Here is a 72,089-nt window from a genome sequence, read left to right as displayed (position 1 = left end):
ACCAAAAATTTTGAAAATTTTATGATAAGAATACATGTGAGTCTAGTTTCAGTAAAAATTAACGGATCTTAATTTCGAGTTCTGTAGCTTAATATATAAATAATTTAGTGACTATGACGCAAATGGACAGTTTTGAATGTACATATAAGTAAATAGTGAAATTATTGATAATGTTACTTGTTGTATGTTATATAAATTAAGGATGTGGAATGGAGAGGAGGAGGAGGAAAATATGTATGAATATTCATCTAGCATGGCTAATTTGCATGTTTTAGGCTCAGGGACTAAATTGAATAAAAGTAAAATTTTATGGGCAATTTTGTAAAAATGTCAGAAATGACTAAATTGCATGAAATAGATTATTTTATTATTTAAATTACAAAAATTTAACAAAATTATCAATTTAGTTCAAGATCGGGGGAAAACATGTTTTAGGGATTAAATTGAAAAGTGTCGAAATTATGGAAAATTTTGATATTTTATAGAATTCATGGACTGTTATCATTATATATGAGAATAATAGTTGGAAATAAGGATTAAATTGCAAGAATTTTACTTTCCGTCCCTAAGGATGAAATCGTCATTAATTAAAGTTTAGGGGCAAAATGGTAATTTTGCCTAGAGCATTAATTAAATGTATTAGAATATGAAATGAATGAAAATGATGATCAAATTTATTTATAAAGATCCGGACGACACAAATACGAGACTTGATCATGGAAAAGAAAATATATCGAATAATGAAATAATAAACACGAGCAATCAATGAGGTAAGTTCGTGTAACTTGAATTATATTCGAAATGCTTGAGATTGTATGTTATTGATGTGAATATGATTTGAATGTTCATTGTATGAAAATTTATAAAACATTGATATATTTGATAAAATGGGAAGAAATCCGGTTGAATGAAAGGAAAATTCGATGGATTTACGAAAAGGAATTGACGGTAAAAGGATCTAGCCGGACGGGTGATCCTATCTGATATAGCCCTCCAAAGAATATGTGTAAAATGGATTTAGCCGGACGGGTAATCCGAATTAGGGTCTGAATTTAGCTTTGACTGTAATTCGGATCCAAGCTCATTAGAGTAATTGTCGTTGCGGGGATTTAGCCTCGACCGGTAATCCCGACAATACTCTATGAGTTTATATTGCGAGGATTTAGCTCGACCGTAATCCCGCAGCAAGGATGAGGTTCAGGGAGTGTGCTCTCGATATGAAATGTGTAAGAACATGGTTGAAAGATACCATGGCAACTCGATATGAAATGTGTAAGACCATGGTTGAAAGATACCATGGCAACTCGATATGAAATGTGTAAGACCATGGTTGAAAGATACCATGGCAACGTGATATGAAATGAACAAGACCATGGTTGAAAGATACCATGGCAACATGACGAAAATGAGTAAGACCATAGTTGAAAGACACTATGGCATCATGTCAAAGATAAATAAGACCGTGGATGGGAGACGCCTAGCATCTGTTGAACAATTGATATTCGGGTAATATGTATCGATGACGAATGGTTATATGAAATAATTATGAAGATAGATAAACGAAATAAGTACAAGTACATGAAATATAATTTATGTTAAGTTTGATATAAGCTATTACCTAATAAATATACATAAAATATATGGAAATGATGGAGCATGAAATATTGATATAATGAAATGAATGATATATGCTTATGAAGAAAGCGGTAAGAGCATGATATGTTTCATGACATGTACATATATGATTATTTTGATATGTTGATACAAGGAAATTATGTAATTGAGACTATTATTAAACTCAAGTACGATATGTCGAGAAAATAGATATATCAGTGTTGAATTTATATGAGATATGTGCAAGTATACTAACAATGTTGCTGTTTGATGCTTATACAACTGTCAAACTGTTGATTGAATGGTAATATATTTATTTATATGATGCATTGAATCGGTAAGTATTTAAATTTTTTTTAGTGATCTGTAAATGGTAGTAATGCTCCGAAACCCTGTTCTGGCAGCGGATACGGGTTAGGGGTGTTACACATCAAAAGTGGCCCAAAAGGCCCACACGGTCTGCATGATACAGCCTACCCATACGACCTGTATAAACACACACGGTCCACCACATGGCCTAGCACATGGTTGTGTGGTTGCTGGGCAATTTCAAAAACAACCCATGTTTAGTGAATTTCTCAAATTTCGAGCGACAACTAAGATTTAAACACAAGATTAAAGGTAAGTTGACCCTTACCGTTGAACTAACAGGCTCATTCGGGCATAATTTGCATAGAAATAAGATTTAAGTCAAAAGACCAGGGATACGAATTGAGCTAAAAATTAACAAAATTTCAAAAGATAGGATTTGAACTTAAGACCTCCCACACACATACAGAACACCTATCCACTGAACCAAATAAAATTATTTGTTATAATTTCCACAACCTTAATCCAAAATAGAGCATGACCTTTCTTGGTTTCACTAACCTAGTTTCTTCTCACCTGATTTTTGCGATGTGACAACTCTTCTCTCTTTAAAAGAATTTCACCATCGAAATTTTTGTTGTCACATATTCCACTTAACCATAAAATCTGAAATTCCTTATTCTGAACTGACCATCAAGCTATCGCTGCGCAACTCTAATTTATACGCAATCCAGACAATGTTTCTAATGGAATTACTATTCATTAACATGCTTTATCTCACGGAGCTGTCTATCGAAAGTATCGCTAGCGGTTCCACAACCACAAAGTCAGAAATTCTAATGATAGATAAACACTTAAATGCAACCAAATACTTAATCAAAGCAAAATACAATTGACATGGATCACAGTTGTACTTTCATTGCTATCAGATATGTTTCGACCCTCTCAACGCCTAGTTGCACAAATCAATCTCCGATTACCTTTCTAAGTCAAAACTTGCAATTGACTAATAAAATATCGTGAAACATCCCTGACACGATGCTCATCAGATCCAGATCTAAAACACACTCCCATTTTCCTACAACACACATCTAGATGACGCTTATCTCAAAAAGCATGATTTGAAACCTAACATATGCTCACAACTGCCTCAATTTGCTGATGCCTAATTATTCTGACTCGTTTCCTAAATTACAAATTCTAGTCAACAAGATTAGAGCTCTTTTTATTTTGTACTTATTTATTTCATTTCTTCGCTCCCTAATTGATTAATCTCTTTCGCTAACTCGGTCTCATTCGATCGAAGTTGCTCAATCACAAACCCTCGATTCACAGATACAGATTGGTCTTTAGTGGCCCTTTAAAGATTTCTAAACAAATTTTGGGACACAGCATCATCTCCAGCTTTTCGATTACCACCCTTAGAAATGGGTGTCTCCTCATAATAGCTAATTTCCAAATTAGACATACTACCCCGAGAAAAGGAGTCGGTGTGAGTCACTTAACAATGTCCATCACGTCCTTGCATATTGTGCCCAGAGGTACCACGTAATCTTATTTTACTAATATTCAATTCAAAAATCTAAAGTTTAACTTAGAATCCTAAGTCATATGTTTAGCAGAAGTGCTTAATTATCTTAAAGTAGAAAATATTTTATTCGATAATCTCCAATGTTCTTCAAGCTATCTAAAGCAGCTAAAGTGCAAATAACCAAAGTATAAGTAACTTGCTTGGATTGGCGTCGGAGTCTCAAATTTACATTTTTAGAAATTTAGTAAATTTTGTGCAAACTCACCCATATTAGATTTCCAAAAATTTCTTAAAAATTAGAAATTTCAAAACATATTATGGATAAAAATTTTAACCCCAAAAACCACAGCCCAAGTTTTGCAACTTGAATCTAATACCACTAAATGTAACACCCCAAACCCGACCTAGAAGTTATAACCGGATGTTGAGGAATTACATTAATTTGATTAAAAGCCTTTGTTTTGATCAAACTAAAAACATGTTTCAAAAATATAAAATTTTGTCTAAACTACCAAAGATGGTTAGAAAAATAGAAGTTCAAAAATACATATTTAAAACTCAAAATTCACATTCAAAATCTCGTGCTTTGAAAGTACTTACCCATATTTGTTTTACTGAAATTTATGCTTTTCTGGGCCTACATAATACCCCGGACCCAAATTTTGAGTCATTTAATCGACCCTAATTGGGCTTTAAAATTGGCCTACATGCTACACAGCCCAAAACCTAGCCCGTGTGATCCACACTGTCTACCCACATGGTCTGCATGATTTCACACGCCCATGTGCCCACACGGCCTGTATGATTTCACACGACTTACCCACATGACCTACCCACACGATCCACCACACGGCTAGTCACTGGATAGTTTCAAAAACAACCCATGTTTAGTGAATTTTTCAAATTTCGAGTGACAACTCAGGTTACAATCACAAACTTGCGTATTTTCCTGATGCAGATACCACGACACTCTTCTGAAGCCCTAAACAAAATTAAAAAATAAACCAATTAACACCCAACATCAAACCAAAACTTGGATTCAATATCCATAACTTGATACAGTAGTTCCCCCAAAAATTGATATTCAACTTAATCGATTGGCAACCAAAAATCGAATTATGACCCTTAACAACAAATTGATCACTTACCTTAAGAAAACAGCAGATTAAAAATCGAGCCTAAATCATCGAAGAGCCATCGCTCACCCTACGTTCTTCTCTTATCGAGAACCAAAACGATCAATACTTAATTTAACAACTAACTTGGAAAGGATATTCCTCCTGACTAACTAAGGAAAATATTTATACTAAACAAATAATACTCATAACCACTTACCAATGGAAACACAACAATTGACCGTGTAGGAAAAATACAAACCGAAATTGAGACTAAAAGAAGAAAAGAACAACATCAATAGACATGAACGAATAAAGGAACCACAAAGAAAGAGAAAGATATTTTAAAAGGAAAGAAGGTCAGAGGATTTTCTTTAGAAATAATAATGAGCAAAACCAAAAAGAATGAAATTAAAGAAACAAAAGAAATCAAATGAACAATAAACAAAACAACAAAAAAATAAAATGAGCAATCAATTAATGGATTGCAAAATTGAAAGAGTGGAGAGAGAAATTGTGGGGAAGTGGACAACAATTTTAGAGATATTTTAGGGAAATTGATACTTAACCAATTCCTATCAAATTTCCAACATTTAAAATTAAATTCCAATTTTGACCACATGATTGACACAAAACAAGAGAACAAAAATATTCTCGTTTCGCACAGGCAAGGATTCAAACACAAGAACAAAGGTAAGCTGACCTTTACTGTTGAACCAATGGGCTCATTCTGACATAACTTGCACAGAAATAAGATTTAAGTCAAAAGACCAGGGATACGAATTGAACTAAAAATTAACAAAATTTCAAAAGATAAAATTTGAACTTAGGACCTCCCACACACATACAGAGCACCTATCCACTGAACCAAATAAAATTATTTGTTATAATTTCCACAACCTTAAATCCAAAATAGAGCGTGATCTCTCTTGGTTTTACTAACCCAATTTCTTCTAACCTGATTTTCGGGATGTGACAGCCCTTATACAACAATTAACTATCCAATTAACAAAGTTAAGATACCAAACTTTATTTAATATTTATACTAACTTTGTAAATATTAAATAATAATATTTACATACTCGAACATCAAAAATGAGGTTCTAAAACCGTCATTTTTGACACCACTAAAAAACGGGTTGTTACACTATTCCAATATAAGATAGGAAAAAATTGTTTTTTTAACGATTGTAATCCAAGTTTTTTGGTATATTAATAGTTGGAACGAAGTGCAAAGCGAAGGCTTTTTCAAATTCTATGGACAATTTTATCTAGTACTAAAATTAAAGGTGTAATTAAATTAATTTGAGCTCAAGTTTTAAAAAATTGAGCTTAAAGTTTAATTAAAAATTTAAGGTTTGAAACTTTTCTTAATTTTAATTGAGCTATTAGTTTGAAACTCGAACACAATTTTAAGTTGAAAAAATATTCAATTCCTATATGATTTGCACTTAATTATTTGTACTTTAAGTTGAATTAATTATTTTTAATACAAATAAAAATTGTTATAAAAAATTATTATTATAGAAAGGGATTTTCATTAGAATAAGAAGTTTGATATATATTGTTGGATTTTGTGCTACAAGTGTAATATATTCATTTTGTACACTTATATTTTTCGAATAAATTGGTTTAATAATATTCATTAATTACATTAATACCCTTTGTATATTGTCGTTAATATTTTTGCACGTAAAGCAAAATGGAAGCAAATATTGGCTCACTAGTTATCTAACGTTTAACTAATACTATGTAGTATTATATGGTCAGATTGTAATATGGAAAGACTACTTGTAGTATTAGATGAACCTAAACCTGTCCTTAGTTTAACTGGAAATGAAGAAACCAATTGAAAGACTAATATGTCGTCTATCAAATCAAATTGGGGAGATGCTTTGTCTTGAGGCTCAAAGCAGATGACTCCCAAAAGATAGAGACATAGATGTGACTGACTAAACTGACAATACATCGGACAAGATCCAAGTAGAATAGATTCTAGATAAGTTTATGGATTTATTCACTTGTGATGTTCATAGTGTGAAATACCTTAATCTTGAGTGGATGATGAACTAAGTATGTGTAACTCGTATATTTTTATGTAAGTAAAAGACTGAGTTCAAATAGATAAGGAATCGAAAAGTTGGTGCGTTGGGTATACAACTTCTGCAGTATGTAGTATTATTCACAATAGTGGAATTCATGGCCTAACTAATGGGTAAATAATATTCTCTCATCAACATTACATGGTAGATGAAAAGTAAACGTGGTCATAGGTCATTTGTCTTTGTGATAAATGACTTGATAAACGTGGCCATAGGTCATTTGTCTTTGTGATAAATGACTTGATTACTATTTGATAGTAATTGACTTTTCATGAAGAAAGATGTAGTTACCATGAGATAAAATGGAATCATATTAGGAGAATGAATTTATCCCAAAGAAATTAAGGATATCCTATGAGGATAACACACTTATGACAAGGTCATTGGACAAACACTTACTGAACAGTTTTTATAACCGTATATAATTAGGGAGAGCTCAGTTACGACTGTAACGCCCTAAAATACTTGTATATGTATCTTATTAATTTGACATAAATCTATATCTGCTTCAGTGGTTATGTGTTCTGGGTATGTGTGTGAGGTCCCAAGTTCAAGCCACAACTTGGGTAAATTTTGGTATTTTAATGAATAAAGCCTGAACTTGGTCGATTAGGCTTATATTTTTTTGATTGTAAGAATGTGTCAGAATGGGCCTGCTGTTCTGGTAGTTAAGTGGAGTGTTAAGTTGCTTGAGGTCCTGTGTTCGAAACCTTGTGTGGGAAAAAGGGGGATAATTTTTGTTACTTGTTCGGTGAGAGTTGGTTTTGACCAAGGTTTTGAGTAGTAGTGGTGTGGTGGGGGAGTATTGGAGCGATTGTATGAGGAAAATAAGGGATTTGAGATATCCCAATTGTTGGGGTAGAAATTTTCAGCCCCTCCCTTTCCACTCTTTGATTTTCTGACGCCTTTCCTTTTCTTTTCCTTTCTGGTAGCTGCTATGTTTCCCCTTTTCATTATCCCTTTTTACTTCCATTTTGGTACTGAAATTTTAGCCATTCCCTGCTTACCTTTTTCCTTAATCCATCTTTTTCGTTATCGTAAATTACGCGTTCGATAAATGTGTAAGCGGTGTTTTGGTTTTGGGACTGTAGAATCATTGTTTAATGAGTTTAGTTTGTGTTAGGAGGAGGTGGTGAGGCTGGAAGTCATGTTTCTTCAACCTGAATTGGGATTGAGTTCAGTTGTTATCGGTAAGTCGTTTATGCGTTTTTAGGATTCTTCGTTTCAATTCGGTTTTAACGCGTATCAAGTGTTTAATTTGGTATTTATCGGTCATTAATAGGTTCTGGAGTGTTCGGGGTTGTCTTAGCTTTGAATCGATACTAGGTGTGTACCCAAAAACACAGAAAACGAGAATCAACGAAAGTCAAAAAACGAAACTGTCGATGCCACATGGGCTTGTGGTCGCCCTTATGGTAGGCCGTGTAGTAGTACCAGACCATGTGGTTGATAAACTAGGCCGTGCGCGAGTGACACAAATGCATGACACGACTGTGTGATAGGTGGAGTGGCCGTGTGCGAGACACGGGCTCAATCAATAGGGCCGTGTGGGTCATACGGGCAATGGGCCCATACGGGCGTATGAGACTCTAGGCCAGGCCGTATGATCCACATGGATAAGGCCAACTTGGGCCATACGGGCCACACGGACGTGTGGGCCTACACGAGCAGGCCACATAGACGTGTGAGCCCATTTTTCTAAAATATTCTGTAAGGTTGCTCGGATCGCCCAAGTCGATTAGGACCTATTGTAGGATCGGTAAGAGTTACTTTGACCCCTGATTACGCGATCTGACTATGTGATATATATGTGTTTGAGCATGTCACTCTTATTATGTATACCGATTTTGAATGTACAATCTGTTAAATTGCATATTAGCATGTCATACTTGTATGTTGCATTGCATCGGGGTTGGGTTGGTATTATTTGGAGGAAGTATTCTGAAAGGCTCTTAAGCCTGATATCTGGCAACTCCACTGCAATTATCTGATTATGTAGTGCACTTCGATACAGCATGGTGTGTAGGGATGGGTGGGTTGATTTTATTCCCACATGGTGCGTAGGGTTGGACAGAGTTGGTGTGTAAAGGCTGGTGGGTAGGACTCTGTTATTCTGTTCTATTCTGCATGGTATATCTGAGATGGGCTAAGGCCCTATTTTGTATCTGATTCTGTATCTGAATAGGGTAAGGTCCAAACCGATTCTATAAAGGGCTCAGGCCTGAACTATATGTAAATATATGACTGATTTCAGATATCATGTTGTGTGTATATTTTTCTGTGGGTATTACACACTGAGTTTGCAAAAACTCACTCTTTTCTGTTTACTCTGTTCAGGTAATCCCCAATATTAGACAGATCGGTGCAGTGGAGGACTCGACAGTGACCACTGATTCTGCCTCACGATAAATTTACGGTTTTATGATTATCATGATTTTAATTTTATTTGGGGAATTTTTGATGTAATTATGGCCATTACGGTTTTTTGTTTAAATTTGGGTTTTGCGTCATTTTATGGATTTACTGCTAGTAGTAGGAAGATTCGGGTTTTCAAAATAAAAAAACGTTTTATCAAAATATTCACGACCACTCAATAGTGTTGAAAGCTTCAGTGTAGGTTAACGTTTTGATAATGATAAACAAAATAGGTGACCCAGTTTGAAAACCAGTGTTAAGATAATTAAGTGTTTTAAAACGGGATATGAGGTGATAGCAACGATACGATTTCAAATACACTATTATATGGCATCGCTAGATTCGACCATAACGTTCAGGCTGGGTTTGGCGTGTTACAATGATACTATAGTGGAATGACATAATTACTACATAAGTTTAAAAATTATTTGAGCCCTAATTATGTATGTCGAATCGGTCCCTTCGCTATTTTATTGAAGCCATAAATGAATTTAATGTAGAACCAAGTAAACATAAATGAATGGAAATTACAAAGTTAGAGAAATGGGTCGCATTCACAAATGAATGCGTTTTTTCACTAAGTAAAAAAGTGACTTGAGAATTAATTTAAGGTTTTAAATTATTTTTAATTGATTATAACTAAATAATGGAAGTTTGAAAATGAAATTAAATTAATTAGCTATTGTGAACTTGTTGAATATAAAATTAAATATACTTTCTTATAGAATCTTCTACGGTAAAGTTGTCATGACTTTAACAAAATTAGAATTGGATTGAGAAAATTATTTAATTGGAAAATTAATTTATTTAATTAGATTAATTAAATAATATTAATTTTGGGAAAATAAGACAAATATTAGATTGAATTAAATTATAAAGTGTTGGGTCAAAAGTTTAAGAAGCACGTATAATTGGATCCAATACATGAGATGCCCAATCCCCCTCATATTATATGTGTGGGGCGGCAACCCTAGTGATATTATCTAGGGTGTACCCCCTCCTAATTAGACTAGGAGAGTGTTTTCTATTAAATAAATATTGTTTTTGTTATTTTCATTCTACCAGAGTTCTCTTATCTATCCCTATAAATAGATGACATTGATAAAGTTATTTACAGACAAATTTCATATATTGTTGTTCTGCTAGAAAGTAGTAGGAATTTATTCTCTAAGAATAAATTTTATTTTCTGGGAATTACAATTTTTACTGGTTTTTGTTGAGAGAATTACTTTCCCACTAAATGTATTAATTCAATGTCTTGTTTTGCGTTTGGTTAGGGTTGCTTCAGCCCACACTTGACGCAAGTCAGGGTGTAAGGATAGCGGAGAAGGTTGTTAGGTTGAAAGTCAAGAATGATTTAAATCCTCATCACTCAAAGCTGATATGTTTTTAAGGAAGGTTTTATTGTTATAAATATAACAAACTGACTCAATTTCAAAATTTTAAAACTTCTAGTGTGATTGGAAATCGTTTTCTAAACTAGATTTTTTCCTAACATACATTAGGAATCTAATGTTCATTAGGGTAGAATTGTATTTCATTTATACTTCTTATGTTTATAAATATAGACTTTGAAGAAAACTTGTAAATATCAATATTAATTAATAAATTTTTTTGCTCAACTTTTGAACATATTTAATAACCAATAATTCACTAGTCAATCAAATGTTTAAGCATTCAAGGATCATGCATAATATAATTCAATAACTGAATCTTTTTTATCCTTCTCAAAATTAAAACATGTAGATATTCATTGTAATGGATCTCATTTTAAGATTTTGAATGAGAGAGATTATTTTGATATGACTCATTCTTGCTATTAATATCTACATGTTTTTATTTTGAAAAGGATAAAGAAAATTTCAATTATTGAATTGTATTATGCATGATCCTTGAACGCTTAAACATTGGTTGACTATTGAATTAGTGGTTATTAAATATGTTTAAAAAGTTGAGCAGAAAATTTTATCGTGTAATATCTACTTGAATTGTGGAACAATTTAATAGAAATATATGACCATTAGAATATGATAATTCTATCTAAAACTCATTATGATTGGATGCACTTGAAGTTGTAAGATTTTAAAATTGCGAGTAACTATAACTTTGTAGTATTCAGGATAAGTTCTCAAGTAAAATTATGTGAGAATAATATTACTATTGAAAACTTGCTATGCTTCAAATGTGTTCATATAGTAGCAATGCCATGAAAAAGATTTTAAGATATATTTGTACCACCCCAAATTTTAGGACTAAAATTTTTGAGATCCAGTGGTTGGGTCGCAGGGAAGGCCGTACATATGTGCTTAGTGGTGCAATTTAGTGTCAGAATGGGCCTGCTGGTTTGGGGGATTAGAGGAGTATTAGTTAACTTTGAGGCTTGAGGTTCGAGTTTTTGGGTGCGCGAGTTATTTTATTTTTTATTTTTGATTTGTTTTAGTTAAATATTTATTTATTTATTTTTATGCCTATTGTTATTTTGATGATTTTTTTATTTTTTTGGGGGATTGGTATTTTATTTTCTCTTCTCTTTTCAACGTTTTGGGTACTCTTTTCTTCTTCTTCTTTTTCTACCTTTCTGCTATTTTCTAAATATACTCAAATTCAGTTTGGCTTGTGGACTTCCGGAATTTCGCTCATCTTTCATCTTTTTCGTCATCGAAACAGTTGTGGGACTCAACTCTGACTAATCTACCGTTCTGATGTTTTGTAAATGTTGTTTCGGCTTTCCGTGAAAGTGCTTGGATTCTCTAGTTTTAGAGTTTTTATGGCTGAAAGGGAGTGCGATACTCCGTTTTTTGATGTGTTTATAATAGTACTAAAGTAAATGGACGATTTGGTGGTCGAGGCGGTGTTTTCAGGCCTGCTCAAGGGTGGTTTTGTGACTTCCGGCACACAGCTGTGTGGATTTGGAGATTAGGGTTTCAGGCTAGTTATGGATGCCACACGGCCTGACCACACGGGCGTGTGGCCGATTTGGGGATTTTTTTCAGAAACCACACGGGCGTATCCCCTAGGGCACACGGGCGTGTGAGTTTGGGAATTAGGGATTTGAGATTTGGGGTCACACGGCTTGGCCGTATGGCCATGTGACTGATCTGGGAATTTTAGGGTACTCACACGGGCGTGTGTTTCGGGACACACGGCCGTGTAGCCAATTTGGGGCCTAAGGATTCCACACTGGTGTGTGTTGAGGGACACACGATCGTGTCTCATTGCCACATGGGCGTAAGACACCTTCACAAGGTCGTGTCTACTCTACACTTAAATTTAGTGAGATTGGACAGTGTCTTACATGGCCTAACCACACGACCGTGTGCTACTCCTACACGGTCGTATGGATCCCTACACGGCCTGAATTGCTCCACACAGTCGGAGAATACGGGCGTGTGACCCTATCTCGCCAAGTTTCATTTTAGGTTGATTTAAGTATATTCGTGTTTTCTGTATGTTCCAACTTTTCTACAAAGATTTCTGAGGGTGATTATGACTCTATTCTCACCTCGATTTATGTACTACTTGTGATTGAAGTGTGACATGTTAGGTATCAAATCTGTGTGCACAAGTGTGCATGTTTCTGTAATTGATTGACTAATTGCAAGTGAATGTTTCTGAATGTCTGTTTAAGATTGTGTTGTGGAGTGATACATCGGCATTCATACCATCGCATACACTCATCTGCATAAACCTTTTTGGGTGGGATGTTGAAGAGAAGGGAGATTTACGATTTGGCAGTTGATCTGCATTCTGAATTCCTTAATAACACCCAGAGGGTAATAGGCGGTCCCAATACCTGAGGGTCGTGGACATTTCCGTTAACAGTATAGCGGTTTACCGCATTACACTGTACCGTATGTACGTTAGCTACGCTACGTACTAGTATCTGATCTAGCAGTTTATATTGCACATCTGTACTGTGGTTCATCGTATAATATAGTATAATATACGCTAGCTTTGCTGCGTAACGTATCTAATCTGGAAATTATACTGCACGTCTGTACCGCGGTCTCCGCATGGCACTGTACAGCTTTCTAATAGTCTCAATTCCTTAAGGGTCGTGGACAATGTATAGGGGATATAAGGTTGGATGGGCTTTTCAAGGTCCTAATTGGAGTGATTGGTTAGATGAGCTTACAACACTATTGAGGATTGATGGGGAACGAAGATGGTGTGTTGGTTGGACGGGTGGGTTATTTTATAACTCATTCACACTCATATGCATCTGTTTGATTCTGTGACTGCTATATCAGTTTGACTGAAACATTTCTGTCTGATTGTCTGGGAAATCTGAATGTAATATTTAACTGGAAGGCACTCGTGCCTAAAGGAACTTTGTGTAATGGGCTAAGGCCCAATCGATTCGAATTCTGGAAAAATGGCTTAAGCCCAGTTTGTGACTTTTGAGAATTTTAGGTATTGTGTTTAACAGAGCCGTATGACTGTAAAGTTACATATGGTCTGTTTTGTTATAGTTGTTCTGTAAGTATGTTCCGCTGCTGAAGTATTCTCAGGTTTACTGTATCTATTTTTGTTTTGGTAGCTAGTTAGTTTGATCTCATGCTAAGCTCATATAGCTTACCCCCCTTTTTTGTTTCCCCTTTCAGGTATATTTCAAAATTTTGGATGCTGGACTCGATATACAGAGGACTCATGCAGTTTGAGACTAATAAATTATTAGTTATGATTTCTGATTTCTATTTGTTATCTAGTTTTGAAAGTAAGGTTTTTACTGACACTGTGGTGGAATGTTGTTTTATGTTTTAATCAATTTATTATTCGGATTTTGAACATGTGATATTTTTGTTTTTGAAAATCGAGTAAAGGATGTTTATATAAATATTTTCTCACGATCACTTCGGTGGTCAATGTAGCATTCTGATTTCAATCTAGACTTTTAGGTTGGGTTTAGGGTGTTGCATTTAGTGGTATCAAAGCTACAGCTTGCAAAAGCTCGGCCTCTGCTCTTACGTTTTCGTGTGCGTACATGTGGGATTTAAAAAGGAATTTTCTGAAAAACTTTACGATAGTAAGCTGAAATGATTGTGTTTTGGAAACATTTTATGAAAATGAACTGTCTGAGACTCCGGTGCTAGTCCAGGTAAAATTTGAAACTATACAAATAGAGATATAGATTCTATTATTACAACTGTTTCTGTGTTCTGACATTGTAGGTTTTAAGTTAGCCCTACTCTAGATATGACTTCCGAAGGTGAGCGTGATCGCGATGAGTCATCTATTCCTCCGGAACGTGTGACTGTTCGGGAGATAGAGGACAGTGTGACTCCACCGACTTTGGGTGGCGATAACCTAGAGCTTTGTACTGAGGCACTAACCCGATTAGTAAGGGAAGTGCTAGAAGGAGTGATTCTAGTGAAGCGTTTTAGACTAGATGCATGGATTGTGAGAAGAAGAGAGATCACAGTTCTCTCGGGCTAGAGTCTCGTTCTATGAAGTACGTTAAAATACGTCTGAACTTTCCGTCTTGTGAGCACTGCAAGAGGCGTCATCCGGGCAACTGCTGGAGGAAGGTAGGAGCATGTCTTAGGTGTGGATCTAAGGATCATTAGGTTCGAGATTGTCCTCGGCGATTCTGAGTCATGTATTGGTTCGAATATAGAAATTGTGTGGGTAGTATGTGTATCTACTTCAGTGGTTGAATGTTTTGGGTATGTGTGAGATCCTTCAAGTTCAAGTTTGATATGGTAGTGTTTTGGGATTAGAGTGCCCAGCGGGAGCGTAGTGGTGTAATTCGTGTTATACCACTATTTTGTTAGATGGAAATTTTGAGGACGAAATTTCTTTAAGAAGGGGAGAGTTGTAACGCCCTAAATTTTGGGCCTGGAAATTTTGAGATCTAGTGGTTGGGTCACAGGGAGGGTCGCACATATGTGCTTAGTGGTGCAATTTAGTGTCAGAATGGGCCTGCTGGTCTAGGGCATAAGTGGAGTGTTAGTTAACTTTGAGGTTTGAGGTTCGATTCTTTGGGTGCTCGAGTTATTTTATTTTTTATTTTTTATTTGTTTTAGTTAAATATTTATTTATTTATTTTATGCCTATTGTTATTTGGAGGATTTTTTTTATTTTTTTGGGGGATTGGTATTTTGTTTTCTCTTCTCTTTTCAACGTTTGGGGTTCTCTTTGCTTCTTCTTCTTCGTTTTCTACCTTTCTGCTATTTTCTAAATATACTCAAATTTGATTTAGCTTGTGGACTTCGGGAATTTCGCTCCTCTGTCATCTTCTTCGTCATCGAAACAGGTGTGGGACTCAACTCTGACTAATCTACCGTTCTGATGTTTTGCAAATGTTGTTTCAGCTTTCCAGTGCTTGGATTCTCTAGTTTTAGAGTTTTGAAGGCTGAAAGGGAGTGCGATACTCCATTTTCTGATGTGTTTTTGATAGTACTAAATTAAAGGGACAATTTGGTGGCCGAGGTGGTGTTTTCGGGGCTGTTCAATGGTGGTTTCGTGACTGTCCCGATGGCCACACAAGTATATGCCGAAGCACACGGCCGTGTGGATTTGGGGATTAGGGTTTCAGGCTAGTTATGGGTGCAACACGGCCTAGCCACATGGGCGTGTGGCCGATTTGGGGATTTTTGTCGGAAACCACATGGGCATGTCCCCTAGGGCACACGGGCGTGTGAGTTTGGGAATTAGGAATTTGAGATTTAGGGTCACACGGCCTGGTCGTACGGCTGTGTGACTGATTTAGGAATTTTAGGGTACTCACACTGGCATGTGTTTCGGGACACACGGTCGTGTAGCCAATTTGGGGTCTAGGGATTCCATACGGGCATGTGTTGAGGGACACACGGCCTTCTCTGATTTCCACACGAGCGTGTAACACCTTTACACGGTCGTGTCTACTCTACACTTAAATTTAGCGAGATTGGACAGTGTCTTACAGGGTCTAATCACACGGCCGTGTGCTACTCCTTACACGGGCTTATGGATCCCCACATGGCCCGAATTGCTCCACACGGCCGGAGCACACGGGCATGTGGCCCTATTTCGCCAAGTTTGATTTTAGGTTGATTTAAGTGTATTCGTGTTCTCTGTATGTTCCAACTTTTCGACTAAGATTTCTGAGGGTTATTATGACTCTATTCTCACCTTGATTTATGTACTGCTTGTGATTGAAGTGTGACATGTTAGGTATCGAATCTGTGTGCACAAGTGTGCATGTTTCTGTAATTGATTGACTGATTGCAAGTGAATGTTTCTGAATGTCTGTTTAAGATTGTGTTGTGGAGTGATACATCGGCATTCATACCATCGCATACACTCATCTGCATAAACCTTTTTGGGTGGGATGTTGAAGAGAAGGGGGATGTACGATTTGGCAGTTGATCTGCATTCTAAATACCTTAAGTACACCCAGAGGGTCATAGGCAATCCCAATACCCTGAGGGTCGTGGACATTTCTGTTAACGGTATAGCGGTTTACCGTATTGCACTGTACCGCATGTACGTTAGCTACGCTACGTACTAGTATCTGATTTGGCAATTTATATTGCACATCTGTACAGTGGTTCACCGTATAATACAGTACAATATACGCTAGCTTTGCTGTGTAACGTATCTGATCTGGCAGTTATACTTCATGTCTGTACCGCGGTCTCCGTATGGCACTGTACAGTTTTCTGATAGTCCCAATTCCCTGAGGGTTGTGGACAATGTATAGGGGATATAAGGTTGGATGGGCTTTTCGAGGTCCTAATTGGAGTGATTGGTTGGATGAGCTTATAGCTCTATTGAGGATTGATGAGGAACCAAGATGGTGTGTTGGTTAGACGGGTGGGTTATTTCATAACTCATTCGCACTCATATGCATCTGTTTGATTCTGTGACTGCTATATCAGTTTGACTGAAACATATCTGTCTGATTTTCTGGGAAATCTGACTGCAATATTTGACTGGAAGGCACTCGTGCCTAAATGAACTTTGTGTGATGGGCTAAGGCCCAATCGATTCGGATTCTGAAAAAGGGATTAGGCCCAGTTTGTGACTTCTTAGAATTTTAGGTATTGTGTTTAATAGAGCTATATGGCTGTAAAGTTACATATGGTCTGTTTCGTTATAGTCGCTCTATAAGTATATTCCGCTGCTGAACTATTCTCAGGTTTATTGTATCTATTTTTGTTTTGGTAGCTAGTTAGTTTGATCTCACACTAAGCTCGTATAGCTTACCCCCTCTTCTGTTTTCCCTTTCAGGAACATTTCGGAATTTTGGATGCTGGACTCGGTATGCAGAGGACTCAGGTAGTTTGAGACTAATAAATTATTAGTTATGGTTTCTGATTTCTATTTGTTATCCAGTTTTGAAAGTAAGGTTTTTCCTGACACTATTGTGGAATGTTATTTTATGTTTTAATCATTTTATTTTTCGGATTTTGAACATGTAATATTTATGTTTTTGAAAATCGAGTAAAGGATGTTTATATAAATATTTTCTCACGATCACTTCGGTGGTCAATGTAGCATTCCGAATTCGGTCTACACTTCTAGGCCGAGTTTGGGGTGTTACAATATTAATAAAGAGTTATTAAATGAGAAATTAAAAATCCTGTCCTATTGGATCCATTCCATTCCTTAAAGTGAACGCACCAACATATACTAAAGTTGGAAGGCATAATCTTGAAAATGGATGTGGTAAGTGGCTCTATAATAGTTAAAAGAGGTAGTCATAATAATCTTTTTCACCACCAAAAGTGAGAAAATAAAGATATTGTAAAGATGGATAATAATATTGATATTGAAATTTAAATTAATAATTTCATCCTAGGTTTCAGCTTTTAAATGTTGTGCATTTAGGGTATGCTCATACACTTTGCTTAATTTTGCACATATATCTATGCAAAGGAAATACTTGTTTGTGCATATTTTGAAAATTGAAAAATTCTATTTGCAACAAATGCATGTAGCTTTGGCTTTGATATTATTGTATTGAAGCTAATGTTCTATATTTAGTTGCTTCAAAGATGACATTCAAGAATTTGTCAATTTGACATTTATAACTATCTTTAGACTTATTAATTTGATGTTTTGTTCGATACAATGCTAGTATATTTATTTGTATTGTTTTAGAACCATCTAATTGCTACAAAATACATAATGTATGTTATTGAAACAAGTGTTAGATTATTTTTTATCTATTATATTGGATGGATTTTCTCGTAAAAAGTGTCCATATTAGTATGGCTGAATTACATGGATAGTAAATAAAAAGTTTAGTAGTTCAAATTTATTAATTATTTGACATGATCGATTAGGCCATCCTGATTAATAATGATGTGACAAATAAAAATTTACATGGATATTTATTAAAGAACCTCAAGATTTTTTATTTTAAAGATTTTTCAAGTATTGCTTGTTCTTAAAGATGATTTATTAGAATGTCACTAACAAAAGTTGAGTTGAACCTCTTGCATTTTTGAAAGAAATATGGACTCATTTTATCCAACAAGTTGATCTTTGATATAATTGTGGTAGATGCATCTATAAGATAATCGCATGTAAGTAATCAAATCCCAACTTGTCGTTTGCGAGATTACTTGTTTAATGATTAGTTCAAGAATAAAACTTTTGGATTATGCAAACAAGACAATTCTTGGTAATGTTGATAAGTTTTTTTTTCTTAGGCTTTCAATGATGATTTTATGTTAGATTCTCAATGTGAGAAAATATCACAAAGCCTAATGTTTATGTGTATAAAATGATTTAGCAAAACTAATAAGTAAATGTCTCTAGTTAGTAGCTAAACCATATCTTTTGTATAAGGATAAGATATTTTACATGAATTGACTCTTGTAGCATCATGTTAGTAAGTTATGATAAATACTCCCCATTAGAATTGACTTTTGGTCATGATCCAAATACAATTGATTTTATAAGTTTTGAATGTGCAATATATGTTCAAGTTTCTCTACCACAAAACACAAAATGGGTATTCATGGAAAGTTAGGAATATATATTAACTATAAATCTCCTTGTATTATTAAATATTTTGATTGAATTGGAGACCTGGTTTGGTGATTACAACTTTAATTTGATAGTGTTTCCAACATTAGGCAAAGAGAAATAATAGTTGGATGAAATAATTACTTGGAATGATATCTAGATTCTCGAAGAAATTAATTTGAACTAGAAATTCAAAAAGATAATTCCCTTTATTGCAAGTATTTTATACCAACTGATGTTTTGAAGTCCTAATAGGACAATCTGTTAGAATAAAATTAAAGTAATACGTGCTTGAAACATGGTATATTGATTGGTTCCAAAGATGAAAATTTTCGTTAAAAAAAAAAAACAAATCTAGATGGTCATATGGAGGTAGTGCTCTTGAAGAGACCTATGACATAACTAAGTATCAAGACTCTTGAAGAGATGCAGGTACTAAAATTGAAGATGGAAATGGTGAAAATAAAGAGATCTCGATAAGTTGTGTCAATACAATAAAATATGGATTCATTGAATATAGAAAGTTCTCGACAACGGTTTTTCATGCAATGGAATTATTGAGATAATGAAAAATGTGGATCTTGAATAAATTTGTTGAGAAATATAGACATGGAATAGATTGGTTAAAATGGAAAAAACGCAATTCAAGTAGAACTAAAATCGTGAGTTTTTCAGACCAGTAGTCCAAATGCCTAAAGGTAGAAAGTTAGTGAAGGTACAAAATGAGTAGTTTTTGGAACGATGGAAATGTGCAAGTGTACACAATCGCAACAAGTAATAAAGTGACAAGTAAATGTCAAGTTATCGTACCCACAGGGACTGTGAAAATAATTATTTATGAATGCTATTTAAAACACTTTGATGAAGAAAAATATTTTGTTTGAACAGGGTGACTAAAAACTAAGATTTTAAACTAAGTAAACTAAATAAATAAATCTCAAATGCATGATTTCAAATATGATTTTAATCAAGATGACATAATTAGATTAATTACATTTATTAACTTAGGATTATTAAACTCATATTCACATTGTTACGAATAAATTTACAGTAACTCGGTAATTTGCTAACTTATGAACATAATTACCTACCAAAATCCATTCATCTCTTGGACATATCTCTATGTCAATTCAATCGATTAAGCAAATCTTAATAGGCAAATATGTTATAGCACATACATATTGATTAAATTGAAATAATCTCTTAAACATATCCCTATGTCAATTCAAACAATTAAATTGATTTAATAAGCACATAAAAGACTATGTGAGGTAACAAAATATCCTTACCTTGAAACAATTTAATCACAACAATCTTGCAAGTTATGTAAGGCAATTGTATCGTCAGATACCGTTGCTAATTTAACCCTCAGCTACCTTAGATGATTAAACATGCATTGATTAAGTACTGTGTTCATTAATTACAATTTCAATCTATTTAAATAATCAATTCATTAGTTACCTAACAATTGTAATGCAAGAATAACTTAGTCACGATTTTACTTAATCAAGCATCTTAGCGAGGCCTATAACAACATAAACACAATTTTAACAATTTAAGCAAACGAAATGCAATCAACCTAAAAAGAATTAAATTCAAGATAAATTGAGTAAATTAACCATTCCAACAATATAAATATTCATAGATATGTTCATCATAAAAACAACAAAAATTAAAAAGATAAGGAACAAGAATCAAATTGTTTCTCTGTAGCTTGACTAGTTTGCTCCGTTCTTCGTTATCTGTTTGTCCTCATCAACCAAAGCTGCTATGAACACTTCAACGTTGCTCCAAAATGGCTGATGAACACCCATTTTCCAAGGGAAGAAATTGGCAAGAAAGCAAGAGAATTTGGAATGGCAAAGAAGAGAGAAAGTGGAGAGAAGAGAGAAGAGATGTGAATGAATGAGATGTGTTTCAAATGATCAGCTTAGGGGTTTTCATAGCTGAAGAGGGTGCTAAAAATAGCTAAAATTAGAAGCCAAAGAGCCCTCCCTTGGCCGGCCACACATGTGGCAAGTTTGATGATTCCAAACTTGCTTAATTAAGCTTGGGCAAATCCAGAAAGCCACCAATAGTAGAGGGGTTTGAATGCAACTTGAACAAGTCTCCGAGGGCCTCTTTGCAAGCTTAAATAATCAGCTAATAAGTTGATTTCGGTCAGCTCTTGGGACGGTTTTCGGCTGTCCATTTCTTGGGCAGTTCTGTTCACTCGGTTCGGTTCAACTTGACCACTTTTTCATAATTAATTAATAATAATTTATTAACCCAAATTAAATTAGATATAAATTAAAATTAATTATATTATAAATTAATGCATATAATTTTAGACTGTTTTAGGCTGAAATTTAGTTCGCCTCGATACTTCAAATTGCTTCTTGGTTTTGTGCTTCTAGCAATGTCTGCTGAGCAATTTTTTGCCCTTTGTGCAAAGCTGTCGAAAATAACCAAAATTCATCAAAAATAATTATAAAATTAACTAAAATTCAACATGTTCATATATTTAAGTGCATTTTAATTATTTTATAAAAATTAATTACTTTTTGACAAGAATTTTATCGAAACTATATGATTTTAAGTTAAAAAGGGTATGTAAAAATGCGTAAATTTTCGTGTTTCCAATTTTACGAAAACAAAATAAAAAAATTGATTTTTTCGCTAAAGTCATGGGAATGGATATGGAAAGATATTCTTTTGTGTGGATGCAATAACCTTTAAATATATTATTAGGCTAGAAGTTAATAAAAATTTGATTTATGTCTAATCATTGTTGTCACATACTCTTATATGAATCACTATATAGTGAAGTTTGAAATCCTTAAAGGAACTAGAATGCTAGAACCATATAGAACTTCTGGGAAAATTGGTCAATATGTTTGTGTAAATATTTATATGAATTGAAATTATTTGAACAGATATGGTAAATTCGACTCAATGAATAACAGTTGAAGGAAGATGATTGTCACGCCCTAAAAAATAGGGGGTTAGCTGAAATAATTATACAATAAATAAGATATAGGCTGAATGGTTAAGTGATAGCGCAACCACCTTAGAAGTCCTAGGTTCAAACCCTATTCCTCCCATTTCGCTTCTTTTTATTCTCAGCAACCTATGATAAAAACCTCACTGAAATAAATATTTTTTGGGGGTAAAAATTGAACAAGAAATAGGCTTAGGCGTAATGGTTAACATGCTAAAACCTTTCTTAGGGTCCTAGGTTTGAGTCCTTTCTTCCCTTTTTAATTTTGAGATTTCGGCAAACACAAAATATATACTGTTGGAAATAAAAACTAGATAAGAAATGGGCAATGGCCCAATGGTTAAGAGATAGCCTTCCTCTCTTGTGTTCCTAGGTTTAAATCACGTCATTTCCTTCCATTTTCTTTTGAAATTCGGCTAGCTTTGGATAAATTACAAGTGATGCCCTTAGGACCCAATTCTTTCCTAATTAAAATTCATATATTTCCATTCCTCAAAATTTCAATAGAATTAGAATTCCACCATCTTTTTCTATTCTTTTCCTAATTAGATTTTAATATTGCCGCTTTTCAAATCCTAACAGAATTTGCTCTTCATTTTTCTATTTATTCTCATTTTTTCCCTTTTCTTCACACTATATTTCCATCCTAATTGTTGATAATTATTTTGTTTTCATGAATTAAACAATCCTTCATTCAATCATTCTTTCTCTCGATTTTGTAATTGTTGTCAATAACATCCTTTTTCTTGCTAATAATCTGTGAGTACATCTCGTCCCGAAGTTTAGCTCCCGAATTTTCGTAATATTTCTATCTGGCGCTAATCTTAAGTTCAATTAAACAATCTTTTATGACTTTTGCCAAATCTTTCAATAACCTTTGTCAAATCTGGAAATCAAACACTAATTCATGAGTAAATGTCGTTTGAAAACCAAATTTAGATGAATAGGACTAGAATCAAGTGTAAGGAATGTCTATTGGATCCCTGGTGAAAGGTGTGTGTTCTTTTACAAGTGAATCAGTGGTGATCGTGTGTAGGTTTAGGGCCATATGGTTGGACTACACAACCATATGCCTCTGAAAACCATTAGCCTAGTTCGTGAACCACACGACCAAAACCCTTCCATACGATCATGTCTATCCTATAGCGTAATTTTAACATTTACCAAACAACCATAGTCTATTACATGGCCGTGTAACCCTTCCACACGGCCTATAGCCTCCCACACAGCCTGGCCACATGACAATATGCCCCTAATTTATAGTTTTGCCCAAAATTTTGTGAATTGTTCAATTTAGTCCCAAAATAGCCCATGAACTGTCTTTAGTGCTTTATTTCATTCAATTGAGTCCCTCCTAATATGAATAGTGTTGGAATCCATGGTCTGAGTGACTGAATTATTACTTTATATGCATTATATGAAAATATTAAATGTTTACTGTGACTGTACTTTTGATGAACAAATAATGTTTTCCATGCCATTGTGTTACTGAATGATGACACACATGTTTACCATTACTATTAAACTGAACTCATGTTAAACAAGTTTATTGCTACTGTAATGATCCGTTATAAGCATGATAATTGTTACTGTATTGATTTGCTACAAGCATGTTATTACTACCATGTTGATCTATTGTAAGCATATCATGTTTCATTGCATGGGGTGGGACGATATGAATGAAGAAATTATGAACAAGTTTATTACTACTGTAATGATCCGTTATAAGCATGATAATTGTTACTGTATTAATTTTCTATAAGTATGTTATTGCTACCATGTTGATCTGTTGTAAGCATATCATGTTTCATTGCATGGGGTGGGACGATATGAATGAAGAAACTATGAACATATTATTAACACCATTGAGTGGTTTATCCACATCGTTTGAGCAGTTTATCTGCACTATTAAGTGGTTTATTCACACCATATTAGAAGTTATCTGCACCAATGAGTGGTTTATCCACACCGTAATAGAAACATTAAATTGCAAATACGTTGTGCATCTACAACCTACTACTAGCTTGTCTGCAAAAACTTTTTTTATTAAAAGAAACCCCGCTGGTTCATCCACCTTTTTTTATTACTAGTGGTTTATCTAAAACGATGAATTGTTTATCTACAACGTGGTGTAATGGAACTCCTACTGCGGTGTGTAGCTGTGAGGTAGGACCTTTTATAAATAAATTGAAATTCTATTGCATTCATAAGCATTTGCATAGCTATGAATATTGAGATATTATAATGATGAGTTGATCTAAAATATCAATATTTTGATTTAATATTCAATTCTGATCAATTTATTAGTTGATATCATATACGATTTGTCTTGTTTGTACTAGTTTTCTTGTGAATGAACTCACACTAAGCTTCATGAGCTCACTCCCTTTTTTATTTCAATTCTTTCAGATAACCAACCAAGTTAAGACGTAGACTTGGCATACGGAGGGCTCGGCTCGGATTGACCTTTTTACTATGAAACTAGTTTGGATTTACTATTTAAAATTTCTGTTAATTTGGGGACTGTATTGCTTTATTTGGATTGTGGCATGAGACTTCTATTTTAGGTTTATTTAACATGCATGATATTTAATTAGAATTTAAGGTAATGAAACATGAACATAAAATTAAATATGCATAAAATAATTGTGATTTTTCTTAATTAATACTAAGCTGAATATCACTTTTCTGTGTTACCTATTAAGTAGTCGTGCATTATGATAGGAACTCCCAATTCTTTGGCACACACGACCTTTTTGATTATTTCTTCACATGTACCTGTAGTAGCATTCAAGTAATGCCCTTTGATTTCACTTGTTTTAGCTGGTGATTTATAAATTGCTTCGGCACAAAATAAGAAACAGTCTCTCCAGCACATAAATGGTTAGGAGTTCACATTTTCATCATCTTTGGTAAAATCAAGCCTGCCATATAGACATTCATAAACTGCTCTATCGTAGTTCTTAGCGGATAACCCCAATTTAGGTCTAATAGTACATCCTAATAGGGGGAGACAATACTTGTTCAATTTATCTCTTTCAACCTGGATGCCATGAGGTGGGCCTTGGAAAGTTTTAATATAAGTAGTAGGGTTTAGCAGATCCTTTAGATGTAGAGCGCGCAGGGCTTTGAACCCAAATACATTACCCACAATAGAAGTAAACATGTTAGTAACAGAACCTTCTTCAAAAAGGTCCAAAGGATAAGCTACATAACATATATATTGGTCTTCTTATCCAAGAATAGGCTCAATGTGGTAGCATCGCCCTTTGTAATGATCAAGGCTGGTAAGCCCATCAGTCCACACGGTTGTCCATGTACCAATAGAAGATTCAGCAGCTATAAAGGAATAAACAAAGTGGAAATTCACTAAGTTTTCAAAAGCAGCCACCGTTACAAGGAAAATGTTTTACTTAATCATTTTTTGTTAACTTGTGAATTTTTCAGAAAATAGGCTAAGTTTTCTTCTAAGATAAACAAATGTTTTAAAATGATTGTTTTATAAACAACGTTAGCTTACCAGGTTAATGTAATCTTCTGCATTCAGGCCTAACGTCTAAGCCGAGTTGGGGAGGTTACAATTATAAAATGATCCAAAATACCTATATCTATTTTATAGAAGGATAATGATCAAAGTTTGTTATGATTATTGTCGAAACTCCTGAATAGATCAAAATATATTTCTCTAAAATTCTTCCTTACTCATGACTTTCAAAAGAATGATGGTATAAACATTTAGCAAATACCGTTCAAGTAATCATTTAAAAAGCTAGTATTTAAGATCAAAATACATAGAATATGAGATCATGTGATGTTGTTATGAGGGGGAGTAAATACACACTCTATTTTTTTTCCCTTAACCAAAGTTTTGTCCCATTGGGTTTTCCTGGTAACATTTTTAACGAGGTAATGTTATGTGTATTATAGATATGTGTACTCTTTTTTCCATCACTAAGAATTTTTTTCCCACAAGGTTTTTTTTATCTTAGTAAGATTTTAATGAGGCATATTTTCTCTCAATGGATATCCAAGGGAGAGTGTTATAAATATTTTATTATTATAGAAGCAGATGTCTATTAGAATAAGAGGTTTGATATACAGTAGGACTCTAATGTTCATTAGGAGTAGGATTTTATTTCATTTATACTTCTTTATGTCTATAAATATAGACTTTGGAGAAGCTTTGTTTGCAACAACCACCTGGCGGATACAATATCAAGTTACTGTTTGGCATGTAAATTAGTTAAGTCAAGGGTAGAAAAATGAGTAAGTTAGAGAAATATTTATTTTGATTATGTGTGGTGTATTCTGTAGGATTCACCATTGGCGAACTCTAGGGTTTGGCAGACTCTTTTATTAAGTTACCTACCAACACCAGATGTTTTTGGCGAATTCGTTAGTTTGCAACTCAATAGGTTTGCTTTCATGGATAGTATATGTTACAATGACGTGATAAGTGATGTAAGAGTTTACTTGAGACCTAGTTAGAACTAAACTAGGATACTGTAGATGATTTGATACTTAATTAATTCTTCACGAATTCTTAGAGCGATTGTGGGATCCTTTGACTTTCCAACAAGTTTTGTTCCTAGTTGTCTCTACTATATAAGGATACCATACTAGCATGTTTGTACATTTTGCTTCTTCTTCCTTGCATTTTCGTTGCAGCTTTAGAAATTCTAAGTTAGCATCATTAGTGAGGAGTTTCTAGTATTTAGTTTACACTATTGTTAACACCAAATTACTTGTAATTTCTGGTATACCCTTAGATCATTATTAAAGGAATTTACGTGTTTATAATAATGCATGCATAGTTTTTAGAATTGTTTTTTAGGAAGGAAACTTTTTGATTTTGGGTTGTATGCTAACGATTGAGTTACATACTATTGATTCATGCATGCATGTCAAATTTCAATAGTTTGATGATCTGATAGATGTATTTGTCCCTCTTTTAGCTCAAGAAGCTAACGAAGTTCCAAGCAACAAGGGCAAATCACCTACTGAGTATATTTTTGTGTTAGATTTTCTGGTGAGTTCCTTCTTACTTTCATGTGTTAGAAATTATTTTGCAGTATAAGTTGTGCAAGGTAAGTATTTCTTCTCAATAACGAAATTGTATGGTGTTTGGTTAAGCAATGTTTAACCAGTATTGTCAACATGTGAATGGTCAATTCATGTTTCGATGTGAATACCATCCTTGCTGTATGAGCCTAGTACCATCTATATGTGAACTGTGATATGTGATGGAAGTGAAAGGGATATGTTTGTGATGCTTTGGTCGGGAAGCTATATTGCAAACTAGACTGGTAGATCACAAGAAAACATGCTTAAATGAACAAAAATGATATGAGGAGTTAAGGAGGTTTATGCTTATGAATACGTTTGATCAATATGACTCTAATTCTAAATTCGGGGTCTAAGGCTGGCACAAGGATGAGTTGTGTGTAAACTATTTAGTTGTGTAAGTTATGGTTAAATTGGCGGATAGTGACTGCTAGTGTGTCATGTTAAGTTGGCGTGTTGAGTCTGTCAGAGTTATGTGAACGCCATTGGGCGTATTGTGAATAGTACGATTGGATCTTTCTTAAAGGTTGAGTTTCATCATGAGTATTAATGCTTACCTACCAATGGTATTCTGGCATATTAATTGTATTTTCTTTATTTATAGAGCTCACTAAGTTCATATTGCTCTCTTTGTATTGATGAATAAAATTCATATTGCTCTCTTTGTCTCATATTTTTCTTATTTTTCTTCCTCTTTATTCTCCTTCTTTAATTTATAACCAAAAAAAAAAAAAAGTTTAACTAGGCTCACAAATGACTCGATTTCAAAATTTTTAATTTGTTTTAGATTTTTAATTTTTGTATTTTTGTTATATTTTAGAAGTTATTTTAAAATATTCTTTAATTTTTATAGGAACTTTTATTTATTTATTTAAGTTTTTATTTTTCATAGTTGTATTTATCTCTTCTTCTTTGTCACTTAACTTTGGGTAACAAAACTTGTTAACCCCATCTTCTATTATTTTAATTTACTCAATTTTAAATAGTACATTTATTTATTTTTTAATGGATTAAATTGCACATTACATTAATTAATCATTTAAAAAATATTTATAAACTTTAGTTTTGCTAATTATATCTATTCAACTACCAGTGTTTTTCCACCAAACATTGAAATATGATAATGATTGGCTAAACTATCTATTTATATAATATAATATTATCAAACGCCTTAACTCATAATGCCCCAATCTTTAAAATAAATAATATTTAAATGCGTTTGCTAATTTTATTAAAAATGTAAAGATGGAAAGAATCTTAAGCCTTTGTTTATTTTATCTCAAAATTATTAAGGAATATTGTTTGTTTTAGCAATTTAGCATATAATATAAGGTGTAATGCAAGTCCATTTGTGGTCCTCATATTTAATAGCTTCCTTAAAAGTTCAAAATTAAAATAAAATTGCGAATAAACTTTTTAAATTTCACCAATAAGATTAATAAAGTAATGTATAGAAAAAGAATTACATTTTAATTTATATTGAACTAAAAAGTGATTAATGTCATAGTCAAAGCTTAACCACTCCATTATTGATCACCCGTCTCACTTTTTGTGTGGAAACCCTTCTTTTAGACCCTTGTGGCCGTTTTAAGGGTTAACTCCGTAAAATGTCCCCACATTATCTCTACCTTTTAAATTACCCCTTAAACACTTTTTTAATTAAATCTTGAAAGTTTCAATGTAACATCAATTTAGGCATAATACTTGTTCGAATATGATGTGGAGCATATATATATATATATATATATATATTCACATGAATATTTTGGTGAAATTAAATTTAGGATAAAATTGTCCCTTTTATTGCAAATAAACAAGACACCATCAATTAAATTTAGGATGATTATACGTATCCTTACAATAAGTACATATATTTACAATTCGGACTATATATTTTAAATATGTTGTACATCATATTTAAGTTGTCATTTAATGCTTAAGCACTTGAAAGATTCATTTTGAAGTTTGAGGGTAAATTTGAAATATGAAGGTTTGAGGAATAATAAAATTAACTTTTCTTACAAAATACAAAGACCGAATCTTTATTTAAAAAAAATTGAAGGCTTCTCTTTTGCTTTATTAAACTATGTTCTTCTTTATGTCAATTATTTGGTATGAAAAATTCAAAGGGATTAGGACGACTTTAAAACTAATCCATGTATTTTAATATAATTAATTATAATTGAGTGGGCCTCGTAGTTTTAGCATACTTTAATCAATTAATTAATTAGATTAGTATGCTCATTAAAAAACTTAGATTTTGCTAATATAATTAATGATTATTGAGTGGGCCTCATAGTTTGAGCATGCTTTTAATTAACGATCATTGATAATTATTTCAATTTTATTTTTATTTTAGTTTAAATATATTTTCATTATTAATTTAATGTTGATTTTATAGTTTTTAAACTATACTATTGAATTTAATTAGTACAAATTATATTTGTAATTGTATATTCTTCATTTTTTTAAAAAATTCGTCAAATTGATTATTCATTATTACGTTTAATATTATTTTTATATTTATTATAAATTTTGAATTGAGTTGGTATCACGGGTTAACCATGTATCAATTCAGTTGATAAAAACAAAAATAACCTCACTTTATAAAATAAATTATATATTTTTTATATAGAAACATAAACACACATAATGATATTTGAACACATGCCTCTCTATATTTTCACATTTGTACATTTTCATTCAACCAAAGTTTCATTTGTTATTTATATCATTTTTAATAAATATATTTGTCACATAATTTTGTTTTTACCAGTACTGTAAGTGATCTAATTATTTTTTAATAATAGAATGATTTCTCTAACATGACAACTTAAACAATATTTAAGACATTTACTAATAATTAGATTATGGTGCATCTACGATGTGGGTGGAAAAAATTATGTAATATTAAAATTTCAAAACAAATGAAAATTTGATTGAAATAGTAAAGTTAAAGGTTTAATGTTCATAATATTTTAAGTTAAAATATTACTATTTGTGATTTTTATTGATTTATAAAATATAAAAGATAAAATATCCTAAAAATAAATGAATATTTTTATTTGTTTGATAAACCATTGAAAAAATAAATCTATTGAGAATTAATATTTTCAATTAATTATTTTTACATATGTTTGATAATTCAAAATTAAATTGTAACACCCCAAATCTTGTGTTTTTGGATTGTTAAAATTGATAAGTGAATTAATTTGATTTAGAGGTTAAGTGTCGTGCTTGTGTGTGAGAGGTTTTGGGTTTAAATCCACTTCTAAAAAGTTTTGATTATTTTTGTCTCGCCCTTGATCCTTGAGCATCTAGCTTATGTTTTATTTCTGTGCAAAGATTGACATGAATGAGCCTAGTGGTTTAGTGGTAAGGCTTCATGTTACCATTTTGTCTTTTATTTGAATCCTTACATTAGCAGTGTGCAGCCCATCTAGTGATATTTGGGGTTAAATTTGAACTCTAGGGAATCTGTTTAGATGAAGATGAGGTAGTAGAATTGTGGGTAGTGTGGATTTGTTTTCATCTTCATTTCATTTCATTTTCTTTTAAAAAAATAATAATTTGTTTTTCCCTAATTTTTCCCAATTCTTGCTCCCAGGTTTCTCATTCGTTTTTTGTTATCGCACATAACTTTTTCTTTTAATTCCTTCTTTTTTTACTTCGAAACTTGTGCGTATTTGAGGTGTTGGGTAAGACTTTTTGGAAAAAATAGATTTTTAGAAGTTTTGAAGTATATTCTCGATTAGTAAAGGTGAAAATTTGAATTATAAAATTATGGTTTTATATTCTACCCCATGAGAACTTTATAATGGTATATCATATGCTCAAAGTGGTTGAATAATAAATGAGAAATTGATGCTCAAAGTAAGCCACTTGAGAATTATGTTGAGGAAAATGGAAAGCTTAGTCCAACATTGGTTAAATACCAAGTGCAGAATATGTTTATATATATGAACCAACGTGGTGGTTATTAAATGACTAAACTAATGCTCTCCCTTGTGCGCAGGGGATGTAAATCCAAACTCGTCGGGGTTAGGTGCACACCCGCACAATGTGGGCGGCGTGAAATATCCGTACCGGTCGGGCCCTTCTTGGCCTGTAGATATTTTAACCCAATACGTAATTTTGTTTGGAATTAATAGGAAAAATATTAAATTGAAGTTAATGGCTCCTTTAATTCAGACGTTAATTTGAGTTTTTTAAAGATTCCTTAATTCACGAATATTAATGGCTCCATTAGTCAAAATTTCCAAAAGTTATTTCATTTTGAATTTTATCTAAAACCAAATAATCTGTAGGAAATTATATACACAAAATTTTCCTCTATCTTTCCTACAAAAAAAAATCAAGATCTTTTCTCTACATATTTCGAACATGTTTTCGGTGATAAAAGAAAGCAAGGCTACAGTTCGTTCGTGCTACTGTCGTGCTCATCTCATTGTTGTATCCTAGGAGATAGTCGGCAAACGTTTCTCTAGCACCAAAGGAGCGGCCGAATCTGTCTTAAAGAAACTGTGAAAACAGGCCTCAACTACCAGTCGAATTTTTGCCTACCTACGAGTACAAAATTTCAATCTAGTTTTATTTCCAATTTCTGTTTTTTTTTCCAGATTTATATATATATCTATATTGTTTTGGTTCAATCTTGTGATTTAAATTAATATTTTACATTACTGTTTATTTTATTAACGTATCTGCAACAATCTGAAGACAGATTTTTACCACTTTCTAACCTGAGACGAACAGGACACAGAGGTGAAATTATATTTTATTTGTAAATAGAAATCGATTGAACAATTCTATTTCAGAATTTTATTCCTGTCGTTCACCAGGATTTGTTCGATTTTTTATTTCCAAACAGAAATCAAGTGAACAATTTTGTTTCAGGATTTTATTCCGGCCATTCAATAGGATTTCTTCGATTTTCTATTTTGAAACATAAATCAATTGAACAATTCTATTTTAGGATTCTATTCCATTTGTTCAAAAAAATTTATTTGATTTCTATTGTTAACAGTAATCGTTTAAGAGTAACAATTCTGTTACCAGAAATTGGTTATTGATTTTGTTCCTAACTAGATTCTGTCGTTTAACAAAATCGAAGGGTAGTATAAATTGAAAATTAAATTTTCTGTTATTTATTATTACTAATTCTGGTTCTATTTTGAAAATCTTAACAGAAAATGGAAACTACCACTAATTCACCCAATTCGCGATCTGGAGCATTGGTTCCAACTTAGGCTTCAAATTAAAATTCAATGTTACCGGTGGATGCAAGCCACAACGAGAAGCCTGTGAAATTCTCTAGACATAATTTCAAGACATAGCAATAGAAGATGTTCTTCTATTTGACCATGTTGAACTAGGCTAAATTTTTTAAGGATGCCCCTCAAGAGTGTGAGGTAGATGATATTACAGCCTTCACTACTGTTGCAGCTTGGGTGCTTTTTGATTTCCTGTGCTGAAATTACATCCTGAATGGGTTTTCAAGTACACTGTATGAAGTATACAGTGTCAGGAAGACGACTAAAGAATTATGGATGTCATTGGACCATAAATACAAACCCGAAGATGCTAGAGTTAAGAAGTTTTTAGTTTCCAAATTCTTGAATTTTGTAATGATTGATTTTAAACTAGTTGTGAATCAAGTACAGGAACTTCATCTGATTATTCACGAAATTCTTGCTAAAGGGATGGTCATAAATGAATCTTTTCAGGCGGCAGCTATTATTGAGAAACTACCCCCTACTTGGAATGACTTTAAAAATTACCTAAAACAAAAAAAAAAAATTATGAAATTTCAGTGCAAGACTTGATTGTCAGACTTCGGATTGAAGAAGATAATAGAGGTATTGGAAAAAACCTTAACAAAGCAACAAATGTCAATGGTGCTAAGGCAAACATGGTAAAAGTCAAGAAGGGAAAACAGTTTCAGAATGGGTCTAAACTGGAACCAAAAGGTGGTGTTTCCAAGAAGCAAAAATTTTAAGGGAAAAGTTTCATTTGCAACAATATGGGGCACAAGTCATCTAACTGTAGGCGTCCAAAGAAAGTCAAAGCTAACAAGGCTAATGTTGCGGAAAAAATTCCCAAGGAAGTGTCTGATATGGACTTATGTGTTGTGATTTCTGAAGTCAACATGGTTTACTCAAATCCAAGAGAATGGTGGCTTGATACTGTTGCCACACGTCATATCTTCTATGACAAAGTCTCCTTTTCTGATTTGGTGCCTTGTGAAAAATGGGAGAAGCTTTATATGGACAATGTCGCGACTTCCAAGATCAAGGTAAGGGTACTATGGTCTTAAAGATGACTTCTGGCAGAGAACTCAAGCTTAAAATGTGTTGTATGTGCCTAACATAGCAAGAACCTTGTTTCTGGAACACTCCTAAGTGTACATGGCTTTAGGACGGTGTTTGAATCCCAGAAGCTAATTTTGTTTAAAGGGGGAATGTTTGTGGGAAGGGGGTTTTATGAAATGACATGCGGAAACTTAATGCAATCTCTATGAAGCAAAGACATGAATAAGAATGTCACTTCTTCTTCTGTTATATGCTAGAGTCATTTAATTTATGGCATGGTAGGCTCGGACATGTTAATTATGATACTTTACATAGATTAGTTAATTTAGAGCATATTTCTTCATTTCACATTAATTATAATCAAAAATGTGAAACTTGTGTTGAGGCAAAATTAATAAAGTCTTCATTTCAAACTATTGAAAGAAGTACATGACCACTTGATCTAATACATAGCGATGTTTGTGACTTAAAGTTTGTTCAAACTAAATGAGGGAATAAATATTTTATTACCTTTATTGATGATAACACAAAATATTGTTATGTATATTTGCTTAAGAGCAAAGACAAAGCTATAGAGAAATTTATTCCTAGAAATAGGAAGTTGAACCAACTTAATAAAAAGATTAAAATGGTGAGAAGTGATCGTGGTGGTGAATATGTTGAACTATTTGGTGAATATTGTGCACATGGTATTATTCATGAAGTGACACCACCATACTCTCCTCAATCAAATGGAGTAGCTAGCAAAAGAATCAGACTCTAAAGAAAATGATCAACGTATTACTAGTAAGCTCTGGGTTATCACAGAACATGTGGAAGGAAGCTATTCTATCAGCTAATTACCTTTTAAATAAGGTTCCCTGCAAGACAAGGGATAATACACCATATGAGTTATGGAAAGGTAGAAAACCTTCCTAGAACTACTTGAAAGTATGGGGTGTCTTGCGAAAGTAATGAATCTATTACCAAAGCAAATGAAAATAGGTCTTAAAATGGTGGATTGTCTTTTCATTGGCTATGCAAATCATAGCAATGCATATTGGTTTCTTGTGTATGAATAAAAAAAATCCTGACGTTCATAAGAATACTGTATTGGAATCAAAGAATGTCTCATTCTTTGAAAATATTTTCCCTTATAAAACTAGGGAAGCTGATTCAAGTTCAACGAAACGAACTTCAAAGGCTATAGATGAAGATAGTTAAGACGCACAATAAAAGGTTTAAACTGAGATAGAGCTAAGAAGGAGTAAATTAGTAACGGTGGAAAAATATTTTGGATCAGATTTTCTAACCTTTATGCTAGAGGCCGAACCTCAAACGTATAATGATGTTATAAAATTATCCGAAAGTACTTTATAGAAAAATGCTATTAAAAGTGAAATTGATTCCATCATGCAAAATCATTCGTGGGAATTAATAGATCTTACTCTGGAAATTAAACCATTAAATTCTAAATGGATTTTCAAATGGAAAATAAAAGTATATGGAACAATTGATAAGTATAAGGCCAGACTGGTTATAAAAGGTTATAGAAGAAAGAAAGGCCTTGACTACTCTGATACTTTTTCTCCAATATCCAAGATAACTTCTATAAGGATGATACTTGAAATTGCCACCTTGCGGAATCTAGAAGAACATCAAATGGATGTTAAAACAACCTTATTAAATGGAGATCTTGATGAAGAGATTTACATAGAACAACTTAAGGGTCATGTAGTTCTAGGACAAGAAAGGAAAGTTTGTAAATTGGTGAAGTCTTTGTATGGACTTAAGCAAGAACCAAAGCAATGGTATGAAAAATTCGATAATTTCATGATGACAAATGGCTTTAATGTTAATGAGTGTGACAAATGTGTGTATGTCAAAACTACCCACATTGGATATATAATCCTATGCTTATTGTTAATGACATACTTATTGTTGGAAGTAACAATGAAATGGTAAAACGTACTAAAGACGTGTTAAATTCAATATTTAACATGAAAGATATGGGACTAGCTGATGTGATTTTGGTCATCCAAATCAATAGGTCATCTGAAGGTTTCATATTAACTCAGTCACATTATGTGGATAAGATTCTTGAGAAATTTAGAAAAGATGATTCTGGTATAGCCAAAACTCCAATAGATACGAGGCAACATTGTATGGTGATATATAGAAACACGATTTCCAAATCCTAACTTTATCTAACCCGTCAACAATTTCCCCTCCACACTCTACCGTTACAAACATGCAATACAAGCAATTCATAGACATACTATCATGGAGTACACTACTTTTCAAACATAAAATCATAACATTTTTCATGCATACTGACACACTTGTGAATATTCATATACCTATTCAACATTATGCATAACAAGCATTCTCAAACAACAGATATCATACATTATCACAGACTTTTATGGAACTTGACACAGATTCATGCCAACCATATAATATTCACAGAAATGTTATATGGAAACTCACTTAATGCTTCTATGCCTCATCAACTTAGACTTTCCAAATGTCAAAGCTTCCATTCTCCTAGAAACTAAGTAGACAAACTAAGCATTATAACCAAAATCGTAAGTTAAACTCAACATTTTTAGCTTAAAACTCAGTTTTCCAAAAATGTGTTGAACCTCTCAAAGATTCTAAAAATTCTTAACTCCTTTTTATTAAATTTAAGAACACCGAAGGATTTAGAACCTTACCAACTCACCGGATTCTCTATCTTTCTGACTCAAACCTCACGATTAGTGCTTCATACAGAGCTTCCCAAGCTATCTTTTTCATCCCAAAAATTAGGTAGAAGAAATTTGGTTAACGAAACCAAGAGTGGTCACGTCATATTTTTTTATTAAAGGTTATGGGAATTACGACAAGTGAAGTGATTTTTTTTAGTGGTTAAGTGTTGTGCTTATGTGAGAAAGGTTCTGAGTTCGAATCATTTGCTTTACATTTTTGGTAATTTTGCCTAAACCTCTATCTTTGAATTTTTAGCTTAAAATTTTATTTCACTCAACTATTAGCAAGAATAAGCTTGCTGGTTCAATGGTAAGGCCTTAGCTTACATAGAGGTCTTGTGTTCAAATCCTGTGTATGCAAAGTGGAGTTTATTTTTGTTTTAAACTTTGAAGTAAAGAATCTAACTTGGATAATTATAAGAGTTAGTGGGTAGTTTTTAGAAACAAAGAAAATGAGATATTATCTCCTAAAACTTCTAAAAAATGCCCCACTCTCTTCCACCTCTTTCTCTATCTTTGAGTTTTGTTTCTTTTTACATTAATCTCTTCTCTGTCATTTTTCCCTTTTAGGTTCTCTTTTTGCTCCATTTGTTTTTTTTGTTACTCTTCTTCTATTACAAATGATAACTTTAGTACTTTACTATTTGTTTTTCCTATTTTATTATTGTCATTCAAATATTTTTGCTAAGATAGTCGCTTCTTTTAGGTACAATTGTAGTTGTGTGAATATGAGCGTAAAGCTAGGGTGTTCTTATTTAGGTAAGTGATTTCATATTCTTTTGTTAATAGTGTCATTGTTACTCTTTTCTGTTTCAAGAAAGGTATGTAAGTAATTATTGTTTTGGTTTTCGATAAAAGAAGAACGTGAAGTGTGTGGCGATTTTCCAGCTGTTTAATTGCGATTTGGAGCTGCTGTTGGTATAAGGGTAAGTAATTATTCGCTGTGGTAAGGGCTAGTTTTCAATAATCAAGTTCGTTTGATGATGATTATGTCGTATTAGTGAGTCGAAATTGGGAAAATTGTGCTAATTAGTCTGTTCTGAAAGATGATTCTAAGTTCTGGAAATTGCAAGTGTTGAACCGGTATCAAAAACTAATCAAGTGTGTGACTCGAACTCGTAAAGATAGCGAACGATAGAAAGTTGAAAAACTCATTGTCGATGTCACACAATTATGTACCAGACCGTGTGTGTTACACAGGCTGGTTCGATTGGGTCGTATTGGCTACAGAGGCGTGTGTGAGGCCATACGGGACACATGGGCATGTGTGATCACACTGGCAGATTAGGTAGGCCGTGTGGGGAAAGAGAGGGATGGGGTTTCTCTCGCTTTTGGCATAGCGGGCCCCTAGCGGGATTTCTTAGAAATTTTCACCTAGGCTCGTTCGGCTCTAAAATTTGTAATTAGACCTTCCATGGGGTCCGTTTGGCTTAAATAGGACTTGAAATGAGACATCTGTTGATATATGTCTGTATGTGATACAGGTAAGGTATGTGAAAAATATATGTATGATTTGTGTTCTAATAACTCCGAAAGCATGATTACGTATGAAAAGTATGCATGACTTCTGTTTATGGAATATATATGTTAGTTTATTTATACATGTGCATCGGGATGGGTTTGATATGTGATGGAGGAAGTGTAATATGGCAATATTACTGTAATTTTGGCAGTTAAACCATAATATCTATCAAGCAGCTCAGCTGCACCTTTATGAGTGGCATACCACCACGAACCGGTGTAATTGGATAGATGGACTCTTATAATCCTAATTGATGTGATTGGTTGGATGGATGGTATGTAACGAATGGGGGTAGGATCTGTGACTGCATTTGTATCTGAATTTGTGTCTACATTTGTATCTGAATCTAAATATGCATCTGTATCTGATTATGAAAATACATCTGAATTTGTATATGATAATATGTTTGAATCTGTATCTAAAAGTGTATTTGTTTATTTATGTATATCCAATTTGTTGCTTGGGATGTGTTACACACTGAGCTTGTAAAGGTCACTCTTTGTTTGTTATCCTCTAAGGTAAACAACAAGTTTAGAACCGAATGGCGTGCAGGAGCTAGGATTGATTTTCCACATAAGATCGTTCAAATTATTTTAATTAAGATTTTTGGACTAAGTTTTCGGATTTGGTTTTTTTTTGGGTTTTTGATATGTTCATTAGTTTTTGGGTGTTCTTAAACGTAAAACTGTAAAATCATACAAATTTGACAAATTGGAATTCAGTTTTCAAAACTTAAAAAATCTGAAAATATTTGCTATAAAATTAAGCATCAAAATAAATGTTTTTCCATAAAATGAGTAAGTTCTACGCATGAGTTTTCTCTAAATTACAATATAAGAGTATTTCCAAAAATTAATATTTTCAAATCACGTGATTACAAAAGTTAGAGTGAAATTTTTGAAAGTTTCCGCTGTTTTTATAAGTAAATGTTTTAGAGATCATGCTGTGAAATATGTGTTTTCAAACTTGAGAATTTCCTGAAAGTCGTATGAGTTTAGCTAAATTAAGATTTCATATCACATAATTTCTAAGCTAGATTTTAGTTTTTTTTTCAAACAAATTGATGTAAATTTTTTAGATTCGGGAATAACGTCTAGGCAGGGTTTGGGATGTTACATATCTCCTCTTTGGAGCAACCAAAGAAGAAGATGAAGAAGAGAGGAAAATAAAACAGAATTGAAATGAATTCTCCTAGGGAAATCACTTCTCAGCTATTTATAGCTCTCCATGCATGGTCTTCAATCGCATAGAAACAATCCACTAAGGAACTAGCCAGTCTCAATCCAATCAAATCATAATTTGGAACTCAACTATGTCCAAACCATCCCCTAAATTTTCCAAATCTTTTTGTAAATGCCACCAACTTACGATTTTTTTTCAATTTAACCCCCAATTATTCCTAATTTTCGGACTTAAAGGAAACCAGGTGTGACAATTTCCATTTAAAAAAATAATTTGACTATTTCTAAAAAGTTTATATTCAAATTTGATTCTTTTTCAAAAAGTTTTTTTGAAAGTTGGGGGTCAAGTTTAATTAAAAAAATAAAGACAAAATTGACAAAATATATAAACATTAAGAGCTAAATTTATCATTATGTTTAATTTGTAATGTTTAAAAACATCATACCCTTCCTTTCTTTTTATGCTTACTAGAAAATTCCCTAAAGGAAATTGGATTAAGACGTTAAATAATATTTAAAATAATATTAATAAATAAAAATATAATATCAATTTTTAAGTAATTTTAGTTAGACTTAATAATTATATCATTATAACAAATTTGTATGAAACATAATTAAGACATCAACATAAACATGTCAACACATTAAAATCTATATTAAATAAATTATTAACATGTAATGTTTTATACAAAATTATAAATTTTTTGGTGAAAAATAAATGAATTACAACTAAAAAACCTCTTTAAGAGGTTCTAAAAGCTTTGTCTTGCTGAATAGCCTTAACCACCAAATTAGGGGGCACTTCAAAAAGCTGGAGAGGTGATTTCCAAGAGAGACTGATCTTTATCAATTGATCTACGATTAAATTACACTCCCTCGTGACATACTTAAAATCCTATTGACCATCAGAACGCAGAAGTCGTTTGATTCTCCTGAGAACTGTAGTGCCTGAATCCATTGATATCTCTATAGACAAAACCGTAACCACTTTAAGGTTATCAGACTAAACTCGAACTTTTTTATAACCCTTACTCAATAGAATGAGAATTCCATAAAAAAATGCCCCAAAATTTAGCCTCCAAAGGTGAACATCTACCCAAATAGTGGGTGTATCCCAAAATCCAATTTCCACTCCGATCTCGAACCACTCCACCTGCTAAGACGTTTCTAAAATCTCTAGCAACTGCTCCATCAGTAAATAGGTGAACCTAATTGTCAGCCAAAATTATAATATTTTAAACACATAAAATATAACATAAAAGGGACGGATTATAAAATATTTATAAATGATATGCCTAATGTTCAACAAATCGATGGAACAAAATAGTTATACCGTAGCTTAGTTTAACTCAACATTACAAAAAAAAATCATATTTCATTAATAAAACAATAATTTTGGATGCAATGTTAATTATAGAAGTAAATATCAATTTTACACATTAATTTAAATTTGACATGTAATATTACATATGATATGTGAACTTTAATTTGTTTCAATTATACATATAAATTTTTTATTTTAATTAACTTATAAATATTAAAAAGAAAACTAAATAAATCCAATCATTTTCATCTTAGGTAAATAAATATTTTTTTTTTTGCGCATGCAAAAGTTAAGCCTAAAATGACACTACATCATGTATGGTGTCAAGAGCGAAGCCAGAATTTTTTTTAGGGGGATCGAAATTAAATTGTAATTTTTACATGATTAAATCAAAATTTTATTTTTTTAGGAGGAAAAGTACAATTTTATCTTTACTAATTTAAAATTTTAAATAAATCAAAATGGAAAACTTTACATTGGGGTTTAAGGGCCCTGCCCGCGCCCCTAGATTCACTCCTGCATGGTGTTAATAATTTGTGAAAACTGAACAAAATTTAATATTCATGCATTAAATTACATAAAGTCAAAGTTCATGTATCAAATTAAATATTAAATCATAATTCATATATAATTTTAATATAAACCCTTAATTATGATAAATTATATTTTATTTATACAAATAATCTTCTAAATTTAATCCCAACCTTTAATTTAAAAACAACCCAAGCCTTTTATTTTTTGCTAAAAGGTCTTTAAAAGAAAATTCTCAACTTTAATAGTCTGTATAGATTACTATGGCATTTTGACCCTCTAAATTATATTTTATACCTATGCTTACCCTTTCAATTCTAAGGCAGGAGACAACTTTTATATTTAGTTATTATTGATTAGATTGCTGCAATTTAATGTATTAAATTTTGTAAAAGGAAGAATGTATAAAATTGTTTTTTGCAGAAAAAGAATAAGCCTTAAATAAAGTAAATTTCATGTTCAATTTTTAATGTTTCATCTCATTTTTGTTTTCCAAATTAATATTAAACCGATACTTAAATTAAATTAAGGGTGTAGAGTAAAATTTTGTTATACCAAAATATTAAATTGTGGAATCATAGTCAAACATAACATAAAATTAATATTAAAGATGTTTCATTAACTTTAGCATTGGAGAGAATTTCCGAAAACAAGCTCCCAACCTTTAACTTACTTTTATCTTGTATGTATATGAAAGCTTCAAACTCCATCTATTACCAAATACACATAAATAAGTTTATTGTAAATGTGTTGTTAAAATATAAATTAAATAATGTATTATAATTTAATAGTTTTTTAAATTAATAAATTTTAATTAGTTCTAAAATTAATCACATATATATATATATATATATATATATTATTTATTTATTTTATGAAAAATATATGTCTGACATTTGAATCATAATGAGTCATGAATTTCTTACGTGAAAAATACTTCCATCTTAAAGCACATACACAGTGTTACGTGTTTATTTCGATCATCATTTTCCATTTATTACAACTTTTCTTTTAGAAAAATCATGATTAAGTTTATTTTCTTTTTCTTTTCTTAATTACTTCATCCAATCATTTTGCTTGCTTTTTATTTAAAATCCATACTTCAAAAATAAAGGAAACTTCAAATATTTGGTAAATAAACTGTTCTAAAAGTTTTAATTTCTTTATATTTTCTAATCTAACTATTTCTAATATTTTTTAAGACATGAGTTTGATCATATCTGTTATAAATAAAGGGTTTGTTTTCTGTTTTCTATTTTCTTTTAAATCACAATCATCCAATTTTATAAAAATATAAAATCGTTTTAGCTCTTCATTTAATTTTTCGTCTGCTTAAGTTTTTTTACTTGTGTTGTTTGTCAAATCACCTCAAAATAGATAAAAAAAAAACTAACTTATGTTAACTTTGTTAACATTGTATACACACGGATAACACATCAACAATTAATTTTAAAATACAAAAAATTATTTAAAAGGCATAAAAATATATTTTTGATATTTTAAATTTTAAAATTAACTAATTCTTGATGTGACATACACGTGGACTGTCATGTGGATGACACGTTAGTAAAGTTAACAAACATTAATGATTCATTTATTTTAAGGTGATTTAACAAGCAATCCAAATTCAATGGCTAAAAGATGTCAAAAATTAAATAAAAAATTAAAATGATTTTTATTTTTAAATTGGAGGGTTTTTTTTTAAGCTAGATAATTTTTTTTCTAAAACCTCGTACTCTATTCCATTAATTTTTACAAAATAAAAAGATTTGAGTAATGCTTAATGGATGAGTAATTTGTTGCAACTACTCCATGTAGTAGTTTAGGAACTCCTTTAAAGCATTAATCATATCATGACCTTTCGGTTTTGGTTAAATCAATCCAACCCGCTCAACCGTTTGAAAATTCAAAAAATAATAATAATAATTAAAATTTATAAAAATAAAAAAAAGTAAATATCAAATTAATACATTAATTTCAATTTGATATATAAATTTTATTTAGTGCAATTGTACACATGAAACATGTATTGTGATTCATATGTATACATGAAAATTTAATTTCAATTCAATTATATGTATTTAAGAAAATGAATAAATATATTTATTTTCATGTCGAATTAATATCATTTTATCTAATTAATAATTTTAAAAATTAAATTAAATTAAAATTTCATATATAAAATATACAAAATAAAAATTATTTATGATGTTATACATTAATAGTTATATACTTATTAATAAATTATCTCTAGGGCTGCATATTTTTAAAGATGTTTTTTAATTAGCCGCCTTTTTCATTAAAAAGTAATAAAAAAGAAAGGGGATTTCTTTTTGAAGAAAAAGGTTAACTTGTGATTGTATATGATATAATATAATATGATTAAAGGAAAGTAAAAATTGAAAATAGAAAACCCATAGCTTTAAAAGATAAGCATGTATGGTTTACAATTGAATAGAGGAAAGCAGGTAATAATGTGTAGATATGTGGGTGGATTTGAGGTGTAAAGAGATCCCAGTCATCTTAACATGATTGGTGCAAGACAATGACATATACCTACAAATGATATGATAAAAGAAAATATAATTCAACTATATAAGGCAATAAATTAATAAATGGGGATTTCAATACATGCATAATTAATTTCCATCATATTTATTTTTAAAGTTTTAATTGGTTTTATACTATTAGTATACGTCTTTTATTAATTTATTGTTATTTTGAGTGTCAAAATATCAATTTAGATTTAATGTAGAGCATATTTAAAATATGTGGATTAAATTTTAAATATATGTAACATGTTAAAAATAAAGATAATGTCATTAAAATTTTAGAGGGCTACTTCTTTTAAACACATTATATCTAAATTGTTAATGTGATAGGTACATATGAGTTTTAATTTTGTTTTTTTTGGTAACACATGTAAGCTTAAATTTTAATCCATGTATGTTAAATATATTGATCCATGCTAAACTTTAACACCCAAACTAATAGCTAGGTTGACAAAAAAATCTGATCGATACAACTCTAATACTTTGAGAATTTAATAAGAATATTTTTGTTGAAAAAAATAGATTTTTGGAAGATTTGAGGCACATTCTTGATTAGTAACAGTGAAGATTTGAATAATAAAATTATAGTCTTATATTCTAACACATGAGACCTTTACAACGGTATATCATATGCTCAAAATGGTTAAGTGATGAACGAGAAATTGATGCTCAAAGTAAACTACTTATAAATTATGTTGAGGAAAATGGAAAGCTTAGTCCCACATTGATTAGATATCAAGTGTGGAATATATTTATATATATGAACCAGCTTAATTCCACGTTGATTACTGCAACCATGCTACTGTTGTGCTCATCTCGTTATTGTATCCTATTTCTCTCGCTCCAGCATCAAAGGAGCAAACGAATTTGTCTTAAGAAAACTGTGAAAACAAATCTCAACTACCAGTTGATTTTTTCTACCTACCTACGAGTATAAAATTTCAATCCAGTTTTTATTTCTAATTTCTATTTTTTCAAAATATATTGTTCTGGTTTTATATTGTGATTTAAATAAATATTTTATATTAATGTTTATTTCACTAATCTGTGTGCAACAATTTTATAGCTTGATGGCTAATATAAAATTTGTAAAAGCTTATAATTAACATGCATATATACGACGAAGGGAGGAGACAAGCAGGGACCTTGGTTGTGCTTTTAATTTCTAAAAATTTATAAAATTGTAAGTAAGCTCAAAAAAAAAATTATTTAATTCTTTTAATAATTATAAAAATATATAAATCGTGAAAAATTTGTGCAGTTGTGTGGGAGAATAGTTTTGTGAAAGGTCCAGCGGCAACATTGCAAATAAATAGATGTTAGAAAATACAAGGGGTTTTGAGAGAATAGAAGCCATTTGTTTGCACATGGCACATGCATGATGCAATTAATGAAGCTATTATTATTGATAATATTAATCGGATACAAACAATATTTAAAATAATATACAATGAAATCCGCAAATTAATTTTAACCCAAAGTTTAATATTCTTGTTAATTTATACAATGATTTTTTAAAACATAATAATCACTAAATTTAAATCTATATATTGTCTAAACATTCAAGGTATCATATTTGTCGAAATTCTTTTATTTATCTAAAATATAATCTATAATCATATTAATTCATATCCGAATAAAATTTTTAAGGAATAAATAAGTCTATAGGAACATAAGTTTAGATTATCACCAGAAAGATGTGAAGTAAAGATTTAATTATGATTTTAGTACTTTTTAATATAAATCCATTTCAATTTTATCTTTTATTTTAAATTGTTTATAGTAGATTTAAATTGATAATTGTTATAAAATAAATAGATAATGAGAGTAAAGAAAATGGATGAGTAAAAGAGAGTGTGCATTTTATTGATCAATTAGAATATTTACAAAACTTCTCCAAAGTCTCAATTTATAGGCATAAGAAGTAGAAATGAAGTAGAAATCTACTTCTAATGACTATAAGAATTTAAAGTATATCAAAATTTATTTTCATTTTGATGGACATCTACTTAATAAGATATTCATAACACTCCCCCTTAGATGTCCATTGGTAGATAATGTACCTCGTTAAAACCTTACTACGATAAAAACTCTGTAAGGAAAAAAAATTCTAATGAAGGAAAAAGAGTACACATATCTATAATATGTCTAATACGCTACCTCATTAAAAACCTTACCAGGAAAATCCAATGGGACAAAACCTCAGTTAAGGGAAAAAGAGTACATCGCGTGTTTACTCCCCCTCATGAAAACATCACATACTTTCGCATATTCTATGTATTCAATCTTGAATACTAGTCTGTCAAATTACTATTTGAATCTATCTGGTAAACATTTATATCACTATTCTTTTGAAATTCATGAGTGAGGGAAAATTGGGGGAAATATATTTTGATCTCTTCAGGAGTTTCAACAATAATCATAGCAAACCTTAATCATTATTCTTCTATAGAAACACAAATAAGTATTTTGGATCATTTTATAATCCTCCTTCAACTACTATTTACCACATATGTTCAAATTATTTCAATTCATATAAGTGAACAATTTCCCGAGAATTTGAATATGCTTCTAGCATCCTAAATCCTTCAAGGATTTTAATATAAACTTTACTATATAATGGTTCAGAAAAGGTTGTAACAACAACCATTAGACGCAAGTTAAATCTTTTATGAATTTTCAAAATAATATATATAAAGGTTATTGTATCCATCAAAAAAGATTATTATATCTTTTCATAATTAATGCCAGAACTTAGCGAAAAACTTCATTTTTTCCCGTTTTTTGCAAACTACTTCATTTGCACCCTTAATGGCTTTATACCTTTAAATATTTGGACTACTGATCCAAAAACTCTACGAATTTAATTGTACTTGAGTTGCGTCTTTCTATTTTGATCAATTTATTCCATATCTATATTTCTCAATAGGTTATTCAAGATCCTCCTTTTATTTTATTATTTCAATAATAATATTACATGTAAAATTATTGTTGACCACTTTTATTATTCGGTTTCACATTTTCTCAAATTTACATAACTTATTGAGATATCTTATTTTCATTATTTTAATCTTTAGTTTCAGGTACCTGAATCTCTTCTAGACTTTTACTTATTAATTATGTCTTGGGTGTCTTCTAGAGCACTCACCTCCACTAATAAAAGAAATTTCATTTTTGGAACCGATCAATCTATTATTTATTCTAATTGATTGTCCTACTAGGACTTTGATTCAAATCAAAATATTAGATGATATATAACATTTGGTTATTCTTATTAAGTTTGTAAATACATCTGAAAATTAACTTGTAATGAGTTATCTTTTTTGAACTTCTGGTTCAAATTACTCTCCCCCTAACTCATTACAAGTTATTATTTCTCTCCCCTTAATGTAGGAAAAACTATCAAAAATTGTAATCGGAAACCACGTCATAATTAAATCTCCAAAACATGCAAAATATTTAATAATACAAGGAAACTTGTAATTAATATATATTCCCAACTTTCTTTGAAGATTCACTCATATTTGTACGTTGTGGTGGAGCAATTGGAATATATACGCACATACAAAAATTCAAAGATGAGAAATATTTAGCTCTTGATAAAAAGTCAATTGTAATGAGGAGTATTTATAACTTATTGGCTTATGCATACAACACGTAAATTGACATAATCTCATGTTGAAATAGGAAGTTTAGTTCTCATAACTAATGGTTGAGACATTAATCAGAGGCGTTCAATTAATAATTTCTCTAAACCATTATGCGCATAAATAACAAAATTTTACAAAAAACTTTTCAAACTCAATTAATAAAATACTGAGATATAAACTCATCAGTATTAGCAAGATGAATTGTCTTTATTGCATTATCTGAAATTAAGTATTTAAACAAGCAAACTTGCAAATGACATATTGCAACATATGTGATATTTTTTAGATGCATCTACAAAAATCATATAATATCAAAACCATTTACATGATGGATGAATGGGCCAATATTCATTTCAGACATACAAGACATTAAATCTCAACTTTAGCTAGTAAGTTTTTAACAATCAATTTTCATTGAGAACAAACAACAAATGAGAATTCTTAAAATTAAAAATTCTTCTGGTTCTTTAATGAATGTCCACTTGAATTCTCAATTAATTTTAGCTTCATATATGATCCAGGATGGTCTAACTAGTCACGCCAAGTAGTAAATGCTTTTATATCAGTAAACTTTTGGTTTACTTTAACATGTGTTTCAATTGTACTAAACTGTAACAAATTTATAATTTTATTATCATTCATTTTACTTTGTATCCACATATAAGTACTATTGTGACATTTACTAATGAAAATTTCTAAATCAATATTGAGTCTATAATACCACTAAGTCAATAAATATAATTTCCAAATAATACATGCAATATTCACTTCAGGAAATATGCCAAAATATTCAAATGCGGGGTATGATTCTCGCTTCGAATGCGAGAAGTTCTAAGTTCGATTCAAAATACTTTTAATTAAAAGAGTTTTACATAATCAGTTAACTACGAAGAATAACTACCTAGGTCATGTATAGAAACAAGCCTATACTAAATATATCAATAAACATCACATCTCAAACATAAAAAATATGACATAATGAAAAAATAACAATTTCTTCTCATAACCATCATCATAAACATGCTTGAAATTTAATTCAAAATTCAACCACTCAAGCTCATAGAACCTTTCATTTACAATTATTCATGGCATTTCTCTAAATAATTAACAACTGGAATAATATAAAACATATGAACTACAAACTTCAACAATTCTTTGAACTAAATCAAATCTGAATAACCATAAAATTCATTGATTTATTAACACAAATTTACATACTAGATATGTTTTAATCAAATATATTATTTAATTATAAAACCTACTATAGTGACATAAATAAATCAGTTAATATACATTTCCATGAACAAATGAGATGCTTAAAACAATTTGTAACACATGTAATCAAAATTTAAAAAGAAAACCATCTCAAAATATTTAAATCATATATCAAGTTGATTTAATATTTAAAGACATACATTTTTTTTGTTCTACGTTGAGTATTGATGATAAGAAGTTAGCAAATTAAATTTCAATAATAGACTTTGAATCCAATCAAAATCTATTAATAGCAAACTTTAAGAGTTGATCTTATTTTCCAAGTGTACAATAGGTACATAATCAATGACTCTTCATAAATAAATTGTCTCCCTTCTTAAAAAATTATTGGAAATTCTTGTTCTTTTCTTGCTTTCTTCATTTTTCCACTTCTCGTGGTGAAAAATTTTATTACGACCATTCCCATTGACTATTATTATAGTCCAATTTGCTACATCTATATCAAAGGTTAAGTCTTTCAAATTTATTACATATTGTTACATTTTCTTCAAGGGAATAGTTAGGTTTTGTGGTTAAAATTTTTTTTTCAATCATAAGTAATTTTTTTTCACGATATTACTACCATCAGAGCACATTTGAATCATGAAAAGTTGAATAAGTTCTCTCTTGCAAGGTTTTCATCAGTAATAATATTTTTACTCGTAATTTTAATTGAGAACTTATTCTGAATACTGTAGAGTTATACTCACAATTTAAAAAAAAAAAACTTGCAACTTTAGGTGCATCCAACCATAACAAGCTTTAGATAGATTTAACATATTTTATTACTCATAAGTAAATCTTTCAAAATCAAGTATTTCACTTTCAACCTCTTAACGGAGATGATGACAAAAGAAGATCACAAAAATAGTCACAATCAATTCAATTTAACAAGAGTAATCAATAACTCAATCCTCCCCTTTTTTTTCATTCTTTCAAAATAGATATTTATAGTAATAGTGATTCATATGAAATATAATGTTTTCTTTATTCACAATCTCAATATGAGATCCATTACAATGAATATCTTTTAAAATCAATGCATTAACCATCACAATTTTTTCTTTCTATATATTGATATATTAGCTATTTTGGAGTTTTCAACTAATTTTGTACTATCAAATATTGGAATAATATTTGACTGCTTCAGTACCAATTAAGATAAATATTTTCTATTTGTAATGACAGAATTTGTTACTATATTCTCATATCCTTCCTCAAAGAATATTAAAAGAAATATTTGGGCATACGCCACATATGTGGCCAATAATCTTTCGTATCACATTGATAACATAGGTTATCTTTACCCTTTAAGGAGTTGTCTTGATAACTCTCATTATTCTATTATTTATTACTATGTTCCTACTTTTAATTGTCCATGATTATATCTTTTATTTTTTTTATATTTGCATTCACTTCAAGGAATGCAACAAATCTGGTAGGACAAACTTCTAAACGCCTCCAATGATTTTTATTTCATAATCACCATCGCAAAATATATGTGGATTTCAAATCAAAATCTATCTATTCATGTTGTCATGATTAGTCTCCAATTATAATAAACATGATATAATAAATAAATCATAGTAAAATATACCTGAGATTCTTTAACATTATTGTTGTAACGCCCCAAAATTTATATTTTTGTTTTTATGATTTTATGACACAACTGTGTATCTGCTTCAGTGGTTAAGTGTTCTGAGTGTGTGTGTGAGGTCCCAGGTTCAAGCCTTTCATTGGGTAAATTTTGGTATTTTTCTGAATAAAGCCTTCACCTTGTTCAATAAGTTTATATTTAAGTATTTGTAAAATCATATCAGAATGGGCCAGCTGGTCTAGTGGTTAAGTGGAATGTTGTTGTGTTGGAAGGTCTGTGTTCAAATCCCTGCGTGAGCTTGAGAGTCTATTTTTGCTTGTTTGACTGTGAGAGTTTTGGTCAAATAGGAATTTTGAATAGAGGGTAGTTGCTGGAGAAAAATAAGAGGAGTTGAGATATTGGAATCAGTTATTCCTTTGTTTTTTCAAAATTTCGTTTTTCTCTCTTCCTTTCAAAGTTTCTAACATTTCATTTGTTTTTCCCCTTCCATTCTCCCTGCCGAAATCCTCCTTTCTACTTCACTATCATTACCGTTTCTTTTATTTTTATTTTATTCGTTCTTTCTGCAAACAAGTGACCGAGGATCACAGTTTTCGCTCTTTTGAGCCTTGTTGGTAAGTTGATTAAGTATGTTTCGTATTTGTAATAAATATTATGTTAATAGAGGGCTGATTTTGGTATTTAGGTGGAAGATAAGAGCCGGTGGACAGCTAATCAAGGCTTGAGTGTTGCGACATTACCATTACTTGCTCGAGGTAAGGATGTTGTTAGATTAAGGGGAATGTTCCTTTTGATGGTAACTTTTAGAATTGTGAATTAGGAGATTAATTGAATGATACTTTGGTCTAATATAGGTTCTGGAGTGTTTGGGGTTCGTTTCAACATCAAACCGTAACAGGTGTGTACCTGAAACGTAGGAAACGAGGTTTGGTAGAAAGCCGAAAAACTATTCTGTCAATGCCACACGGGCGTGTGGTCGCCTATGTGGTAGGCCGTGTGTGACAACATGGCCATGTGACTGACAAGGCTAAGCCGTGTGCACTAAACACGGCTGTGTGATGGCCAGGTAGGCCATGTGTGACAAGCGAGCTAATCAGAATTAGGTCGTGTGGGCCACACGGATGTGTGGAATTTTGGGCCAGGCCGTGTGATCTATACGGCCAAGGCCAATTTAGACTGTGTGGGCCGCACGGGCATGTGGGCGCACACGGGAAGGCCACATGGACGTGTGAGCCCATTTTTCTGAAATGATCTGTAAGGTTACACGGGTAGCGCAAGTCGACTGTGGACCTACTGTAGGGTCGGTAAGCGTTACTTAGACCCCTATTTATATGATCTGATTATATAGTGTCTGACTGAGCATGATATCTGTACTGAACTGAATGTATGATCGATTATTTGCATGTTGCATGTCATATTTGGTATGTTCCATTGCATCAGGGAGGGTTGATGATATTTCGGAAGAAGTGTCAGAAAGGCTTTAAGCCTGTTATCTGGCAGCTCAACTGTATTATTTTGTTTATGTGTCCCATTTTAGTACATTATGGTATGTAGGATGGGTGAGTTGATTATATCCCTACATGGTGTGTAGGGCTGGACGAAGATGGTGTGTTGAGGCTAGTGGGTAGGATTCTGATATTCTGATCTGCATTCTGTATTTGATTGGGATGAAGCCCTAATATATTTCTGACTCTGTATTTGATTGGGCTAAGGCCCTATTATATATATCTGATTCTACATCCGAGTGGGCTAAGGCCCAAACTGTTTCTGTAATAGGCTCCAGCCCAGTTTGTGATTTTTGATTTCTTATGATTACCCTGTACGTTTGATATCTGTGGGGATTACACACTGAGTTGCGAAACTCACCCTTTTCTGTTTAATCTATCCAGGTAATCCCCAGACTTGACGGATCGGTGCAGCGGAGGACTCTACGGTGGCCACACGTAAAATCTTAGACTATTTTTCGCAAATTTTCAGATTTATTACTTGGTTGGGTTTTTGATGTAATTCTGGACTTGGACTATTTGGTTTCTATTTCGGAACTTTATATTGTTTTACGGTTATTTAAACTGCAACTCAACAAATGCGGTTTTCCTAAAACTAAGGATTTCGTAAACAAAAACGATTTTTCCTAAATTAATTGATTACAACAGCTTCCGCTTAAAAAGGACAAGTTTGAAACAAAACATCTAGTGCATGATTCTTTCAATTTAAATAAAGGTTACCTAACTGGAATGGTTTAACTTAAGGACTTCGGTTTCAAAATTCATTCCATGTGACATTGCCAGATTCGGCCATAACGTCAAGGTCGGGTTTAGGGTGTTACAATTGTTATCACCTTGGCTATTATCATGAGAACTATTACAAGTAGTAAAACAACTTTGATTTCGTAATAACATTTATAATATAATAGTAAACAAATTATTTAACAAAAATCAAAATTTTTGTGTACGATGCTTGAAAATTATCCGATACACATTGTACCAAATTTTAATACCACATATATGTTATAAAATCTTATTTATACTCTAATCAAATATTTATAAATTCAATTTAAAATATATAATACAATAATATCAAGCATATTTAATAACAATAATTTAGTCATAAAAATTTTGACCAACCAAATATCATACATACTATAATTTAATAAAAGAATCTTAATTTAAAAGAAACCTTGAAGTAATAATATTTTTCATAAAATAATTTTACCAAAATCAATCAAAAACATACAATGTAAGGATTATATAAATTTCTTTGCATAATGATTACCCATAATGCGCAGGCATCAATTAAATAATATTTTTCATAAAATAATTTTACCAAAAATCAATCAAAAACATACAATGTAAGGATTATATAAATTTCTTTGCATAATGATTACCCATAATGCGTAGGCATCAATTAAATACTGAAATAACAGTAGCTCTAGAGGGCAATCAACAACAACTTGAGTAGCAAATTTGAGTGACCGGCTATTGCATTGGTTGTTGCTTAAAAGGGATAAGGCTTGGTGAAAAGGAAAATTTTTTGTGACTTATGGAGAAAACAATTAAAAGTGAATTGTGCTGATAACATGTTATAAAATAAATAGATAGAGAGTAAAGAACAAAGAAAATGGGAGAGCAAAAGAGAGAGCACATTTTATTGATCAATCAAAATATTTACAAAGCTTCTCCAATGTCTCTATTTATAGGCATAAGAAATATAAATGAAATAGAAATCTACTTCTAATGACTATAAGAATTTAAAGTACATCAAAACATATCTTGATTTTGATGGACATCCACTTAGTAAGATATTCATAATAATAACAACATTATTTGTTGGATTAAATTTTTAGGATACCTCCTTATTTAGTAATTTATGCGGATTTAGTTTCTCTACTTTTATTTGCTTAAAGTTGGTCCCTTTAATTTTCGATTTTCTCACTTTTAGTCACTCCATTAACTTTGTTAAAAAATTAGGTACAACCACAAATTTAGCCTATCAACCTTTACAACTTTTCGCAATTTAGCTCCTACTTTTTTTATTTTTTCTTTAATAATTTTAAAAAATTATAGAATTTTTCAAAATAATAATTTTTCTCATATGTGCCAACAAATTAAAGATAGAAAGAAAAAAAACTAAAGATACTATTAATTAAGAGATTTCAACTTATAATTCTTATTTAATCACAATAAATACAGTGTATATTAGGTAGTTTACATTATATATCATTGAACTTAACTTCAATCTTTAAATAGATCATGAACTTTTAATTTAATCAAATTGCATCATTTAACTTCAATTATTAACAACTTAAGCCACTTATAATAACATTGTTATCTTAATAAAATAGTTGAACTCACATTTTTATTTTTGTCTATTTTAACATGCAATAAATTAATACCTAAATACCAAATATTTTTTTACATTTATTTTTCAAAGTTTAATTAGCTGACAAGATAGGGTTTCAATTTTTTATATTTTTCTCCGTAACGCCAGCAACAATATTAGGATAAATATCATATTAACATTAAAGATTAATGTTAAATTAATATTAAATTAGGGTTTACTTTAAAATTAATAGGATATCATTAGGTGATTACTATACATATTTTAAAATAAAATAGCAAGATAAATCACACACACACACAAAAAAAAAAAAAACAAATTTAAAATGAAAAAACTTCGAAAGTTAAAATTGAAGTAGGAGTTTGGTTTGGGTGAAAATTTGAATTCGAATGGGCTTGGAAGTAAATCTAAAAAATTTTGATATTAAAAGGGACTTTAAATCTGGTTTATAAAAGCGAAGGGGAAACTGTTATGGGTTAAATCATTTACTGTTTATATTTCCTTAAATGTTATCTTGTTAGTTTATTTCCTTTAATTGCCATACTGTAAACGCACCGTTTTGGGAAGAAATAGCAGCTAACCGATGCTAGGTGTAATTGGTTACTTGTCCTCTTTATTATGATGCAAAGGGGAAGGAAAACGGTTATGAAAAGAAAAGAAGAATTACTCTATTCCCTCTCTTTTAGATTCTCTTCTCTCTTTCTATAATTCCTCTCTATTATTTTCTGACGCATACCAAGGGTATCAGAAACAGTACGTTCCTCATGGCTATTGACGGCGTCACCATCTGACTGCAAAAGGAAATAGGTCCACTTCAACAGGAGCTCTCTCAGTTTCGCGTCGACATTGATGCAAAACTCGACACACGGCTCAAGGAGTTTCAAGAAGGATTTAAAGGGGATATGCGCTTTAAGTTGTATTCTGTGCTCAAGCAATTTCTTGGTCAACCACAGCATGGCGGCACTAGAAATATCCATCAGAGTAAAGGGAAGGGGATCCTTGGGGACTCTCCTCTTGGTTTTCCTCCTCGTGACTCCATTATACTTTCTCCAAAGGCAGACCTCGATCCTGTAGGCCCGTTTGCTCGTTGTCTATCTTTGGAGCCCAAGCTTCAAAATTTTTGTTACGATTGTCCTCGGTTTGATGGTACCGACTTCAGGAGGTGATGGTCTAAACTCAAACAATTTTTTGAGGCAGAGGGCGTAGAGGACCATACCAAAGTTCGGTTGGTTATGCTTCATTTGGAGGGCAAAGCCTTGGACTGGCATCATTTCTTTGCACAGCCGCACGGAGGCTTGCATCAGTTAACATGGGACCTCTATGCACGTGGCTTACAATCCTGATTTGGATCCGATATTTATCAAGATCCCATAGAGGAACTCGTCTCTCTTAAACAACAGGGCACTGTAGACCAGTTTTACGATCGTTTTGTAAGTTTACTCAACCAAATACACATTCCTGAACTACATGCTTTAGGTATTTTCATCAGCAATTTGCAACATGAGGTCAGCCAATATCTTAAGCTCTTTAAACCCCAAAATCTTGTGGATGGATACCTGATAGCTAAACAAGTCGAATGTATTTTAAAGGGGACTACTAAAAAACACACCATATTGACTGAAGGGTCTATGTATTCAAAGACCATGTTTCCTAGTTCGAACAGCAAGGCTATTGGTTTCCTGCAACCCAATTTTCAAAGGTCGAAAACTCCTAGTTCTAATATTACTACACCTACTGTCAGGGGTTCAGTTGTTATTCCTTCTAAATTTCCAACTAAATCTCTTTCACAATCTGACATGGACGATAGGTGGAAACGGGGTCTATGTTTTTGGTGTTCTTCTAAGTACACATTAGGTCATCGGTGTAACAAGGCTCAACTCTATCAACTGGTGATCGATCCCATGGTTCATACTATTGACATGTTGACAAGTCCAACCAATGAGGAGTTTCAAGACTACTCGGACCAATTGGAGACAAATGCATCGGATGTTCTTCCTCTTTCCCCAGTTCTTTCGTTACATGCAATGGGCACCCAAGGTCCCCACACTATGCGACTAGTAGCTTCCATTGATCAAGTGGAGGTGATTCTTTTAGTTGATATCGGGAATACTCATAACTTTATTGACGCCGCTTAACTAAGAAATTGAAGCTTTCCATTGTTCCTGCCGATCGCCTACAGGTGCTCACTGCTAGTGGTGACAAATTGTTTACTCAAGGGTTATGTGCATCCGTTATTTGGACAATTCAAGACTACCAGTTTAGTACGGATTTTTTGGTTCTCCCCATCAAAGGCTATGACTTAATACTCGGGGCTCAATGGTTGTCTTCTTTGGGATCCATTGTTTGGGATTTTAGAAGTCTGACTATACAATTTTCATATCAGAATCAACAATGTTTACTCCAGGGCATCGCACCTGGTCGTCTTCAATTGGTGTCGGGTAGTCAGCTTCCTATGAATTTTAGTTTGTTACACACTGGCCCTTGCCCTATGCTGTTCTCGGTGTCGGCTCAATTAGTGTTATCATTATTGCCTTCCAGTTCAAATTCTGCATTAACCAGTCTCCTCCAGGAATTTGATGATGTTTTTCAACCTCCCACGGGTCTTCCTCCTCATAGACCATAGAACCACCGGATTCCCTTACAAGATGAAACCGAAGTGGTTCGTGAATGCACCTATAGATACCCTGCTATCCAAAAAAATGAAATTGAAAAATTAATCCAAGAAATGCTACAGGCTGGTGTGATACGAGATAGTACAAGTCCCTTTGCATCTTCCTTTGTCATGGTCAAAAAGAAAGATGACAGTTGACGCATGTGTGTTGATTATCGCCAATTTATCCAAATCACAATCAAGGATAAATTTTCGATTCTAGTTATTGATGAGCTGTTGGACGAATTGGGAGGGGCCACTGTTTTTTCTAAACTCGACCTTCGCTCTGGTTATCATCAAGTCTGTATGTGTGAGCAAGACATTCACAAAACTACTTTTCAGACCCATGAAGGACACTACGAGTTCTTGGTCATGCCTTTCGGCTTGACCAATGTGCCATTGAGTTTTCAAGCATTAATGAACCAAGTGTTCAAATAATTCCTTCGAAAATTCGTCTTGTTTTTTTTTTATGACATACCCATCTATTCCAAGACTTGGCCTGAGCATTTGTAGCATTTACCATTGGTTCTTCAAGTCCTTCGACTCCAAATATTGTTTGCAAAAAATCCTAATGTAATTTTGGTACACACCAAATCGAGTATTTGAAACACTTGATAGCAGCTGGTTCTATCAGCATGGATAAGTCCAAGGTTGAAGGGGTACTTACTTGGCCAATTTTGCAATTGGTGAAGGACTTACGAGGCTTTCTTGGACTTTTTGGTTACTACCGCCGTTTTATCAAAGGCTGTGGGATTATAGTTGCCCTTCTTACAACTCTCCTTCGAAAAGTGGTGCCTTGGCAATGGACCGAACTAGCTCAGTCTGCCTTCCAGACTTTTAAGGAAGCTATTTGTAGTACACTGGTTTTCACTCTTTCGAACTTCACAGAATAGTTCTGTATTGAGACTGATGCATGCGGCCAGGGTGTTGGGGCAGTCCTACAGCAAAATGGACAACCTGTAGCTTATTTCAGTAAGGCTCTCGGTGTGACTCACCAAGCTTTATCTATCTACGATAAAGAGATGATGGATGTTATTATGGCAATTAAAAAATGGCACCCTTACTTGGTTGGTCGTCATTTTTTTATTCAAACCGACCACCAAAGTCTCAAATTTTTGACTGATAATCAAGCAATCACCTTTTATCAACAAAAATTGGTGACTAAAATGCTTGGTTATGATTTTTCTATTACTTACAAAAAGGGCATTCACAACACTGTAGCAGATGCTTTGTTACGTTGGCCTCACATGCAGGACGGGCAGTTGTTTCAATGTACTGGTCAGTCATCCCTTATTTGGTCAGACATTTGATCTCATATATTCGAGTCGTGTGCTAATGATTTCAACCTCTACAACTCTGTCAAGACCTACAATCTCAACTACACACCCATCCTAAATATTCCTAGGATGGGTTACTTCTTCAAAGGAAATGCAAAATTGTCATTGGCAGTAACGTTACCCTCAGGTGGCAATTATTTAATCTATTTCATGGAGGTGCCATAGGTGGTCATTCGGGAATGCAAACTACTCCTCACGGTTGTCTAGCATGGTATATTGGAAAGGGCTTTCTAAGGATGTCTGTCGTTGGACACGAGAGTGTATAGTTTGTCAAACATGCAAAGGTGATAATTCTGCCTACCCTAGACTGCTACAGCCCTTACCAATTCCTGCTAAAGCTTGGACCGCCATAAGCATGGACTTTGTGGAAGGGCTTTATATTTCGAGAGGGAAGAGCACCATTCTAGTCGTCATCGACCGTATGACCAAGTATGGTCACTTCATAGCCCTAAGTCATCCTTTCATTGCTACTTTAATGGCGAATGAGTATTTCCAGCACATTTACAAGCTTCATGGGACTCCTGAATCCATAGTATCAAACTGGGATAAGGTATTCTTGAGCCACGTTTGGCAGGAGCTATTCAAAAGCCTTGGTACTCAGCTGCACTTATCCACAGCATACCACCCACAAACTGATGGCCAAATAGAAGAACTAAACAAATGCCTTGAAGGGTACTTGTGCTATATATTGGGGGAGAAACCATCAGAGTAGGCTACTTGGTTGCCTTTAGCCAAATGGTGGTATAATACCATTTACCACACTGCTATTCATATGAAGCCTTGTATGGGTAAGAGCCTCCAATCCATTTGCCTTACCTGGCTGGACTATCTCGAGTAGCTGCTGTGGCATGCCTTCAGCACAGGGAAAATGTCAATGAGCTGTTGTGGTTTCATTTGAAAAAAACTCAGGAAAGGATAAAGCAAATAGCTGACCGTAAACGTTCTGATAGAGAATTTATAGTTGGTGACTTGGTTTATGTGAAACTCTAACCTTATCGCCGACATTCATTGAAGAAATTTCGAAATCAAAAGCTTACTCCCCGTTATTTTGGCCCTTTTCCAGTGGAGTCACGCATAGGTCAAGTTGCTTATAAGCTGACACTTCCTTCCGCTGCTAGAATCCCACCAACTTTTCATGTATCCCAACTCAAGAAGCATATAGGCACAGCCACGGTCTCAGCTCAATTACCAGTTACCCATGCTGATGGTTCATTGCTTAAGGAACCAATTCAGATTTTGAACCGGCGAATGGTTAAGAAGGGTAATGCCGTTGCTACAGAAGTTTTAGTCAAATGGGCAGATACTTTTCCTGAAGATTCTATATGGGAAGACTGGAATGATCTTCCTCGTCGTTTCCCCCATTTTGATCCTTGAGGACAAGGATCTGCTGCAAAGGGGGCCTACTTGTTATGGGTTAAACCATTTACTGTTTATATTTCCTTAAATGTTATCTTGTTAGTTTATTTCCTTTAATTGCCATACTGTAAACACATCGTTTTGGGAAGAAATAGTAGCTAACTGATGCCAATTGTAATTGGTTACTTGTCCTCTTTATTATAATGCAAAGGGCAAAGAAAACAGTTATGAAAAGAAAAGAAGAATTATTCTATTCCCTCTCTCATTCTTCTAGATTCTCTCTTCTCTTTCTATAATTCATCTCTATTATTTTTTGACGCATACCAGAAACCAATAGTTAAAAACATACAAAAATACATTCGAAATAAATATATTTTCTTTTACTGAAAATGTCTTTTCACTTTTTTTCTTTCCTTTTTGCAGTTTGCATGTGTTATTTCATCGAGCACAAAAAAAAAATTAAAGGCGTAGTAACTTCTTTGGCCTTTTAACTTTTCAAAAAAGTAATTTTAGCCCTCCATTTAATTTTTCGACTCTTTTAGTCTTTAAACTTGTATTTTTTTTTCAAATCACCCCAAAATAAATAGAAAGTTATTAACTTTGCTGGTGTGGCATACACATGGATTGCCACATAGATAACACATCAACATTTAATTAATATTAAAAATATTTTTTAAGAATTTTTAAGAATTTTAATTTTAAAAATAGTTTTTACAATTTTTCAATTTTTTAAAATTTTAAAAAATAATTAAATGTTGACATGTCATCCACGTGTATGCACCGTTAACAAAATTAAAAAAGTTAACTTCTTCATTCATTTTGGGATGTTTTGACAAAAAAAAACATAAGTTTAAGAGCTACAAAAGACAAAAAAATAAATGAAGGGCTAAAATGACTTTTTTTGTATAGTTTGAGGGCTAAATAAATCATTATACCAAAATTAAATAAAGTTCTTGAATTTTTTTTTTGAAAATCAGAAACAAGAATTAAAACTTTTTTACTTTGCACAAAAATCAGAGAACAACCTTCAATAAAAGTGGTGCTTCATTAGATTTGTTGTGGGACATAAATGTTTCTTTTCCTCTCTTCTTTTTGAGTTTTGATTTTTTACAAAAATGAAAAGTGAAGGTTTTGTTTGTTAGTTTCGATTATTAGGGGAAGTCAGGAGAGTTGAGGGAACATTGAAGAAGAAAGTGGGAAGAGTTGAAAGAGAGGAACTTTTACAAAATTTATCACTAAGAAAATTAGTTTTTCAATTGTGTAAAAATAAACTTATAATTAACTGACTAATGATTTCTAATGTAGTGTTGGTTAATATTAAGTTTCAAAGTTTTTTATTATTACTACAACAAAATAGGCATATCACAACACTTTTTTTTTTTACTTAAGACGACACAAAAATGGTTGGCATAGGTCATCACGATGTTTCCCTCGACGTTTCTAAAAACGTTGTCTTTAGTGCTGTTGGCATAGGTGCCGCAACACTTTTGAAAAGGGATCGGCATAATTCAATATAAGCTGACCTTTATTGAATGGTTGGCAAAGACCTAGTCAAGGTCAACCTTTAGAAAAGGTTGGCATATGAGGAAATAGACAATGAAAAAAAAGGTTAGGATAGACTCGTCTAAGGCAACCTTAAAGAGGTTAGGATAGACCCGTCTAGGGCAACCTTAAAAAGGTTGGGATAGACTCGTCTAAGGCAACCTAAAAAAGGTTTGGATAGACCTGTCTAAGGCAACCTTAAAAAGGTTTGGTTAGACCTTGTTTGCACCAACACCTTACATAGTTGGCTCAGGTGCCATGTTATTTATGACTTTTTTTTTCCAACTTTTGAAAAGCCTATTTGTTGGGAAATGTGTCCATATTATAGTAAACACATAATTGTTTTCTATTTTTTTTGAATGATGAATAAATAAATAAAGTTAATTTCACATTTCACTATTATGCCTTTTGTATATATATCTTTTATATTTTGCATGCATAGTGAAATTGTGACAAGGAAATATTTGTTTATTGATTGTCTAAAGTTCAAACTGAAAATAAGTGGCATTGTAAAGAACGTTTACATTGCGAGAAAGACAATATACTTCAATAGATAATCTAAATGAGTCCATAATCCCATAAAAGAATCAAAGTGAGCATTTGATTCAAATACTGAATAAGATTATTATGTCGTCTAGAACTCCAATTGGGGAGATGGCTAATCTTGGCTATCGGAGCAGTTGACTCCACGCGTAGGGACATAGATGTATTCATTAGAAGAACAATATATTAGATTGGACCCAAGATGAATTAATTCACTTGTGATGTTCATGGTGTGATTTACCTAAATCCTGAGTTACTCATTGACCATGCGTATGCAACGCATGTGCTTTGGTATATGTAGAGGCTTATCATCTAAAGATGATCGAGCCCATAGTCGGTATGTTGGGTACATGACTTGCGTGTGGCATGGATTTACTAGCAATAGTGGAATTCATAGCTCAATTAAAGAGTTAAAGATATCCTCTCATTGGCATTGTGTGGATTGATAAATATGGAATGTGGCCACAGGTTGCTTGTTCTCAAATGAGCAATTTATCACAATCATTTTTTGACAGTGGTCATATTAATCATTAAAATACATAATGGTGAAAATTAGATAAAATAGGATTGTATTGAGTGAACAAATTTAACTCAAAAGAATCAAGGATATCATATAAGGGTAACACACACATGGCGAGGTCACTGGACAAAGCAATTGGAAGAACTACTTTCGTAAAGAGTATACAATAAAGACTTTTCAATCATGGTACTTCTTATGGACTGACTCCATGATTAAGAAATTGTGAATTATCGGAACGATACTTCTGGACATAATTGCAATCATTAAAGCCTAATTGTATATGCCCGATTGGTCCCTGCGCTAGCTGAACAAAAACTCGATCGAACTACATTTGAATCATAAAAAAATTCTACGACTTTGGGAATAATTTAATTTAGTCGATTTATTCGATGTGGAATTAAATTAAGTGGTCATAAGAATTGTTCAACTAGAGAATTTGATTAAAAAATTTTCTTGAAAAATTAATTTGGAAATTTTAAATGATTTTTGGAAAAATTAATTTTGATTAAGTAAAGTTAAATTAATCAAATCAATTAAAATTAATATGATATTTTTTGAAGTTAATTTTCAAGTCAGACAATTGACCTAATGGGTAATTAAACTTGAAAATTGGACCTAAGACCGTAAATTGGGCCCATAAGCCCAAAACTGAGACTAAGACCCAAAAACTGGTCGAACTGGGCTCGATATATGAAATTGGGTCGGTAGTACAATCGGTGGCTAAACTGGACCTGTCAAGTCGTCACTGACCCAGATCGAACCAAAAGCAGCTGAACTGGCTCGGGTTACTGTAAATATGTCGTACCTACATCACGAGACATGACGGTGCTAGTGGATGTGATGGTGGCATCTCGATAGACGGCAACGGTTGGTAGTCGATGGTTGAGCAGTGGAAGTGTTAAACTCCTACTCGGACTCTACCAGAGAATTCAATTTCAGATTAATTATTCCAAAAATAATATTATTTTAATAGTTTAATATTAAATTTAATTTAATACTTATCTTAATAATATTTTATTAATTTAATATTAAAGTGATTATCTTAATATTAAATTTAATGTTTATCTTGTATATAAATATTCTATTCTTTTAATAAGTTTAACATTAAATTTAATCTAATATTTATATTATATTAATTTAATATTACAATGATTAAGTTTAATTATAGTTGAATTCTCTCAACTCTCCCTATATAAAACGAGCCTTGGGTCATTATTTACACACACTTAAATTTAAGAGAAAGTTGTAGAGAAAAAATTCTCTAAAGAGATTATTCTAGAAAACTTATAAAGATATTTTTCTGATTTACAACTTGACCCAAAAGTTTAGAGAAATTGAAAAATTACCCCACTATAATTTTTGTGAAAATTTTTCTAATTCAAAGCGAGCTCACTCGGTATACGTGAGCTTGAGGATAGCAGAGAAGACTACTCGGTCGAAGCGTTCATCCTAGACAAATCGAAAAGGTACAATTTTGATTAAGTGTTTATTACTTTAGATATCACAACCAAGATCTTGTTTTGGAAAAATTTTAAAACTCTAGTTTTTCCCTAAATTTATTTTCTGTTGCATTTTTCAAACTCGTTTTTCCAACAATTGGTATCATAAGTCAGGTTGTGTTCTATCTATAAGTATAAACAGATAATCAAAATAAATTTCTCTTCTCCTTGAATGATTTGATTACATAGAAAGTGACATTCTTTAGATCTTATGCATGTTTTGAGTTATTTATGGGATTGGATTCGATATTATATATTTTTTATATAATTTTTTTTTGCCGAGGTTGTGGTTCTTAGGAAATAGACCGTGGACTTTCATCTCCACGTAGGGCTATTTTTTAAAAAATTCATAGAATTCTTGTGAACCAGAAATGAACATAGGACTTAAATGTAATTTTTCCAAAAGGAGTCCATGACGAGGAAACGATGCGATGGCGGTAGAAGTCCCAAGGAATGCCTTGTGGTGAAAATTTATATAATTTTATTTTTCCATTTATTTTCTAGAAATAGAACCATGAAAATCTTGGCTGACAATTTTATTTTAATTACCTATCTCATTATATATTTCTTTTATAATTGTTTATAATATTTATATTATGTAATGTTATAGTTGTGATATATATATGAGATGATCCACAGTTGATCGATTAAAAATAAGAAGTGTGGTAATGAGAAAATACATGTGTTGTATTGTTTTATTCACTTCTTTAGATTATTCGATAACTGTGAGAAGTGTGGTAATCAGAAAGTGCATGTCTAGAATTGGTTCTGGCTAGGGAAGGCTTGGTTTTTAAGCTGTCAAATTTGACTCACCTCCTTTTCTTAGGACCTTACCTGGTGCATGGTTCTCATTCACTTCTTCGGTTTTTCCTCAAAAGAAAAATTATGAAGAATCAAAATTATTTGTTTTAAGATTGACTTACTCTTATGAATGGATATTATAAAATTTCCATAACATGTATTAGAAGCATGTCATTTAGATTAGGTAAGAATGCCACTAGGACTATTGTATGATCATTATTGAAATTTGAGATAAATAAAACCTTGCATGTTTTTAAAATATTGAGTGGGAGATAGTCATTGAACAACTAGTCATGCATGACAAACACAGGCTGAGCCATTCCAAACGGACTTGACACACAGCCATGTGCCAAACTATGTGGAAATCACGAATCGCACTCCAAACATGTGAGAAAATGTATTTTTTTTAGTTTTTTGAGCATTTTAAGACTTATATATGACAAAGATAAGAAAATAGGGTAAGCCGTCATAGAATATTCAAGAAAACAACTGAAAAAACACCATTGAAGTCGACTCTGAAGTAGATTTCCATCATGATTGAAGATCTCCTTTTGATTTCTTTGAAGTTTATTATGAGTTTCTTTATTTCTTGTGATTATACTGTTTTTGAAATGTTTTTATTTGCTATCACAAACTAATTTTCCAAATACCTAAGAAGATGAACCCTAGGATGGATTCTATTATTTGATTTCTATTTTTACATAATAAATATTTGGATCTTGTTCTCATTTATGTGTGTTTAATCCTTGGTTTAGTATTTCTAGACTATTAATCCATGTTTGATATGCTTGAATTTGAGGAAAAATAGACCTTATTTAAGAGTATATCTAGCATAATTGACTGGAGTTGCATGCAGTCCTAGAAATAAAATGACATAAATCTACTGGATTAGAGTCAAATCTGATGGGGGATCCATAGATCAAGTTAATGCGATAGAAGAGGTTTTAATTAGAAAGAAATTTCAATTAATCAACCTAGAGCCAATTGTTCTTAATCTTGAATAGAGATATTAGTATAATTTAGGGATTTCTACAGATCAAGATACCAAGTGAATAAATTGCGTAATTTAGATTGATAATGACTAATGAAATCTAGGTGGATTCTTTCCTAGATATTGTCTCGCTTCTTGGTTGTTAATCATTTACTTTCCTGATTTTTCTTTTTCCTATTCTTTAGTTAATTAATTTAGTTAATTTTAGTTTCAATCAATCACTCTAATTTTTCGGTTAAAATAATAGAAAGACAGTAATCACTAGTACTTTTAGTCTTCGTGGGAACAATATATATGCTCACTATAGTTATACTATTAATTGATAGGTGCGCTTTTCATATTTTTAGTTGGTTTACGACTGCATCAATATTTAACGTTATCCCTCGAGCCCCAGGCTTGTTGTAAGCCAATTGCATACCTCATTCATCCCTTTAAGGATTGTGTAATGACCAATCCTACACAAACTAGATCAAAAACTTAAAACTTTGTCTGGTTTTGTGAATTAAAAATTAACTTGTTACTATTATTGTAAGAGTCTAAATAATTACCCTTCATGAGGTTTCAAAATCTGGCGACATTCAAGGAATGGGCAGATATTTCTCCATGTCTGTAAGGGACAACATCATCACCTGCAATAAGATTATAAGAGGATTAGTTTAGGGCTCAAAATTGACAACTAGACTAATAGAATGACTAAATTAATACAATATTATAAGCTCTGCACTTTATATAGTTCACCCTACTTCAACAACATAGAGTTGAAGACAATAAATCCCGAAATAAATACTATATCATTGTCAATAGTAAATTGATATCATACATGACCAAATCAATTGCATCAACCATGCATAACATGTATGATACAATACACACTAATATCAAACAAAAGACACATTTAGTCAAAGAACTTTGGATATAAACAAAAGAAAATTTATGTTGCTAGTTGAAATAAAAAAATACCAAAAGAAAAGAAGAGTTGAAGTAGGACATATTTAACTAATATAAATATGTAATATAAAAATTCTCAACTTACTATTGTTTATTGGGCCTAAAAAAATCCTACCTTGGTTAAAAACACAAAATAAAATAGAATCAACTAGCAAAAACAAGTGAATAAACAAATAAGTGCTAATAGCATAATAAAAGTATTTAAAAGGATAAAGTAAACAATAGTTACGGATCACACACATTAGTAATCACTTAATATCTCACCTTTATTTGGCAAAGCAGTTTATAGCATACAAATTGTTAATGATAAAAAAGGGTTCATGTTTCCTGCCTTTACCTATTTGAGACACTGCCTACTCTACTAATTTCAGGGTTCTTTTACAGACTGAAAATGATAGATTGATCCATTCACAATTTCTATCAACCAATTAGAGATAGACATTCATACGCAGAATAAATGAATCACCTTGATACTATACTAGCTAAATGAAAGAGATCTCCAAGCTTCAGTTTAGCAATAGCTCGAAGTCGACTGGTAGAGAAGAATCAAGAAAGAAAAAAATGATGATAAACTCTCAGTACAAAAGGAAAACAGAGAAGGGAGATGGAAGGAGTTAGTATTTATAAAACCTTGGAATTGAAATCTTATTAATTGTACAACAATTACGCTTTAGGTCTAAACCCAACAACAATGTCCATGTGCAAATGGCATGAAAAATATAAATTTGATGATGTAAAAAAAGTAAATGGAATGAAAATTATAGATTAAAAAAAAAGCAAAATAGCATGTAAATTTTTTTTTAAATAAACTTTGAAACTGTGAAAATCTCAAATTTGAGATTTGAAAAAAGAAAAACAATGGCATAAACAACTAAAAATGCATGAAAAATGAAAAAGAAAAAAAGAAAAGAAAGGAGTTACTAGATTTTGAAGCAAGAAGACTCGCACAATAAAAAAAAGAAGATAGCCTAGGTCACTTGAGGAATTACCATCGTCGCATAGAAGATAGCCTAGGTGTCAATAATTACGTACAAATTATTCACAAGATATCAGGTTTAATCCAATGCTAAAATTAGCTAGAAAACTAATCAAAACAAATAACTTCCTCTTCCACAAATTCCAGACCATTGATCCAAAGGAAGACTATATGCAAACCTATCTCTAACTCGAAAAAAAAAAAAAGGAAAGAAAGAAAAAGCGCAAAATCACATTTCAAGATCATCGCTTATCAATGACAAAATTTAAAATATAAGCGAAACTTAAAAGAAAATGATTATATGTAACGCCCAGAATTTGGGCCTAAAAGTATTGGGCCTTGAGTATGGGTCCGTAAGGAGGTTGTATATAAGTATTTAATTATACAAGGAAATGACACAATTAAATGTCTGCTTTTGTGGTTAATGGCCCTTAGAAGTGTTGGAGAAATCTTGGATTCAAACCTGGGCTTTAGCAAAAATTTTGGTAATAAGTGAATAAAACCTTGGGTGCTTGGATGAAGGCCTTTTAAATTATTGTGGTAAATAAATGACACAAGGAAGCTTGTGGTCTAATGGTTGTAGCGTCATTAAGGTTGTAAGGGAGCCTAGATTCAAGTCTTGGCTCTTACAATTTATTTTGGTTTTTCTTTTAAAGGAACCTGGACTTTGGCCTATAAACCTTATAATTAATTGAGGATAAAATATGACATAAAAAAAGCCTGTGGTGGAGTGGCAAGGTGGCGTGTTGTGTAACTGTGAAGTCTAAGGTTTAAGTCTTAGGATACGCAAGGGAGTATTTATTTTACTGTTTGAATGTGCGAACGTACGTAGGCCGAGCCAAGCCCACAAGTCATGGGCGATAGACTGTAGAGGCCGCCACGAGCGTTCTCGTGTGCTGGGGCTGTTCTGGGCCTCAATGGGCCTCGAAGTGCCAAATGGGCCCAATGGGCCTCGTGGACCTACTTGTGTAAACTTCATTGATAAATGGGATGCAAATAGACTTGTCATGTCGCGCATACGACTTAGGTAGTTCTGGGCCACGTTGGGCCTAGATGGGCTGTGTGGGCCCAATGAGCTCGTGGGCTCCACACAGATTGAATCTACAACTTGTTATAATTATTAGACTGGGCTATGTAGGTCACATTGCCATATTTAAATTTTGGCCGTGTGGGCCACACGGACAGGGTACACGGGTGTATGAGCCCGAATTGTTTGAAATGTTCTGCAAGGTTGCCCTCTACTCTAATCTGATACTATGATGTATGTAAAAGCATGATAATTAAAGCATGTGTATCTGTTCTAATGTGATGATGATGTTATGATTTGATATCTGCATACGAGCATGCCATATTAATCTGTTGCATTACATTGGGTTGGATTGTTGTGAAGAGAAGGGAGACTGAAAGGCTTTTAGCCTGCTATTTGGAAGTTATGCTGTATGTATTGAATATGTGCCGTTTTACAGTACCATTTGGCGTATAGGGTTAGATAGTTTAATTTTATCCTCATACTTGGTGTGTAGGGCTGGGTGGGTCGATTCTATCCCTACATGGTGTGTTAGGTTGGACGGAGATGGTGTGCAAGGTTGGATGGGATAGCATGCATCCTTGCATTCACACATTCTGTTTTGTTACTGAGATGGGCTAGGCTCAATTGATTCTGTTTTGGGCTGTGAACCAAATGATATTGTAACTGGCTTTGGCCCACGTATGCTCTGAACTGGACTATCTTTATTCTTGTTAAAGGGCTCGCCCATTGTTTCTTTACGTATATTGACTGTTACTCTAGTAAGGGGATTACACATTGATTTGTCATAAACTCACCCCGTTTATTAACTGTGCAAGTAATCCCCAGCGTTAGGTGGATCAGTGTCGCAGGGGGACTCGGAGACGACCACACAACTGTACATTTTTTTTTTCTATTTCGTTTATTTAGTTAAGCACTTTGGTTTTTATTTGGGTTGTATCAAGGCCTCTTTATTTTCTTAACTTTTTATTTGAGAAATTTATTTAGTATGCTTAATACCTGTTAGAAGTGGGGCACGGTTTTTCCAAAACAATAATTTTTTTCCAAAATATCACGTTTCCATAACTGTTTAAAAGTAAGCTTCCGCAGCAAGTAAGGTTTTAAGGGAATTAACGTTTCACAAGTTTTAAAATGGCCAGAGGTTTTGAATAGTAAAAAGGGTTTTCCATGAGGACATAGTTTTCAAAAAACACTTCAATGTGACACGCCAAATTCGGGCCTAACTTTTAGGCCGGGTTTGGGGTGTTACATTTAGTGGTATCAGAGTCAGGTTGTAAAACTCGACTGTAGAATGGGTTTTAAAATTGGATTTTTGAAAGAATTGTTTCAAAAAGGTTTGAAAAGATTTGAAGTATTTGAAATGTTTTTCTAAATATTTTCCTGAAAGTGTGATTGCCGAGTCTCCGACGCTGAACCCGTAAGTTTTCTGTCAAACTGTACTTAAAGTTAGATTTTGTATTTATTCAGTGTATGTTCTGAAAATTAGATTTTTTTTAAGTTAGCAACAATACTGTGATGGATTCCGAAGGCAAACAAGGTTGCGAGGAGTTGCCCGTCTCCCTAGAACATGAAATGGTTCAGGAAACTATAGTTAAGGTAAGCCTGCCAACTTCGGGTAACAATAACCCGGAGCTTGGTACGAAGGTACTAACTCGATTGGTAAGGGAAGTACTGGAAGAAGTGTTCGAGGCAAGAGTTAAAGCGTATGGTGAAACACTTCAGGCTAGGCGCTTGGAGTACAGTAGGAAGAGGGATCACAGTTCCTTCTAAGTCAGGTTTTTTTTGTTTGAATGTGATGTTTGAATATAGAAATTGTATGCATGTGTGGTAAATATTTGTTTGCTTCTGTGGTTAGATGTTTGGTTGGGTGTGAGAGGTTTTGAGATTAAGTTAAAGTGTATTAGTGTAGTTTGGAACTAGAGTGCGTAGCAGGAGCGTAGTGGTGTAGATTGAGCAAAGCGCTTGTTCGAATAGTTGGAAATTTCAAGGACGAAATTTCTTTAATAGGGTAGAATTGTAACACCCCGAATTTGGGCCTAAAAGTATTGGGCCTTGAGTATGGGTTCGTAAGGAGGTTGTATATAAGTATTTAATTGTACAAGGAAATGACACAATTAAATGTCTGCTTTTGTGGTTAATGGCCCTGAGAAGTGTTGGAGAAATCTTGGGTTCAAACCTGGGCTTTAGCAAAAATTTTGGTAATAAGTGAATAAAACCCTGGGTGCTTGGATGAATGTCTTTTAAATTATTGTGGTAAATAAATGACACAAGGAAGCTTGTGATCTAGTGGTTTTGGCGTCATTAAGGTTGCAAGAGAGCCTGGGTTCATGTCTTGGCTCTTGTAATTTATTTTGGTTTTTCTTTTAAAGGAACTTGGACTTTGGCCTATAGACCTTATAATTAATTGAGGATAAAATATGACACAGAAAGAGTCTGTAGTGGAGTGTCAAGGTGGCGTGTTGTGTAACTGTGAGGTCTAAGGTTCAAGTCTTGGGATGCGCAAGGGAGTATTTACTTTACTGTTTGAGCTGTGTAGGAGGTGGAGTTGGACTGGAACTCTGTAGTTGAAGTGGTCATAAGAAAATAATGAATTTTCCTAATGGTTGAAAGTAATCCCACATCGGGAAACTAACATAGGAATTGGTGAGAAGCTGGCTTTAAATAGAGCAAACCAGATGAGTTAGTGGGGGAAAAAAAGGGATTAAGACCCAATGCAAGATGTGCCAAGGTTGGTGATTGTGGACTACTTCAGCGCGTTCTTATAAACAAGTGTGTATTCACGCTCTTCTTTGTTGGAAGTCGGCAAAAGCCAAAAAGCCAAACCTCGGCATTCGGGGCCTCACAAGCGTGCAAACGCACGTAGGGCGAGCCAAGCCCAAAAGTCATGGGCGATATACTATAGAGGCCGCCACAAGCGTTCTCGTGTGCTGGCGCTGTTCTGGGCCTCGATGGGCCTCAATGGGCCAAATAGACCCAATGGGCCCCGTGGACCCGCTTATGTAAACTTCACTGATAATTGGGATACAGATAGACTTGTCATGTCGCGCATACGACTTAGGTAGTTCTAGTCCACGTTGGGCCTAGATGGGCCGTGTGGGCCTAATAGGCTCGTGGGCCCTACATGGATTGAATTTGTAACTTGTGATAATTATTAGACTAGGCTATGTAGGTCACATAGTCGTATCTAAATTTGGGTCATGTGGGCCCACACGGGCGGGTACACGGGCGTATGAGCCCGAATTGTTTGAAATGTTCTACAAGGTTGCACAGGTCTCCCAAGTCGACAATGACCTGATTTAGAGTCGGTAAGCGTTACCTAGATCCCTATACTCTAATCTGATACTAAAATGTATGTAAAAGCATGATAATTAAAGCATGTGTATCTGTTCTGATGTGATGATGATGTTATGATTTGATATCTGCATACGAGCATGCCATATTATTCTGCTGCATTGCATTAGGTTGGATTGTTGTGAAGAGAAGGGAGACTGAAAGGCTTTTAGCCTGCTATCTGGTAGCTATGTTGCATGTATCGGATATGTGTCATTTTACGGTACCATTTGGCGTGTAGGGTTAGATAGGTTAATTTTATCCTCATACTTGGTGTGTAGGGCTGGGTGGGTCGATTCTATCCCCACATGGTGTGTTAGGTTGGATAGAGATGGTGTACAGGGTTGGATGGGATAACATGCATCCATGGATTCACACATTCTGTTTTGTTACTGAGATGGGCTAGGCCCAATTGATTCTGTTATAGGCTGTGACCCAAATGATATTGTAACGGGCTTTGGCCCACATATGCTTTAAACTGGACTGTACTGTTACTATTAAAGGGCTCTGGCCCAGATTGTTTCTGTTTCTGTTTCTGTATATTGACTGTTACTCTAGTAAGGGGAGTACACACTGAGTTTTCGTAAACTCACCCCGTTTATTAACTGTGCAGGTAATCCCCAACGTTAGGTGGATCGGTGTCATAGAGGGACTTGGAGACGACCATACAACTGCACATTTTTTTTCTATTTCATTTATTTAGTTGAGCACTTTGGTTTTTTATTTGGGTTGTATTAAGGCCTCTTTATTTTCTTAACTTTTTATTTGGAAAATTTATTTAGTATGCTTAATATCTGTTAGAAGTAGGGCATGATTTTTCCAAAACAACAACTATTTTCCAAAATATCACGTTTCTGTAACTGTTTAAAAGTAAGCTTCCACAGCAAGTAAGGTTTTAAGGGAATTAACGTTTCACAAGTTTTAAAATGGCCAGAGGTTTTGAATAGTAAGAAGGGTTTTCAATGAGGACATGATTTTCGAAAAACACTTC

At 32.7% G+C, this 72,089-nt stretch overlaps 1 long non-coding RNA gene and 1 pseudogene across 1 annotated transcript; both read right to left on the bottom strand.

Moving 5' to 3' along the window:
• Positions 1-4,340: 4,340 nt before the first annotated feature.
• LOC128293956 (uncharacterized) lies at positions 4,341-4,727 on the bottom strand. The gene is made up of 2 exons (XR_008284116.1): positions 4,603-4,727; positions 4,341-4,436 (listed from the first exon to the last, which is right to left on the bottom strand). It is a non-coding gene; the product is annotated as an uncharacterized LOC128293956 (long non-coding RNA).
• Positions 4,728-24,706: 19,979 nt separating this feature from the next.
• Positions 24,707-54,555, bottom strand: LOC108485101 (ribulose bisphosphate carboxylase large chain-like; annotated as a pseudogene).
• Positions 54,556-72,089: the final 17,534 nt, after the last annotated feature.

Source organism: Gossypium arboreum, chromosome 6, assembly GCF_025698485.1.
Source record: "Gossypium arboreum isolate Shixiya-1 chromosome 6, ASM2569848v2, whole genome shotgun sequence".
Lineage (NCBI taxonomy): Eukaryota > Viridiplantae > Streptophyta > Magnoliopsida > Malvales > Malvaceae > Gossypium > Gossypium arboreum.
The sequence above is the reverse complement of the archived record's forward strand: the minus strand, read 5'-3'. Positions and strand labels throughout refer to the sequence as shown.